The 72089-nt window shown below is 36.2% G+C and overlaps 3 protein-coding genes and 2 long non-coding RNA genes across 5 annotated transcripts; 2 read left to right on the forward strand and 3 right to left on the reverse strand.

Moving 5' to 3' along the window:
• Positions 1 to 7511: 7511 nt before the first annotated feature.
• On the forward strand, positions 7512 to 10177 carry LOC126764519 (uncharacterized). The gene is made up of 4 exons (XR_007668037.1): positions 7512 to 7854; positions 7911 to 8018; positions 8088 to 8249; positions 8306 to 10177. It is a non-coding gene; the product is annotated as an uncharacterized LOC126764519 (long non-coding RNA).
• Positions 10178 to 16585: 6408 nt separating this feature from the next.
• Positions 16586 to 17308, reverse strand: LOC126764532 (uncharacterized). Its single transcript, XR_007668051.1, has 3 exons — positions 17040 to 17308; positions 16744 to 16961; positions 16586 to 16682 (listed from the first exon to the last, which is right to left on the reverse strand). It is a non-coding gene; the product is annotated as an uncharacterized LOC126764532 (long non-coding RNA).
• A 40439-nt stretch (positions 17309 to 57747) lies between these two features.
• On the reverse strand, positions 57748 to 58624 carry LOC126764590 (uncharacterized). The gene is made up of 3 exons (XM_050482260.1): positions 58367 to 58624; positions 58156 to 58296; positions 57748 to 58075 (listed from the first exon to the last, which is right to left on the reverse strand). Exons 1-3 carry the CDS (start codon positions 58622 to 58624, stop codon positions 57752 to 57754), a joined length of 723 nt encoding a protein of 240 aa, XP_050338217.1. The 3' UTR covers positions 57748 to 57751.
• A 1017-nt stretch (positions 58625 to 59641) lies between these two features.
• Positions 59642 to 61374, forward strand: LOC126764591 (uncharacterized). The gene is made up of 3 exons (XM_050482261.1): positions 59642 to 60410; positions 60469 to 60722; positions 60792 to 61374. Exons 1-3 carry the CDS (start codon positions 60315 to 60317, stop codon positions 61372 to 61374), a joined length of 933 nt encoding a protein of 310 aa, XP_050338218.1. The 5' UTR covers positions 59642 to 60314.
• Positions 61375 to 61661: 287 nt separating this feature from the next.
• Positions 61662 to 63219, reverse strand: LOC126764592 (uncharacterized). The gene is given in 2 exon segments (XM_050482262.1): positions 61662 to 61801; positions 62793 to 63219. Coding segments are annotated over 2 exon segments (567 nt in total).
• Positions 63220 to 72089: the final 8870 nt, after the last annotated feature.

Below are 72089 nucleotides of genomic sequence, written 5' to 3' on the forward strand. Positions count from 1 at the left end.
ACGTAATTTGTTTGGAAAAGTGGGCGTGGCCCCGCCCCCTACTAGGTTTTTTGCACATATCTCGGAAACTGCTTTAGCTATGTCAACCAAACTCTATAGAGTCGTTTCCTTCAGGCATTTCCATATACAGGTCAAAAATGGAAGAAATCGGATAATAACCACGCCCACCTCCCATCCAAAGGTTATGTTAAAAATCACTAAAAGTGCGTTAACCGACTAACAAAAATCGTCAGAAACACTAAATTTTACGGAAGAAATGGCAGAAGAAAGCTGCACTCAGGCTTTTTTTAAAAATTGAAAATGGGCGTGGCGTCGCTCACTTATGGACCAAAAACCATATCTCAGGAACTACGGATACTAGACCGATTTCAATGAAATTCGGTACATAATATTTTCTTAACACCCTGATGACATGTTCGAAATATGGGTGAAATCGGTTCACAACCACGCCTTCTTCCAATATAACGCTATTTTGAATTCCATCTGATGCTTTCTCTGTATAATAGTATCTACATTGGGAATGAATGATGATAGCGGAATAAAACTTTACACAAATACGGTATTTGAGCTGAGGTATCACTTGTGGAAAAATTGTCGTGATCGGACTATAACTTTTCAAGGTCCCCGGTATCGAACACGAAGAACCCAGTGCCTAACCTTACCTAACCTAATTTTTCACCGAAAATATCGGTAAATCTCTCAGATATTTTCATGTAATTCAGAGGGCATCATTTTTATACTCTTGCAATTAAGTTGCTAATAACGGTATCTCGATTATCACTTTATCATGCGAGAGTATAAAATGTTCGGTGACACCCGAACTTAGCCCTTCCTTACTTGTTTTTATTTAATTATGCGTATGCTACGGACACAGCGTGTGAGTAGCTTCTTATTTCAGATATATAAAAATGTAGAACAAGATATTGCTCTACATTCCAAAACAATTCGTCTTACGGTGTTTGCAGGTTGACCTATCACTACCGTTGACATAAGTACATATACTCCGCAAGGGAACATGGAGTACCACGGACATTGCTAGATTGACTTATAAAATTATTTTATAACAATTCAGTTTTGAGAGATTTTTCCAATTTGGCCATCTATCGAACGTTATTATACTAGAAATCGTTATTACAGAAAAAATTACAGTATTGTTTATAAAAATGTGAGAATATATTAACAACAAATGCTAAACTCAAATTAAATTTTACAAACCGTGTAGTAAAATTTCGAGTTTGTATATTATTCTTTTCACTAGAATAGATATTAATCTTTATACACCAGAAAATAAAAATATTTAGACAAACAAGAAAGTATTTTTTACTATACATATATTAAAAATTAGTATAAGTATTCTTACAGATAGTATTTGTAATATTTGTAAAGAGAATAGCAAGTATTTATAAATTTTGTAGTTATTATTAGAATCGATTAAAAAGAAATATTATCATATTGGTTAGTAAAAATTTCAATGCTGACATAGCACTTATTGTATTACATTATTATTATTTCTTTTTATACTTTTTAAATTCTCGTAATCAAATGGTAATAAATTAAATCAAGTCAGTACTTTTTGATGTTATGAATATTATTATTTAATATGTTGTAAAATTTACTATCTCAGTTAGTAATTGATTATATCAGCTTTTAATTTTTGATAAAAAAATTTAGTTTTTAAGAAGAGATATTATTTTTTTGTATTTAGATTTTAAAATTTATTAATTTTTTCACCGCTGTTTTCTCCGTGTAGGTGTTTATTTACTGAAAAAATTTCTTTATGAAATCAACGTGTCACTTACTAAATAAAAATATTTTTAGGATACCCAGAACGAAATATGCCGCAGGGAATTCATACCTCGAAAAGACAAAGCGGGTTTCAGCAGAGAAAAGCCAAAAAGGATAAAATGGATGAAATTCAGAGCATGTCTGGATCTCTTTTCAAATATGTCACAAAAGCAGATAGCGGCCAAAGTTCAAGTAAAGTACCCTAGTCTACTGCTGACGAAAGTAATGATTCACATCTTGAAGAATCACATTCAGATAGTAACATCGACAATACAGAATCAATGAAGACGACCGATCAAGTGCAACACTTGAGAGATGTTTCACATTGGAGTTTACCGGTTCCCAATAATGTTCGCATTGACATAGTAAAAAAGGGTAGTGAACATTTCCAGAACAAAGAAGGACCGTTTTCTGCTGTATCTCGTCATGGTTCAAAGATTAAAGGTGATTCTCGTCATCTTTCCCAGGAATGGTTTTATAAAGAGATGCCTAGTGGTGAAAAAATTCTACGATCATAGATGGTATTTTCTCCTATATCATATAACCTGTACTGTTTTTGATGTCGTTTATTTGCTGTCGTTTATTTGCTGTCAGTAACATTCAAGGAACATTTACAACTGGATTTCAGAAGTGGTGGAAACTAAATCCTAAAGCATTGGACCATGAAACTTCATGTGAACATTTAGAAAATTTCGAAAAATGGAAAACATTGGAAATGAGATTAAAATCTCACACCACAATAGATGACGCAACCTTGCAATTAATGAATACGGAAAAACAGAAGTGGAAAAATCTTTTAGCAGCTGATTAAAGCGCTGAAATACTAAAGAAGCTTGAAAACGAAGGCTTAGATATTATGATGTGTCATTCTCAAGGCTATGATAATGCTGCAGTTATGAGTGGTGTAGACTGGGGAATACAAGCTATTATAAAAGAAAAAAACAATAAAGCAATTTTTATTGGTTGTATAGATCATTCAATTAATTTATGCGGCCAACATTCGTCTGCACAAAATGTGAGTTGTGTTACGTTTTTCGTAGCAGTGGAGACAATATTTAATCAACTTTCACAAGCCGCTGGGAAGTGATCCTCAATCACTGCAAAGCACCTGTTAAAAGACTTTCGACAACGCGCTGGAGTGCTCATTATGGTGCAGTAAAAGTATTGGCTGAAAATTTGGATGGGATAATATCTGCAATTGAGGAACTATGTGACCAAGACGTAAATTTAGAAACTAGAGGTGCTGCACAAAATCTTATTTCTGCTGTGTGCAATTTCTCATTTCTTTGTTTTTTTTTTCTTTTGGAATGATGTGCTAAGGGAAGTGAACAATGCTCAGATTGCATTGCAAAGTAAAGGTTTATATGTTGATGAAATAATCATAAAACTAGAAGCACTTCGTCTATTCATTGGAGAGAAACGGTTGCATCTAGCAGGAGAGGCAATAGATTTTTCTGTACAAAAATCGGAAGAATACAACATTTCGATGGAACGACGAATTCGTCGCAAGAAACGCATGCCCGGTGAGTTAGCCACCGATACTGGACTTACACTACGAGCGGAACTTCAAAAGGACATGTTAGAATGTCTTGACAGATTCAATATTGAACTCGAAACACGAGTAAAGTCCATTAAAGACGTAGCTTCATTGTTTGAGGTTGTGCAGTCAAAGACCTTGCTTTTGGCAAACACTGAACAGCTAAAATTTGCTATATCAAAATTTACTAACCTTTACGATGAAGTATCAGAAACAGAACTACTTTTAGAAATACCAAGATTGAGAAGACATTTAAAAGTGCCTAATATTACCGTCTCAAATTGGGTGACGCTGGACTATTTAAAATCCATTGTGGAATGCGATTTTACAGCATCTCTTCCGAATCTAACGGTCGCACTAAAGTTATTTATGACAATATGTGCATCAGTCGCTTCATGTGAGAGAAGTTTCAGTAAATTAAAATTAATTAAAAATTACTTGCGGTCTACAATGACTGAAACCAGATTAAACAATCTTGGTATTTTAACGATAGAACATGAAGCAACACAAAATATAAATTTTGAAGACGTGATTTCGGAGTTTGCAAGTGTAAAAGCTGGAAGGAAGAAATTTTAATTTTTTCACATAATATACTAATATTTGTAATACTCGTGTTTTAATAAAATGTAAATGATTATTACTTTTTTATTTTAAAAGTTTTGTTTGAGTTTTGGGGTGACACCTTCAAAATCCGCCCCGGGTGTCACCTATGCTAGTTACGCCACTGGTCCACTGTATTAAAGAAAACGTGTGGGGATGGTTGGTTAGAAAGGTTTAGGAGGGTGCTAAGCAGTAGAGGAACTAATCGATAGCAAAAAACTGGTTTGGGCAACGATTACATTAGATTTTATTAAAAAATTATATGATTCTCACCAAAATAGAGTTTGTGAAACTGAAAACCTTGTCGGCAATGGTGGAACCACCCATTATAAATTTATTTCTAAGATATTAAAGTTTAATATTAAAATATTTAGGTTAAATTTTTATATGAAATAAACTGAAAACAATAAAGTTAGCATAGGCCGCCCCTATATAAAAATATAATAATTAAAAATTATTTTCTTCCAACCTGGTGCTACAGAGTATAATAGTTTTGTTCAACTAACGTTGTATATATCACCTAAAACTAATCGAGATAGATATAGGGTTATCTATACATAAATGATCAGGATGACATCTGGGTGACTGTCTGTCTGTCCTTCCGTCCATGCAAGCTGTAACTTGAGTAAAAATAGAGATATCTTGATGAAACTTGGTATGCGAGTTCCTTAGTGCATATAAAATTATGTACAAATGTGTTTACATCCAACCAAAACTGTTCAAGCTCCTAGGTACCGAATATGTGGACCCTAGTATCTATAGTCACTTTTGACCGAAAATAACGGTCATTATATGAGATATTTATACAATTTAAATTCACTGAGAAAATTTCTGGGTAATAGTATCTCAGTGTATCAAAAATGGGTGGAATCGAGTCAATATTTCTCTGAGCCTCCATATAACTAATACACAGATTTTCGAACTTTATGCTTGATATATCGGCATTATCAACATAATTGGGTGGGCGTGTCTTACCCATAACTGTATATCTTTGTGCCTAAAACTGATAATAGATAAAATCGACTACCATATACTATACCTGTTAAGTTTTGATTACTAATCGTAATTATTAGTAATCTGATTACTTTGTATTTGAGAGTGAAATAATTGATTACATTACGATTATCTTGGTCCCAAGTAGATTACGTAATGATTAAGATTACAAGTAATCAAAAAATAATCAGGATTACTCTGGATTACTGAAAAGAATCAAAAATAATCAAAATAAATAATTGATTCTTTTCAGCGATTCTTTTTGATTATTTTTGATTCTTTTCAATCCAAAACCCCAAACAACTTTGGTCTTTTTGCTTTTTTTAATTTTTAATAAATTTTTTTATTAAATTTTGTACAACAAATAAAGATATTCAAGAGTCTTGAATCAAGACATAATAACTAAATGTAACACTAAAAAAATAACAAAATTCATTTATAACAAAATAACAAGAAAAATATACATTAACTCCATTTAGAATTTGCTTTCAATAACACCAATTTCTCAAATGATAAGTCCGACATTGACTGACGCCTTGGATTGTTCACTATCCCCGCAAAGAAAAATAGCCTCTCTACTGGTGTTGAGGATGTCAGGGGAGTATTAAAGGCAACAAAAGCTTCTTTTAGACTGCAATGTTTTACCCAAGTGTCGTCTGTTCTTGAATTGTCATTTAAGTAGCAGAAAAAGTGATGGGTCAAAAAAGCCGGACGATTACTATCACTTGTCTTTAGTACATTATAGTTCAACAAAATCGTTAACAATTTTCAGTTACCATCGAATGTTGGATATACAAAGCCCGCTCACTTCTCAAAATCTTCACGTAATCGGCAGAAGCAAGTAAATTCAGCGTGTGGCTGCAACATCGCAGATGCTTTGGCAGCAGCAGCTCGTTTTGGAAAGCTGGCAAATCGTTTTCGCTTTCATCTTCATGAGAAGTTTCAGTTTCCGTACACCCGTACTCCTTGAAAGCCTTAACAAAATTGGATCCATTGTCTGTCACCGTCATAATAACATTGGACGGGCTCAGACCAAAGCCGGCATTAATTTCGGCAATGATTTGCGCAATTTTTCCAGCTGAGTGCACGCCGAATATTCTCCTGCAAGCAAGAGCAGCCGACTTGCGTTCCAGGTTCTCTGTGAGCCAATGGCAAGTATACCCCAAAAAGCTCCGGTGGTTCCCAGACCAAATATCCCCGGTTGTACAGAAGTGTTTTACGGAGGCCATTTCCGACTTGATTTTGTGTACCACTTCACCATAATGCTCCTTCAATTTTTTTACAGCTGCTTGCCTGCTCATTATCTTCATGCCACTGGTCTGCAAGAGGTCTATGAAAGACCTTCTTTCTAAAATTGAGACAGGCAGTGCTCCATCAACAATAGCATGCAAAAGCTTTCTATCGAAGGCAGCTTGCGCAGAATTGCCATAAGGGCTGCCCGACTTCAAACTTTTGTATTCCGCATACAATTCGCTATGTTTGACCCGTAAATGCTTCACAAAATTGGAGGTCACGTCACCAGTAGCTCTTATCTTCCGATCACATCCGACACATTTTGCAATTGTCGACATCTTATTCTGATCAGAAATCTGTGAATTCATATGTATATGAATATAATTTTCAAAGTTCAATTCATTAAACACTTACAACAACACCAAACACAACAATTTAAATTTTAAAACAAACAATACTAAAACAGCCCTAACTAATTTGAACCATATGCACATAAAAACTAACTTTTACAATATCCGTATAAAATCTCGCGTTGAAAATAGTTTTTCCAGACACCTCAAAAGACTGGTTTTTTATAGAGCTTCCAGAATTTTTTTTGAAGACCCTTCTCCCCGTGCGGGGACTTGGCACGTAATTCTTGTCCAAAATTTCATCATCATTTGAGAAGTCGCTTTCTCCAAAAACCAATTGATCAGTTTGTGACATGTTATCTTCAAATGGAGCGTTTTTGCACACAAAACACAATTAATAACATGAAGTATAGGTTATATGATTGCACTTTATAAGCTCTTGTTTGACTTGTTAACGTAAGCGTACCAACCAGTTAACAACCGTTCTTGAATTCTAACACTACTCCCTTCAGCATTGTTGTTTTTCATACAGGTGTAAATATCAGCTACGCTCATTGAAGCTTATTCTGATGATCAGAACTTGGAAATTTCGCGATGGGGCTGATTAAATTGAATGGCTGAATTGCTATTAATAATAGCAAAAATATCATCAATTATAATATTTATAATAATATAATATATATACATATATACATATAAATGCATATATCTCAGAATCTGAGGCTCAGAGTATACAAAAAACAATTTAAAAAATGTTAACAAAAAAATTTCTTAAAATTTAAAGAGAAAAGTTGTTTGGTATTTTGGATTGAAAGTAATCAAAAATAATCAAAAAGAATCGCTGAAAAGAATCAGTTATTTATTTTGATTATTTCTGATTATTTTCATTAATTTATAATAATCCTTATTATTTTTTGATTCTTTATAATCGTAATCATTACGTAATCCCAATATTTCAAACGCACAATTAAATAATCATTACGATTCTTTTTAGAAAATAATCTAACCGATTACTAATCGTAATCATAATTTAACAGCTATGTGGCATATACTATGTGTGATGATATTCGTTTTTCTAACAAACCTTATATGGTAGTAAGGGTATCTGACCAACCTTTTTAATTCGTGAGATGTTATTCGGTAGTTTTTTACATGTATTTTGTTTCTGTAAAATTAACAGTTTATCATTCTACTGAGTAACGTACAAGCTAGACAATTTTTTCGTTACTCGGTAATGTCACATCAGGTGTTTGTGTGTTGTTGGAAAAATAAATTTGGTATTCGTTGCCTTATAAATTTTAAATGGGAAAATAAATTTGGTGCTCGCTTCGTGATTTCACAAAATTTTTTTGAAAAGTATGTGTTTCTTCAACAAATCTTTACTTTTTATTTCATAAGGTACTTATTTTCAGTGTAACCTTAAAAGAAAACTCACAGGAGGGAGGGCAAAGCCTAAAAAATGGAGTGAGGAGGAAAACCATTTACTGTTATAATATTTGCTTGAAAATGTGGAAATTGAGGTAGTTCTTAATACAATAAACTTTAACTATACACTTCAATACGTTTTTTTATATAAACCAAACGCCCAGATGTACTACCAAAAATTAATTGAAAGGACCAATATTGATGCGACTTCGGACATGTTGCGCTGCAAGGTCCAGTACTGAAAGCAGATGTATAACAAAGCTGAAGAGAGACGCAAATCGACAGCGCTGGAATAAACGTTGCCGATGAAGTTTCCACGATAAAAGGTAATGATAATGTTAAGTGAAACTTTTTGGTTTTTAATAATTTCACGTTCTTTCAGAAAAACTTTCACAAGTGTGTCCAAATTATCAACGATTTTCGGTTCTATTTGGCAGCAAATCCTAAGCCAATTGTGTTATAGAGACATTCAACTTTGATGTGTCACAATACTGCAGCGATTTTACAAACTTTGTGGAGGTAGTGGAAATTGTGGCCGAATCATCACAATGATATGCGGAACCATCGGGTTCACTTAAATAGAAAGCAAAACAGAAAACACAAGGAGCAGAGGTAGCAAAATTTCCTCCTATCCCACCGACTTTCCTCGAAAAGTGAAAAAAATGCTCCAAAGAATGTTCTTAGTAAACTTAAAGATATACAAGAGAAAAGAGAACAGTTTTTTGAGGAACAAATTGGAATTGAAAAAGAAAGGAATTGGACAGAGATAAAGTGTTTGAAATAAAAAAATTGGAGCTTGAGCAAAAACAAAGACTGGGAATGGTATAACCATAACTAAAGTATAAATATAATAGGGGAATTCTCTTGCTTTTGCAATATTGCACGATTTCACAAAATGCAAAAATCCTATATCGAAATATGCATTAATCGAATTTAGTGATATATTATAAAAGCGGCTGATTCGGTCAATTTATTGAGAATTTTTAACAAACAACTGTAACAAATCTTTATAATTTAAGCAGAAATCTGTATGTAAACTGACAGCTAAAACAGGGTTGCGATTATATTTTTACGTGTCAGTGCACGAAAATAAACTTGGGTTTTGGTCTGACATATTTTACAGCCATTGCAAATAATTTTCTGCGTGTGTTTGTTTTTGTGCCGTTTCACCAAGTGGAAAATTCTGCAATTCGTCCACCGTGCAAGGCTTTTGGAAGGGCAAGAGAATACCCCTAATGTATAACAAATTGGATAACTGCAAAATTTCTTTCACTCAATTTTGAGGTTGTTAAAAAATAAAAGAAATTGTCATTTTTTTGTTTGATCTTAATTTGAATTGCGCGCCAAAAAACAATGGAGCAACTTTGACCAATAAAAAGTTTACAGATATTCTTATTTTGGTCTATATTATGATATTCTAAAGTGTCGTCAATATCGGAGAACCACGGGTACAAAACCATGTCGCCAATTGATGGAATGGCCCATATGTTTATATAAAATTCTTTAGATTTCGATCGTTTGTTTGACGTTTCACATCTTCAGGCATTTCCTTGGCCTTGCTTCTTGCAAGTTGCAGGAGTATATATGTTGGGGCATAGATATAATCTTGGAAGCAAAAAATTTCTGACCTGCATATTTCTTTAAACAAAATACTGCAGATCTATAAGCTCAATCTGCATCTCCTGAGGTATCTTGCGAACATCGAAGGTAAAATGAGCTACGAAATGTCGAAACTTTCTTGGAGTGTGTTAAATACTGTAAATCTTATATTTAATAACATAGTTGAACAGGGCTCTCCTGATATAAATACTTTTCCCCATTTCATTTTAAATGAATTATTTGTTATTTTTAAATTGTGGACACTGTTTTCACTCGCTGAAATGCACTTTCAGTTTTTCTAAATATTTTCAATATTTCTTTAAACATAAATATTTCCACAAGTGAGCGCTTTGCATACACCCATTGGCTTTTGTATTATACGGATATTTATGTGCTTAGACTCCCCCAATTAAAAATGCAAGGCCATGGACTTAAGTCATGAGCCATAAAAATTTGTTGCAAATGAGTACTCATAATAATATAAAAAATTACTATGACGCATTCCCACAAAAACAAAAAAACCTCAAAGTATCTCTACACTTATGAGTGACAATTTATGACTCTCTCAATAGTAGACAAATAATTTGACTTTACTCACTTTTTTTTGAAGGAAAGAATAAAAATAATTTGAATAAGTTAAAAAATAAAAGTGTAAATTTCGTGTCGTGCGCTGAGAAACTGTTTTGTTATTGTATGTTTTTGTAAGTATTAATTGTTTTTTGTAAAGGTAAATATACTAATATTTATAATATATATTCTAATTTATTGCAAGTTACGGCAGGATTCCGATTACTTTGGCGGAGGTGTAAAAAAACCGAATTTCCGTATAAATGGGGTATGTGCGGATAGGGGAAATATCCAAAAATAATATAAAAATAACTTTTATTTTTTAAAATATTCACGATTAAAAGTTCAAAAATTTGCACTAATAACACATGGTATTTCTCTATGTTTCACTAAATTTTTTCACGATTTTCACTCTGTATATTTAAGTATACAGTACCCCGCCAACCCATTAGAAACACGGACAATTATTCATATAGTTTTGCGTTCATAGTCAAATAAACCAAAAATTATTACGATGTGTGAATGCAGTTTTTTGTATAACATTTATTTGAAATATCATCTTTTCATAAAATTGAGAAAAACTTAAATTTTTTTAGTATTTGGTTGGCAAACCTTTATTTTTATTAACAGCCTTCACTATTTGAGGCATACTATTCAAACAAATATCATCATTATTTTTAAATCTGGATCATTTATGCACACATCCTTTATGTTATCTTTGAGTGGGGCTATTGTGGGATTTCTTCGGGAATATAGCGTCGATTTAAGGAACGTTCAATAGTTTTCAGTGGAGTTTAGATAGGGCGAATTGCCTGCCTAACGTAAGATATTGATATCCAAGATGTGAAGGACATCAGTCGTTCGTCGGGAGGTGAGGGAAGGCTCCTCAGCTTGCGTATAAGTGTATTGGGCTGCTGGAGGGTTCAGTGTTGCCAAATATGCTACAAAAGCATCTTGAAGTACATTGGTGTACTGCTCACAATTCATCGTTGCCTAACAAAATATGTTGGTCCAGGACCTTCCACCGATATGCAGCTCTAAATCATTACAGTGGGAGAATATTTTATCGTTTTTGGAATGCAGTTCTCCACATAACGTTCACATGGTCTACGTCACACAAATTGAAGGGTCTCCGTCACAGTTTCTAGCCGGCATTCGTCGCTAAAATTAATCTTTGTTAAGGAGAAAATCATGTTAAATAGCAGGGTAACTTTGAGTGGGGGCTTTTCGGGTTACGCTGATAACTTTTTATGTTTATCTTGTTTCAATCCACCTTTGTGTATTTCTGATCGAGTTTGATTTCTTTGTTGTACGGCGGTTTTTAGGTTTTTTTCAGAAAAGATGCGTTCAACTGTTCTTTGTTCTACTTATGTATATGTGTAATATGTGATTTATGTGACTGAAGTTCTTTCGCGTAGTACTCCTTTCTGCGTTGGCGGCCTTCGGCCGCTCTTTAAAAAAATAACCCTGGTCGAGCGAATACCCGGGGTGGCCGAAGTACTTTCGTATAGTACTCCTTTCTTCGTTAAAATAAAAAAAATATATTGAGATTCGTTATGAAGTGGTTATACTTTGGTTATTATATCTGTCAGCGCTTTCCATTTATTTTTGCTAATACGTTGTTTAGTATATTAGGTGACAATATATATAATATTATTATATAATATTACTGGGAGGATGGAGCCATGTGTAGAAGTTCACGCAAGTGAGGAAAGTTCTCTGATCGAAATTCACTGGGGGGTGGCCATAAACGATTCTTTTACATATGACTCAAGCACCTCACGACCTCCGGTCTTTGACCAAGTATCCTCTGGGTAGCCTAATAACATCCGTTTGAAAGCGAGCTAAAGTGAGAAAGCGAAATATTCCCTACAAAGGGTTGTGTGAAAAAGAACAACAAGCCTCCCATGAGAGACCTCCCTTTTGATGATGACCATGGCAAACGAAATAAGGACTACGAATTAAAGGCATGCACCTGGAATGTCCGGTCCCTTAATTGGGAAGGTGCCACTGCCCAGCTGGTTGATGTCCTCACGAAAATAAAGGCTGACACCACCGCCGTCCAAGAAATGCGATGGACAGGACAAGGACTGAGACGAGTAGGTCCTTGTGGCATTTATTACAGTGGCCATCTAAAGGAGCGCAAATTTGCTATTGTATTCGTGGTGGGAGAGAGACTCCGTCGGTACTATCATTCACATAGGTGAATGAACGTCTAGCCACAATCCGCATTAAAGCGAGGTTCTTCAACATATCGCTGATTTGCGCCCATGCCCCGACGGAAGAGAAGGACGATGTGACCAAAGATGCCTTCTATGAGCGCTTGAAGCACACCTATGAGAGCTGCCCCCGCCACGATTTCAAAATCGTGCTTGGCGACTTTAACGCCAGGGTGGGCAAAGAAGGTACCTTTGGCACTACGGTCGGTAAATTCAGCCTCCACGAGGAAACATCCCCATATGGGTTGAGGCTGATCGACTTCGCCGGGGCCCGAAATATAGTTATCTGTAGTACTAGATTATAGCATAAGAAGATTCATCAAGCTACCTGGCTGTCTCCGGATAGAAAAGCCACTAACCAAATCGATCATGTTGTGATAGACGGAAGACACGTCTCCAGTGTTTTAGATGTGCGCGCGCTCCGAGGTCCTAACATCGACTCGGACCACTATCTTGTTGCAGCTAAGATTCGCACCCACCTCTGTGCAGCAAAAAACGCACGCCAACAAACAAAAGGAAGGTTCGATGTCGAAAAGCTGCAATCACAACAGACAGCCGAACGATTTTCTACTCGGCTTGCACTCCTGCTCTCTGAGAGCACTCGTCAAAAAGTCGGTATAAGGGAACTATGGGACGGCATTTCAAGCTCCTCACGTACAGCTGCAACCGAAACCATTGGCTTTCGGAAAGTGCAGAAGAACAGCTGGTACGATGTGGAGTGCCGTGTTGCCGCGGAGAGCATACTTAAATTATGGAGGTAACACTTCTCCAGCCCGACCATGAAGAAGTTCGAATAGCAATTGCCGGGCTGAAGAACAACAAAGCGGCAGGGGCCGACGGACTGCCGGCCGAGCTATTCAAACACGGCGGCGAAAAACTTATAGGGAGCATGCATCAGCTTCTTTGTAAAATATGGTCGGACGAAAGCATGCCCAACGATTGGGATTTAAGTGTGCTCTGCCCAATCCATAAAAAGGGAGACCCCAAAATCTACGCTAAATACCGTGGGATAAGCCTCCTCAACAACGCATATAAGGTTCTATCGTGCGTGTTGTGTGAAAGATTAAAGCCCACTGTCAACAAACTGATTGGACCTTATCAGTGTGGCTTTAGACCTGGAAAATCAACAACCGACTAGATATTCACCATGCGCCAAATCCTGGAAAAACCAGTGAGAGGAGAATCGACACACACCACCTCTTCGTCGATTTCAAAACTGCTTTCGACGGCACGAAAATGAGCTGTCTTTATGTCGCGATGTCTTTATTTGGTATCCCCGCAAAACAAATACTGACGTTGAGCAACACGAAAAGCTTCGTCAGGATCGGGAAGGACCCCTCCGAACCGTTCGATACCAAGCGAGGTTTCAGACAAGGCGACTCCCTATCATGCGACTTCTTCAACCTGCTTCTGGAGAAAATAGTTCGAGCTGCAGAACTAAATAGAGAAGGTACCATCTTCAGCTGCTGGCGTATGAATGATATTGATATGTACACCCGCGCCATTAGTTCTGCTTTCTCCAGGCTCACGTCGAAATACTGTCATGACAGTCATTGGCTCTCACGTCACTGTTGACAGTCATAACTTTGAAGTTGTAGATAATTTCGTCTATTTAGAAACCAGTATTAACACTACTAACAATGCCAGCCTGGAAATCCAACGCAGGACTGCCCTTACCAACAGGTGCTACTTCGGACTGAGTAGGCAATTGAAAAGTAAAGTCCTCTCTCGACGAACAAAAGCCAAACTCAATAAGACGATCATAGTTCCCGTCCTGCTTAATGGTGCAGAGGCTTGGACGATGACAGCAACCGATGAGTCGACGTTACGAGTTATCGAGAGAAAAGTTCTGCGAAAGATTTATGGTCCTTTGCGCATTGGCCACGGCGAATATCGCATTCGATAGAACGATGAGCTGTACGAGATATACGACGACATTGACATATGTACATAGTTCAGCGAGTTAAAAGACAGCGGCTACGCTGGCTAGGTCATGTTGTCCGGATGGACGAAAACACTCCAGCCCTGAAAGTATTGGACGCAGTACCCGCCGGTGGCAGCAGAGGAAGAGAAAGACCTCCACTCCGTTAGAAGGACCAAGTGGAGAAGGACCTGGCTTCGCTTGGAATATCCAATTGGTGCCACGTAGCGAAAAGAAGAAACGACTGGCGCGCTGTTGTTAACTCGGCTATAATCGCGTAAGCGGTGTCTACGCCAATTAAGAAGAAGAAGAATATTACTATAACATATAATAATACTTATTTGTTTATTAAATTAAATAAAGAACATATCCATATGAATGGATAGAGGAATTTTTTTGAAAGTGCAATTTCGGATATGTTTGCAGAAATAGTTAAAGATGACGGAAGTATATTTCTTGTCAGGTATGTTGTCGTAATTGCAAAAAAAGTGTATAAATGCCTGGCGTGCAGACTTCCAATCTCAATACCCACAAATTTACCTAACATACAAAAGAACTGCCCAGACAGAAAGTAAGTAAGGAGGATAAAAAATTAGCTTTAGAAGCTTGCGCTGATTGGGTGTGAAGACTGTCGTCCGTTAGACGCATTAGAATATAATCATAGGCTTAACTGTTCAAGTCATCTTTTCTCAAACGTATTAGAATCCAGTGTTGAATCTACAAATGAGCTTAAAGACACAATATCGTCATGTAAGAATTTTGTATTTTGTTTGTAAAATATTTTAAGAAATCAAATCTTGCTTCAAACATCGTTGAAAACCGACCGCCCAACCCGATGGAATTCACATTTTTATATGTTCATATCGACTGCAGATAATTCGTTGAAAATCAATGAAATTCTGTCAACTTCTGCCAAAATAAACAGACTTTCTAATTTAAATATATCAGTATTTCAAAATTTAATTAAAATTTAGAAGGATTTTAATAAAATTTCCAGTAATAATTTTCAAAAAACCACAGGATGTTCGAATCCTTCATTTTGCTATTTAATTTCCACAATAAACCGGATAAAAGAAATTTGTAAGTTCGATGAAAATGATATTCGAGCAATTTCTGCGTTAAAATTAAACATTTTGGAAGGTATAGATGCAAGCCAGTTAAATGAAATTTAAATGTTTTGCACTGCTGAAATACCAGATGTGAATGGGTTAACGGATTAATCTATACCAGAAGATCATTCCCTAGGTTGGTTTTAAAACATGGAAGATCTCATTTTGTTGTTTTCAAATAAAAACTATTAAAAAATACGAGCGGCTGATTCCTTAGTAGTAACATTTAAAGTGATATGAAAAATATTCATTGTTGTGTATAAATCTGTATGAAAATATTATAAATAAGTAGTGAAATAAATTACCAACATAGAAATAAAAAAAAAATGAAAAAGCAACAAACGCAATAAAGCTTAACTGAAAATACTCAAGTCACTTAAGTCATTCCAAAATACTATTGGTGCTTGTTGGAGCTTTGAATCATTTCGCTTTGACGTGATTAAATTATTGACTTATGAGAGAATGAGCACAATACAGGGTCGTATGAAAAGAAGCTTACTCATTATTCATACTTTCGTTACGTGTGCCTTGCGTAAATATGTTTATGTGGATATTTGCGTATGATGAATTTTGATTTATATTAAAAAAGAATCTTTTTTTTGTTACTCAACCAATAATTTAAAAAGGGGAATCATTTCAGATCTCTGGTGGACTTACATATTGTTTTCTTTGAAGAATATAAAATACTAATTTTGAAAACATATGCTTTCATTCTAAAATATGAGAGGAGACGTACGCGGGCGGACAACTCGAAGTGGACAGACATATTAAATAACTATTACTTATATTTCTAACTTAAGCTACCTAAGAACTAAAGAATGCAACCTTGCTAAAGTAGCCGCTATTTGAATTACAATAAATACACATCTAAATATACAATCAATGTCTACTTATTTTCTTACATGTATAATACGTACAATTTCTTTAAAGTTTATTGAAACAATTGTAGAAAATAACACTTAAAACGAGAATAACACTTCCATAGCCTCCACTGCGTTTTCAGTCATGATAAGATGCCGTAAGGTCCTTTCCGTTACAGGAGTGAGCTTTTTAGCCCTGCCTAACTTTTTGGGTGGTGTTTTAATATTGTCTTGTTTTTTTTTTTTTTATTTTACTGATGACACCAATTGAAATTATATAATTGAGCAATTCACATCCTGTCGTAAAGCATCGTAAAATCGTAAAATTATAAAAAAACAAGTGTAAAAATTTATAATTTTACGATCTTACGATGCTTTACAACAGGTTGTGAATTGAACAAATGTGTTTGTGCAATCGCTCTAACTGAAAGCAAGTCCGATCATACAGCTTTTCGCAAAATGAGGTTCAGTTTCTTAGTCAGGCCTGAAAATTGGGCAGGTTTGATAAGTGAAACATTTTTCGATCTTTAATTTTTGTTACAAACCTTAGTAAATGAAAAATCGTTCGCACAATAAAATTATTAAAAAACGCTGACTACTGTTTTGTAACAACGGAATTATTTACCTACGGCGTCACACCAGTTCAGAAAGTGTTCATGTGCGTTAAAGCATTTGAACGGTTTTATTTCAATAAACATGGAAATCAATCGAAGTATGCCTTGATAACTGGAATGTCGATGTCATATAAAAGCAAAAAATATTTCTGGAAGTGTTGCCATATTTGGATGTAATTCAATGAGAAAAGCAAAATATGCATTACGTGAACACATTTTGAACTCACCGTAGGATTAGAAAAGTTGAAATCCGGTTGACTGTTTGTCTGTCCGTCGGTCCGTGCAAGCTGTAACTTGACTAAAAATTAAGATATCTCAATGAAACATAGTATGAAGGTTTCTTAGTACAAAAAAGGTTCGAGTTTGTAGATGGGCGTAATCGGACCATTGCCACGCTCACAAAACACCATTAACCGAAAATCTATAAAGTGACATAACTAAGCACTTGAGAGCGAGCTTTCAATCTAAACGGACGTGTCTTCATGCGCTCCGTAGAAACTTTCTAAAAATAAAATAAAAATAAAACAAAATAAACAAATATTCCAAAAAGTGCATGAAGTACAAGCATTAGGCAATAACGCCGAAAGTGCAAATCAAAATATAAAAATCACAAAAGAATCAAACTGCTTACAAACAATAAACACAACAAAATAACTAATAATAAGTGATAAATAAAACAAAAAATACAAAAGCATGAGCGAGTTAAGGAATGTATTCCTTATAATAGTAACAAACATCAAATCAACCTTTTGTTTCAGTAATGTTCCAGAATGCAGAAACAACCTTGAGTTGGAACAATTGAAATACACTATCACTAAAACAAAAAATCGTAAACAAGCAACTGTCAAAACAACATTGAGTTGGAATACGACAACAACCTTATCTTAAAACAAAGCAGATGTATCTAGACAAACAATATATATGTAAACAAACCTAAACAAATAAAACAATCTGTATTTAGACAAACTATCAACTAGTAATAAGTAAAGATACTAGTTAGTATAAATAGAAGTAAGAAACATGTAATAAGTTAGTCTTAAAAGTATAAATAAAGAGTACACATTTCGATGCAGCTCAAAATATATTCTTTTGACTCATTTTTACTTAATGTAAAAATTAACTGGTGGCTCAACCGGAATGAAAAATTTATTTCCTATTCAAAAAGCCACATTTTATTCCGAAAAGAATAAATCAAAAAATTCCACAGGAAAATTTACTTCCAGCACTAAATGCCTGAAAAAGGTGCAGAAAAAATGGCAATGGATATAAGTAAAAGTCCTGTAACAGCGGACATTACTTCCAGAATGAATCAGTAACAGATCCTGAAAAAAACGAACATCGGCGAATTCAGCAAGATTCACAACAGACCCTGGAACAGCGGACAGCGACAATTCCTGAAAAAGTGGAACAAGGTACAAAAGTATAGGTCCTGAAATAGTGGATAATACTTTCACCAAGATTCGCAATAGACCCTGAATCAGCGGACAACGGTGAATCCTGGAAAAGATAATGCAAAACGTACCACATTCCCACCAAGAGGAGACACCTGCATCACTACATACCAAATTAAAGATGAAAAAATAGTAAACACATATCAACAAAGAAATCTTTGGGATCAATTTCAACAACAACAACCTCCATCAGTCCCTATGGACTTGGATCGACTTTGTAAAGGAAAAAAATCAGAAATTGTTAAATGAAAGAATAACACAGGCAATAGTTCCAAAAAAACGCACCGAAAACAAGCAAGCCAAAAAGGAAAATTGTTGGTGAATTCTAGAAAGTTAACGCTAATTTAAAACTAACTGAAAGAAAGCAACATATGAAACACGAAAAAAGAATTAAGTATATAATATATAAAGGTATTAATTATAAACATAAAATATTAATCAAACACATACGAAAAATGACAATTTCCACAAACACAGCCAATAATTCCAAAAAAAGGCACCGAAAACAAGGCAAGCCAAAAAGGAAAATGATTGTTGAATTTTAGAAAATTGACGCTAATTAAAAACTACAGTATAAGAGAAAAGAAAGCATCATAAGCATAAGCAAAATAATAATTTACTATATAATATAAAAAGGTATAAATTATAAACACAAAAAATTAATAAAACACATACAATTATTAATTATTATACATAAGCCGACTTCAAGCCTAGATGTTTTGAAATGAGGACATTTCATTTTAACAGAGGGGAGAGTTAAGGAATGTATTCCTTATAATAGTAACAAACATCAAATCAACCTTTTGTTTCAGTAAACAGAACTCAGAAACAACCTTGAGCTGGAACAATTGAAATACACTATCACTACAACTAACAATCTTAAACAAACAAGTATCAAAATAACCTTATCTTAAAACAAAGCAAATATATCTAGGCAAACAATATATATGTAAACAAACCTAAACAAATAATACAATCTGTATTTAGACAAACTATCAACTAGTAATAAGTAAACATACTAGTTAGTATAAATAGAAGTAAGAAACATGTAATAAGTTAGTCTTAAGAGTATAAATAAAGAGTACACATTTCGGTGCAGCTCAAAATAGATTCTTTTGACTCATTTTTACTTAATGTAAAATTTAACTAGCGCAGCGCTGCCCCACCAACAAGGCCGTAGGCATTCTCTGCTTTGTCGAGCCTGCGAATTCAGCTCCTACCAACAAACAAGGCAAAGGTGAGAAGGATGAGTCATCGCAACGACCAACTGAGCAGCACCATAAGCAGAGCTTACAAAAAACAAAAGCAGAAGAGAACGGCAGTCAACAACGGCCAGCAGCAATCGTGATCACACCAACAACTAAGCAGGTACCAGCAAGTACGCAGGCAGCGAAGAACAACATAAAGCAAGGTGAGAATGTACCAATAAAAATGTCCAGTCTGTACAAACTGGCATTGACCGCTACATTAACATAAAAAAGAAATTAAGTCCTTTAAAGTCAGCGGTCAATTCTAAAAAATTTCAAAGCGGTACACCAATTAAGATTAAACAGGAAGTTTTAAATGGCAATAGATTTGCCTTACTAAGCAATGGATCAGACGACGATGCGAAGGGTACCACCACAGTCGTTAATGCCAAACCACCTCCAATATATTTGCGCGAGCGTAGCAGTAATGCTCTCGTTGCTGAATTAAGTAAAATTTTAGGTACTAACAAATTAATAACATCATAACATAACATCAACTTAAAATAATGAAGCACATCCAATAATAACTTGAAATATTTGCTGCATCGTAGAGTAACTGTTGAAGAACCAAATACAAGAAACGGTCCGGTACAATATACTAACAGCCAAGAATATGGGCATACAAATCATGTTGCACTCCACACAGTGTTTGTGTGGTAAGAGGTGAATGCACCCTTAAGAAAGAAGAATTAAATAAAAAATGCAGCAATTGCGGTGGAAATCACACTGCTAACTACAGAGGTTGCCCTGTATATAAAGATTTGAAATCGAAGTTGGCACAGGACATTCAAGCACGTCGTAACCAAATGTTACAAACACCCCGTAACGAAATTATAGCAACCTCAGAAAAAAGTTCAAGTACTTTTAACAATAATAATATGCAAGGAGGCTATGCAAATATGGTGAAAGGCAACACTGTGTAAATGCAACTGCCGCAAAATCCTCCAAATGGAGGTATTGAAACTATGATTTTAAATCTTACACAGTGTATGGCACAATCTATGTCTACTATGCAAAACATGATCCAAGATTTAATAAAATGACAAAATGAAATGCTGCAAAATTTATTAAGTAAAAAATGAGCTTACTAAATATCTGTATATGAAATGCTAATGGTGTTAACCAACATAAATTAGAGATTATCAGATTTCTTTCTGAAAAGAATACAGATGTAATGCTTATTTCAGAAACTCATCTAACAAATAAAAATAATTTCAATATACCGGGATTTAGACTATATGTTACAAATCATCCAGATGGAAAAGCGCACTGTGGCACGGCTGATTAGAAAGCGTTTAAACCACTATGCTCTAGAATCTCATGCTACACCACAGTTACCAAGCTACAACAATATCACTAAAAATCGCTGCGGGGACTTAAAGCTTACGGCTATTTACTGTCCACCTCGTTTTAAAATTACAGAAATCGAATTTAAAGACTTTTTTGGCACACTGGGTCAAAGATTTCTAGTAGGTGGAGATTACAACGCAAAACACACGTACTGTGGCTCACGTCTTATTAATCCGAAAGGACGACAGCTGTATCAAACTGTTATAAATATTGGCCTAGTGATCGTAAGAAAATACCAGATTTAATTGATTTTGCTGTAATCAAAAATATAGATAAATCGCACATAACAGCTGATACATGTACTGACCTATCTTCTGATAACTCTCCTGTACCTACTAATAAAGTTATGTGAACAACCCATATTCGCTAATCCAAAAGTGGGTCTAACTTCTTATAAAACGAATTGGCTAAAATATAAAAAATACGTCAGTAGCCACATTAATATTGAGTACAAAATATGTAAACACAGATATTGACGAAAGCATAAGAGAAGTCAATGATATAATAACCAGCGCAGGTGTCCTAGCAACACCAAACAAAAGCTATAAGCTGCTTGGTTTCAGAAAAAACTCTAATAGAGAAATAGAAATGCTTGTAAATGAAAAAAGGCGTTCAAGACTTGGATGGCAGATAAATTGTTCCTCTTCCACTCAGCTTCAATTAAAATCTGCAGCACGCAAATTAAAAAAAGCGCTTAAACGAGAGGAAGAATTGAACACCGAAATGTATATAAAGAAGCTGTGTCCAAATTCAAACAAGAAAAATTCCCTTTGGAAAGCCTAAAAGTCCATGAAGCCACCAACTGACTCCCACATGCCTATACGGGACTTGGGTGGAAATTGGGCTCGAAGTGACGAGGAAAAGGCTAATTGCTTTGCAAACCACCTAGAAAAGGTATTTCAACCCAATTTGCCAAAAGAACAATTTTAAGCTGTCAATCTTACCCAACACAGCTAAAGAGTCTCTCGAGTCTCTTAAGACTTTACCTTCTGAAATTATTGGTATCATCAAAGAACTTAATCCAAAAAAGTCGCCGGGACATGATAAAATTTTCCCAAAAATGCTAATTGAGTTACCAATTATTGCTGTAGAGGTGGAAAAAGTCGCAGATTATCTTGATAGCTAAACCTGGGAAAGACTTAACACAGCCGCCTTCATACAGACCGATCAGTCTTCTACCCTGTCTTTCTAAAGTAATTGAAAAAGTATTGCTATCAAAGATATCTCCTTTCCTCCACGAAAATAATACAATACCAATGCATTAATTTGGGTTTCGTGCGAAACATGGCACAATAGAGCGAGTAAATAGAATTACTAACGAGATAAGGAAAGCATTTGAGCACAGAGAGTACTGTTCAGCAATATTTCTAGAGAAGGTCTTTTATATAAGATTAAAAAATTCTACCTTTAGAATTGTATAAAACATTGGAGTCTTATTTAAAAAATTGAAAATTTATGGTAAAAGTTGGAGATTTCATATCTGATGAACGACAGATAAGGGCTGGTGTACCCCAGGGCAGTGTTTTAGGCCCAACACTATACATCATATATATAGCAGATATAGCAGCTAATAATGTATTAATTTCCACTTTGGCGGACGACACAGCTATAGTGAGCCGTAACAAATGCCACATTTTAGCATCAAAAATATTAGCGGAGCATTTAAGTTCTGTCGAAAAATGGCTAGCCAACTGGCGTATAACTGTAAATGAACAGAAGTGTAAGTATATTACATTTTCGCTAAAGCCAAAGATGTGCCCGGCACTAAAAATAAACAACATTTAAGTACCCCAAGCGAACGAAGTAACATATCTTGGTATTCACCTAGATAGAAGGCTCAAGTGGAGAAAACACATCTCTAGCAAAAAAAAAACATGTATGAAGATTAGAGCTGCAAATTTAAATTGGCTTTTAAATAAAAACTCCAAACTTAGCCTAGACAACAAAGTGCTTTTATATATTGTGGTCATAAAGCCGATTTGGATGTATGGCATTCAACTGTGGGGTACGACCTGTGCAACTAATATTGATATAATACAAAGGTTCCAATCAAAAATGCTTAGAACAATCACGTGTTCATCATGGTACATGTGTAATGAAAATACCCATAAAAACCTTGCTATTCCTATGGTAGAGAAAGAAGTAGAAGATAGCAGAATTAAATATATTTCTAAACTCCGAGATCACCCAAACCCTTCGGCTAATGCTTTGGTACATTCCTGCGATCAAACACGACTTAAAAGAAGAGATATGCCTGCGTATTAAAGAGCAACGTATCAGCAAAACACCTGAATCACTTGCTTGAGCCGGTCTAGTTTTTAAATAGATTTAAGATTTTATAACTTATCGTTAGGCTTGAAGAAAAATCAGATCCAATAAATAAAAGAATTTTGAAAAAAAATAACTAAGCACTACATTAAGATATAAAACTCTAATTTGGCAGCCAGGAGCACGTTGTGGCAAAAAATTTTGAATAAGTGGGCGTGACCCAGCCCTTTAGGAAGTTTAATGTATATATCTCCTAAACCACCAAGCTACAACAACCAAATTTACCCAGCATGAATATTACAAGATCTTCTACTGATAGTGTGAAAATGGATGAAAATCCCTCCCTCTTCATATAACGGTACTGTTCAAAATAACTAAAAACGCGATAAATCAATAACTGATTTATAGGAGCTGGTGTTAAAATTGTACAATGGACGTGGCCCCCTTTTTGGTGAAAACAGTTATATCGGGGCTTGACTAACCGATTTTGATTAAATTTAGTACGTGGCATTCCTTTTACATTCTTATGTCACACGGTGAAAATGGACGAAATCGGGCAACAACCATGCCTATTTCCCATATAGCACAATTTTAAATTCCACTTGATTCTTTCACTTTCCAGTACATAAATCAAGAAGCAATTAACATAACTAGATAAAGCTTTGCGCGAATAATATCTTTAGTGTGTGCCATGACCAAAATTTATGACCAAAAATTTATTAAATCCAACAACATGACATAAATAACAACATAAAAACATGTTCAAGCCTCTAGGTATCGAATATTTAGACCGCGGTTCCATATATTTTACTTTTGGTCGAAAATGTCGGTCAATGTGTGATATATATAACTGAAATTAAGGGATAATATTTTCTTATAATGGTATATCAGTATGTTAAAAATGGATTGGATTGGACTAATACTTCCCTTAGCCCCCATATATTTAGTATAAAAATTTGCGAACTTTGTACCGCATATGTATATCGGTCAATATGGGAGTTATCTCAATGAAAATGAGAGAGCGTGTTTTGCTCATAACAGTATATCATTGTGCCTAAAACAGATAAACCTTATGTGTCTGTCAGTATAGGAGTTATACATATTTAGTATAGGTACTTTATATAAAATTACTGGGGTTTCGATCCTCAGGTTGAAGTTTTACAACATAAAGTATTTCCCTTAGCCTTCCTTATTTGTTAGGAATGTAATTGATTTTTTCGCAACTTTTTATGCCCATCTTTCCTTAAAATGATATTCCCTTTATCTAGCCTTCTTTCGCACTATTATAAGTTTGCGGGCTAAACATTTTTCCATCCCTGAGGTAGGTGAACAAAGCTGTAGTTCTCTGTCACAACATAGAACATTAAAATTAAGTATTTTATTCATAATAAAATATTTCAAAGTTCTTATAAAATTTTCAACGTAAATATATATTTCGATTATTGTACTTGTTTCCTAACCGCAAAATTGTCCGAAAAAAATTATACGAAATTACGTTAACACGCAACGGAAATTATGAGATGTTGGAACGTCATCTCAAAAATAATCGGGTATAGCAGCAAATAACATAAATATACGTTAGCACATACATAAGGTAGGCTTAACAAAAATAAAATTGTTTTCAGACGTTGATATAAGTATACCATGTATGTATATTTGTATTTATTAAATTCATATGTACGCAATGGTTACGAAATTATTTTAAGTATCGCGTGTTGTTAATTTCCCTTCGACTTCTTTTTCCATTCAGATTACGAAAATTATGATGATTATGTGGTCGACACTGCGTTCAACGCGATGCTTACTTTGCTTTACAAAGCATCAAATTCAGTCTCACAAGATATGTGTATGTAATTTTGACTGAGCATAAAATTGGCTTATTCAAGTATTCGTTCCATATTACTTTATGTCAAAAGAGTAAGCTATAGACAAGCGGACAGAGATCAATAGGGCAATTCACAATGTGGTGCAAATGGTCCTGCATATGTGTCGATCATATACGCACTGATAATTGTGTAAAACAAAATGAAACAAAAAAAGTAAAGAAAATTTTATTAAAAGCATCCTCAAATAAAACATATGTGCCGTAAGCTAACATTTTAATATATTTAGTTGACGTAAAAAACCAACTAAAGTATTTGAATTCATAATGCTAGGGATATGAGGTTCAGACCGAGAATATTTCATATATATTGAGACCATTAAAATTATTTTATAATTTTCTACTTTATTTCATTAAAATAACATAAAAATTGTAATATATATCATTATATAAAAAATTTTTAGCCCAGAGAAAACAAAGTGCTGACCGCATTATTTTTGGCAATGCTCAGGTAGGCTTGAGAACTTAAATTCAAGCACTTTTATAATGTATAAACGTAAACATACTATACATATACTATATCGTCACCTGAAATGAAAAATAACGTAACAACATTTTCGGAAATTTATCGTGGCAAGAATGAAACACGAAATAAAATGGAACATGAGTGAAACAAAATTTTAATATTGGTTAAAACTGGTTTATGTCTGACCGTAGAACCTGAAAATGTTGAAGATATGTAATATTATATATGTAATTTGAAGTAGTGAAGCGTTATCAATAAGACACTCAATTTCGATTTTTTTGATGATACGTTATTTTGCATTTCAGGTGACGATATGTACATATATGGAACAAGGTCAGGTATTCTGAAAATCGCTTAACAATTAAATCTATTTTAGGCAAAAAGATACACAGATATTATAATAAATACGTTCTATAAATTTTATTGAAATAACTACCGCATTCGCCAATTTATGTGTTATAAGGTTAACAGGAAGTTCGAAAATTTGTATATTAGGTATGTATATGAGGGCTAAGAGAAGTATTGACCAGATAAAACTTATTTTTGACGTAAGTGTATTTTATTATTAAAGATATTTTCGACAAAGTCAGCCATACGCACTGTGCACCACCGACTTCGCCAATATAAGAATGTCATAATAATTTATTGATTTATCGCGTTTTTAGTAGTTTTTAACGAAACCATTATATGAGGAGACACTGCCGATAGGGACATGGCAATAGTCCAATTTCCCCTATCTACCAACTCGTCCTCAATGTGTGTCAGAGAACACGAGCACCCAGTTTCATTAGGATATCGTAAATTTTACTAAAGTTACAGTTTGTGCAGACAGACCCACGGACGGACAGACAATCACTCGGATTTCAAGTTTTGATAATTTATATATAACCTTATATTAAAGTCGATTATTTTTAGGTGACGCAACAATTGTTAGGTAAACAAAGCTCTTATACTCTGTAACGAAAAGTTGCAAAGCAATAAAAATGTTCCGAAAGAATTCAGTATTTTTTATGAAACGAAATTGTTACTGAATTACTATACAATCAAATTTACTACTTCTTTAAGTTATGTTATATTTTACTTACCGTCACCGAAGGTTATATTAAAATCATCCTCAATGAAGATGTGTCTGACTTAAAAGCCGAGTTGATGTGCAAAACGTCAGTCAGCCAGAAGATTAAAACCAAGGTCTAGAACACTTGCATTCATGGTCAGCTCTAAACCTTAAATATGATATAAGAAGATTTGTTCGAGTGACGGAAATTATTATGTGTAGTACAATATAATTGTAGACATTTTAAAATAAAGCATATTATATATTATACATTCAGTTATTTTTCTTGACCTATATACGCGGTATAAAGCCAGCAGGAAGATTAAAAATCTTTTAGTAGGTGAATGGCGGGAAGGCGTAGTATTCACAAGATTTTGTATCTATTTTTGGCGGTATTATTAAGAAAATTAGTTATGTGGAGGATGGGGCAAGTTTAAGCTGTTTAAACTTGAATTTATCCAGAGATGTAGCACTGAGAAAAAAGCACACTCACTCAATTTAAATGAGACAACTCTCATATAAAGTAAATTCGAAAATATTTCGATAAGGTATATCGGGGCTACGGCAAATATTAAGCCAAATAATTCCATTTTTGGCAAACCGGCATAGTATTATCAGAAAGACACCCTTCCTTGTTCTTTACTGGAGTAGACAACGCATATGCGGTTGGAGTGTTTCGTCGATTCGGACGACATTATGTAGCCAGCGTAGCTCATCGTTCCATCGAATGCTATATTCGTGCTGTGCGAGTCCCGAGTACGACGACTGTTTGTTTGATGACAGGAGATATTTCGTCTTGCCCTCGTTTACTGCCAGACCAATTTGCTTTGCTTCTTTATAATTCTGGAGAAAGTAGAACAATCGACGCGGTTGTTGTGGGCAATCACATCAATATCATCGGCGTACGCCAGTAGCTATACACTATGGTGTGGTCGATCCTCTTTTCATGCGCCTTTACCAAGATGTGGCGAATCGTATTATCTGGTTGCTGATTGGAGCCACATTTATAAGATCCAATCAGTTCGTTGACAGTGGGCTTTAATCTTTCACAAAATACGCTCAATAGAATCTTATATGCGATATTTAGGAGACTTATCCCACAGTAGTTGGCGTAGATTGTAAGGATTGAGCAGCGCACACTTAAATTCCAATTGTTAGACATGCTTTCGTCCGACCTTATTCTAAAAAGAAGTTAATACATACTTCTTATCAGCTCTTTGCCGCTGTGTGTGAATATCTCGGCCGGCACCCACCGCTTTGTTGTTCTTCAGACGGGTAATTGCCTTTGGAACTTTTCCATGATCGGGTAATGGCACGTATGCTCCATCGTCATTGATTGGGGAATCCGGTTCTCCTGGTGTTATGCTTTCCCTGTCATTCAGCAGGCTGGAGAAGTGTTCCCTCCATAACTTTAGTATGCTTTGGGCATCAGTCAGTCACTAGATCTCGGTATCTCTCCCATTATGCACGTGTTGTGGTCGGTTGTAACGTTGAGAGGTAGGCAGCCTGTTTTTTCTCCACTGTAACACGGTACTCCTCATCGTACCAGCTCTTCTTTTACATTTTCCGAAAACCAATGGTAAGTCGAGTAGAAAATCATTCGGCTGTTTGTTGTGATTGTGGTTGTTGACTTGTGTTTTCTGCTGCACAGAGGCGGGTCCTTATCTTGGCTGCAACAAGATAGTGGTCATAGTCGATGATAGCACCTTGAAGCGTACGCACGTCTGAAACACTGGAGAAGTGTCTTCCGTCTATCACAACATTTTGGGAATGTTTCCTCGTGGAGGTTGCATTTATCGACTGAAGATATCTCCTTTGCCCTTTGTTGTCTGGCGTTAAAGTCGGCAAGAACGATTTTGACATCGTGACGAGACAGCTCTCACAGGTGCGCTCCAAGCACTCATAGAAGGCCACTGTGGTCCTTCTCTTCCGTCGGGGCGTGGGTGCAAATTAGCGGAATGTTGAAGAACTTCGCTTTAATGCGTATTGTGGCAGGACTCGACGACGGAGTCTCTCTCCCACCAACAATCCCACAACGAATTTGCACTCCTTATAATTGGCGACTGTAGTAGCCATCACAATGACCTGCTCGCCTCAGTCCTTATGCTGTCCATCGCAGTTCTTGGCCGGTGGGCGATTTTTACGTGGCTGGTCCCAAACTCAGCACAAAACCCTGTGGAGTTACGGTTCTTTCTTATTTTAGCTGGCCTTCAAACGTATGGTCTTTGGCTACCCAGAGGAAATCGTGAGCTGCTTGATCCATAAATAAATTAATCGTACCTGGCCGTTTCCAAGTGATTGGCATTCAGAGAACTTTACTCACTTGCGTCTCCAAGACTTTCCACCAAATTTATAACTGAAAGGGGCTCCATTTGCACAGTTTTGTCACGAGGTGTCTTTTGGTACTTAATTTTTATACTGAAAGGAGTAGTGATCATATGGAATATGAAATAGTATAATTTAGGTGCGGTTTTAGTTCGATTTTGCTCATTTTCACACATTAACATTTTTATGTTATTGTTTTAACAAAACCATTACATAGAGAGTAGGCGTGGTTATCATCCGATTTAACATTTTGTGACACTGTTGCAAGAGCTATTTAAAGGAATTTCCCTGTGCGAGTTTAGGTGATACAGCTTAAAAGGTTTTGGAGAAATGCACATTAAACCAATTTGGGAGCGGAGGTACGCCACCATTTCAAAAATTGTTAAACCACATGTGCCTCTTATTAATGACATTCGTTGTATCAAAAAAAGTTGTGTATCCTTATTTGCGGTTTATTGGTTTACTATTAATGACGTTTTATTGGCAAAGCGCTAAAACCGATTCCGCCCGTCTACAATACAGAAATGCTCACTGTGCCAAAGAATATTTGTAACAAGTTTTACCTTGACTTAAGTGACAGCTTGCACGCACTGACGGATGGAAAGTCATACTTTTACACATATTTCAACTCAAAAGTGGTTGGAATATGAATGATATTGATCTAAACCTTAAACCTCATTTCTTTTATAAAATTATTTCAGATTTTTTGGTGGCCTATATACCATATACCAATTCCATTCATCAATTTATATCACATATATATGATATACTGTTGTGATCAAATTGATTTTTGTCCATTTCTTCTCCTTCAAAGTAATCCCCTCCCGCTGTGTGACGAAACGATTATAATATAGCACTTCTTTCATTCAGACGTAGTAAAAACTGATGAATTCACTTTTAGAGCCTTACAAAACGACGCGTATTTCAAATACTAATGAACATGTTGACGTGAAATTTAGCATAGATGTCACTAACAGTAGCACCAACTCACGGAAAAAAGCTTTACCGATTCGAAAAACACGCGAAGTATAAATTAAAAATTCAATTTCAATTTGAGAGTAGTAATTCATATACATAATGTGATCGTCATCGATCAATATTTTGTTGAATAATGAATAACGAACTCATTCGCTTAATTTTTACGCTTAGAAGTTGTCTAAATGGAGTATTTGAACCAAAAGTCCAACTAATGGATGAAATAAGTTGATATTAAAATAAATCAACTTTTATTTTAACTGTAAAAATGATTTTGTTTTTCATTTTATTTATTTTTAATTTTATTATTCGTAACATTTACTATTTCACTAATTTTAGCTGTTGTGGGTTTATAAATTAGTTTTTTCATATTTTTATTTTTCAAGACATTATTTATTTTACTTGGATCTATTTCGTCGTCTTCATGGTCTGGATTTCCTGCGATTTATTGAAATATGATGGGGAAGTGAGAGTTTCTTATATCGGTTTCAATAGTCGCTTCTATATGGTCAAGTGTCTCCGTGTATCTTTGTATGTCAATTTCGTGAATTATTTTAATGTTCCTGTTTCTAGTCTAGTTGTTCCTTTTTCGACTGTTATGAGTAGAGAGTTTGATTAATCGAGTATCTATAATTCCACCAGGAATGGCGGTAGTAATATTCTGTAAAAGAATGTACATATTTAGTTACGTATCCTACTTTTGCGAATTATTTGTCCTTTTCCAGTTAACACGGTACTATTTCTGTCTTCCTTAACTATTTCCTTACTGTAGAGTTTACTTAGCTTAGTTCCTTATCTCCTAATTTTCTTAACAAAAATTACTTGTCTTTGCAGATATGCTTTTCTTTCTTGCTTGTTTCTATTATGGTATTCGATATCTTTGCTTTGTGTCCGAGCTAATTTTTCCAGGTTTCTTTGTCTAGTTCTTTCTATGTCTTCGGTGGTAAATGCAACATTTCTTTAAAATACCGGTCTTTTAAATGCTGTGGAATGAACTGAATGATCAGACACTGCTTTATCTAAAAGTCCGTAAAATTTCTGTGTCCACCGTTTTCTTTTAGGCAAGGCATTACTTGTCCGTCAGCTTGGCTTTTGTATGGAAGCTTTTTAAAGAAGCTGAAAGATGGCTCATCGTCAATTTTGATGTCTCTCATTTTATTTTACATAGCACACCGGGGAAATATTTTCCTTCGAGATTTTTTTTTTTCAGTCGCATTCCTATGTGTTTCTAGATGTTCCGTTGGTAAGACGTTAACCTGTTCTTGTTCATTACTAATATACACAACTTTAATATTACTAAAGTGATTAGAAGGAATCATGTGTAAAAGTTCACGCAATTGAGGAAAGTTCTTTGATTGCCATTCACTTGGGAGTGGCCAGAAGCGATTCTTTTACATATGGCTCAAGCAGCTCCCGACTTCCGGTCTTTGACCAAGTATATTCAGGGTAGCACTAAGGATTACGATTTAAGGGCATGCACCCGGAATGTCCAGTCCCATAATTGAGAAGGTGCTGCTACCCAGCTGGTTGGAGGGCACCTATGAGATTTGCAACCGCCACTAGACCAAAATCGTGCTTGGCGTCTTTACCGCCAGGGTGGGCAAGGAAGGTATCTTTGGCACTACAGTCAATAACTTCAGCCTCCAAGAGGAACATCCCCAAAGGGGTTGAGATTGATCGACTTCGCCGGCGCCCGAAATATGGTTATCAGTAGTACCAGATTCCAGCATAGGAAAATTAATCAAGCCACCGCTGATCGGATCCGGATCGAAAAACCATCAACCAGATAAATCATGTTGCGATAGAAGAAAGACACGTCTCCAGTGACGCAGTTTTAGCCGTGCGTAAGTTTCGAGGTCCTAACATCGACTCAGACTACTATCTTGTCACGTCAGCAAACCCAAGGAAAGTTTGACGTCTATAAGCTGCAATCACAACATACAGCCGAACAATTTTCTACACGGCTTGCACTCCTGCTCTCTGAGAGCACTCATGAAGAACTCGATATAAGGAACTGTGAGACGGCATTTCAAGCTCCTCACGTATAGCTGCAACCGAAACCATTGGTTTTCGGAAAATCCAAAATAACAGCAGTGCCATGAGGAGTGCCGTGTCGCTGTGGAGAGAAAACAGACTACCTACCCCTTAACGTTAATATTCTCAATATTCCATTGCCCGACCATGAACAAGTTCGAATTACCCTTTCGGAGAGCAACAAAGCGGCGGGGGCCGATATAAGGAGAATGAAAAGGAGGATGCATCAACTTCTTTGTAATATATGGTCGGACGAGGGTATGCCTAACGATTGGAATTTAAGTTTACTCTGTCCAATTCACAAAAAGGGAGATCCCACAATCTGGGTCAACTACCGTGGAATAAGTCTCCTAAATATCGCATAAAATGATCTATCAAGCGTATTGTGCGAAAGATTAAATCCAACCGTCAACAAACTGATTAGACCTTATCAGTGTGGCTTAAGACCTGGAAAATCAACAACCGATAAGATATTGACCATGCGCCATTTGGAAAAGACCCGTGAGAAGAGAATCGGCACACACCACTTCTTCGTTGATTTGAAAAATGCTTTTGACAACACGAAAAGGTGCTGTCTTTATGCCGTGATGTCTGAATTCGGTATCCCCGCAAAACTAATACGGCAGTGTAAACTGGCGTTGAGCAACAACTAAAGCTCCATCAGGATCGGGAAGGACCTCTCCGAGCCGTTCGATACCAAACGAGGTTTCAGACAAAACGACTCTGATTCTGATGATATTGATATCATCGGCCTCAACACCCGCGCCGTTAGTTCTTCTTTCTCCGGAATGGATAAGGCAGCGAAGCAAATGGGTCTGGTGGTGAACGAGGGCAAGACGCACTCGCACTTGGTATCCACGTTACTGTTGACAGACAAAGATTCGAAGTTGTAGATAATTTCGTCTATTTAGAAACCAGCATCAACACCAACAACAACGTCAGCCTAGAAAACCAACGCAGAATATTTCTTGCCAACAGGTGCTACTTTGGACTAAGTAGGAAATTGAGAAGTAAAGTCCTCTCTCGACGAACAAAAACCAAGCTCTATAAGTCACTCATTATTCCCGTCCTGCTATATTGTGCAGAAGCATTGAAAGATTTATGGTCCTTAGCACGTTGGCCCGGCGAGTATCGCACACGATGGAACCATGAGTTGAGTGAGATATACGATGGCATTGACATAGTTCAGCGAATGAAAAACAGCGGCTGCGCTGGAAAGATCATGTCGAACGTATGGACGAAAACACTCCAGCTCTGAAAGTATTTAACGCAATACTCGCCAGAGGAAGCAAAAGAAGTGGAAGTCCTCCACTCCGTTGGAAAGACCAGGTGGAGAAAGATTTGGTTTCGCTCGGAGCTTCCAATTGGCGTCACGTTACGAAAGAACAAACGTCTGGCGCGCTGTTGTAAACTCGACTATAATCACGTAAGCGATGTCTACGCCAGTAAAGAAGAAAGTGAATAGGACAAATAGCAGGCTGTTCAATAAGGGCGTTGCTACTAACCCAACTTTTTTTGTTTTGTAGGTACACTCTTCATATGAACTTGTGTGAAGTTTCATTTCAATCTGTCAATTCATTCTTTGTTTATAAGCCATGTAGTGTCGCCGGGTTACAGTATTTTTTTACAATGGAAAAAATTTAATATCGTGCGGTGATAAAATTCTTATTTTTGGAGGATGTAACACCAGAAGAAATCGGCTAAGAACGTAATTTCAGTTTTTTCAGATGCGAGAGAAATTTTGTTTGTGGATTGCTTTCACACTGGTAATACAATTGCAACCTTTTGGACCAGTTGAAGGAAAAAAATCGTAAAATACCCGGTTTACAGAAGAAAAAAACTATTTTTCATCAGTTAATGCATCGTGTCGCAAGAGCATTTTGCAATGGCTTAAATCCATGAATTAAATTTCGAATTGTTGGAGCATCCACCGTAACTGAAAAAATGCATGCGCGGCAAGCATTTCCATCAAATGTAGAGGTCATAACGGCTGTTGAAGTGTATTTTACAGACCTTCCCGTTTCTCATTTCAGGGAAAGGATCCACAGATTTCAAGTGCATTAATGTTCAGGAAGATTATACTGAATAATAAAGTGTATTTTAAATCATAGAATTGTGTTTTTCTTATCTAACGGCAATAATTATTAAACAACCAGGTATTATCTTATAACTCGAACTTTCATCGCTATGAATTGTAGATGTGAGAGAATTTATTTGCATCAGTATTCTTGAAAGGCGTCTGCTACTACATTTTACCAGGTTTGTAAGTTAGTTCATAATTAAGAATTGCCATCGCTTCATATTACTGTTGGTGTTCTTATGGCTTAGGGCGCAAGTGAGAGGTTGATGTCAGCAGCGTTTGAAAAGCTACGCTACTCTCGAAGCATTTCATTTTATTCTTGCTACCGCTCTCACTTTGTCGGGAGCCACAGCATAGCCTTAGCATAACAATGTAAAGTATGTGCTCTACTCTGCTCCGAGTTTTGTTAGGTAAAAAACTATAGCTGGAGGGGGAGCAAAAAATTAAATTCTGCGCTACGCTCTGGCGTAGCGGTAGCAAAAAATTGGGAGTGGTAGCACAGCAGAGCTAATGAAAATTTTCATGTGCTACAGCTCCCGCATGTGTTTTTTTTTTCGTTTTTGCTATTTTCTGTCATAATATTTGAACTAATTGAATAATTCAAAAAAGAAAAAATGTTATGCAAATCATTTTGGCACTTGGTGCGTCAAGTGACTTTATAAATCTAAAATCAAATATTTTAAGAAATATGTTAATAAAGTGAATTAGATAATAATTGAATAAATTATAAATTTTTTTTTTATTATGTAAAATATTTACCATTTTTATATTACCAAAAACAGCATCTATTCCAAATGTATTACAATACTCAATTACTATTAATTTTCGAAATTAATTTTAACTACATATACTTTCCCCCTTTTTATATACATTATGGTGTTTTTTTTTGAACTATTAATTTTTTTCACTCCCGTCACACTCCCGTCATTTAGGGCTAAAATTTTCAGATAATTTTTTTTTGGAGTATTTCCAAGGAAATTTCGTGACGGGACTGAAAAAAATTAATAGTTAAAAAAAAAACACCCTAATGTACATATCGTCACCTGAAATGCAAAATAACGTAACAACGTTAACGTTATTTTGCATTCTTAATTTTTTAAATTTGTTTCATCAAAATCGGACAAGTGGTTCGCGAGTTATGTTAAACTACGTTTTTGCCAAAATGTTACAACTAAGCGAAAAACATCAAGATAAGGAAAAAATTTAAAAGGTCATAAAAAAACTGACACATACGAACGCCAAACCCTTTGAGGGTTTTACTATACTGACCTAGTACCATCACCCTGACTTGGAATTTCTCACCCCCCAGATCAGCTGTTGTACTGTGTATTTTGACGAAGGATGTCATCTAGAGCTCTTCGGTATGTAGTTGGAGCATTTTTATACAGTAAATAATTTATTTTTTTTCCCAGATTTGATCTCGTTAACTTCTGGAATATTTTCCGGGAATCGTAACTGAATTCAGCTTACGATAATTTACGACCATTCCATACATTTTTTCAAAATATGTATCTGGTTTTTTTGTAAACGATGCAGATTGAGGAGTTATACGGAGCAAGAAGTTCTTTGACTTGGCGTTCGATTTTTTTAATGCCTTAGGATACTGGTATAACTTCGAGTAAACTGAGGTTTTAGGGTGCAACCGAACATTTTATACTCTTGCAACTTGCGAGAATCAAATCCAGGGAAATACTTTAAAGTGTAGAATCAGTCATATTGATATTAGTTAAGTAGGAGCTAGGCTAAGTTTTCGCTCAAATTCATCAATTTTAGGCACAAACATACACTGTTTTCAATAAAACAGGCTCTCTTATCTTCAATGGGATAACTCACCGCATATACAAAGTCACCTCGTAGTTCGAAAATCTTTATATTAAGTATAAAATATGGGGGCTAAGGGAAGTATTTCTCCGATTCAACACATTTAGTTATATAAGTTAATGTACCACTTGTGGCTGGCCAATTTTGTATGCTGCGTTACGCCAAGAATAGCGGCGTCGCTACTTGTATGCTGGGTTGAGGGTGTCACCGGAAAAGTCTAAATTTTTCAAAACGAAAGTAGAGTTTCTAGGGTTCCTTGTAACTGAAAAAGGCATAAGAACCTCCCCAGATAAGGTGCACGACATCCGGAACTATGAAACCCCAAGAACACTGCGTGCCTTACGTTCATTCCTCGGTTTCTCCGGATATTATTGACGTTTTGTGAAAGATTATGCCTCCATTGTTAAGCCCTTAACTCTTCACCTTCGCGGTGCAAACGGACAGATAGGTAGGAAAAACTCGACTCAAACAGAAATCAATCTTGACTCCGAATCACTACGTGCATTTGAAAAGATCAAGCGCATATTAGCATCTGAGGATGTTTACCCCAATATCCTGATTATAAGGAACCGTTTGAGCTTACGACCGATGCCTCTTCTAAAGCACTGGGCGCAGTTTTCTCACAATCCGGTCGCCCGATAACTATGATTTCGCGAACACTTTCGGCAAGTGTAGAAAATTATGCCGTCAACGAGGGTGAATTACTTGCTATTGTGTGGGCGTTGAAAAAACTTCGCCATTATTTGTACGGAGTACAGCATATCAAAATTTTTACTGACCACCAGCCGCTTATATTTGCGATGTCAGAGAAAAATCCGAACAGCAAACTGAAGAGATGGCGGGCATTTATTGAGGAATTCTCACCTAAATTTCATTATAAGCCTGGAAGTGAAAATAGTGTGACTGATGCGCTTTCAAGACAGTTTTCTCATAACCTAACTGACACCGCGTCTGTCGAAACACTGCATAGTGAGGTATCATCAACTAATATAATAAAGACAGTCAAGTGTGCGGTAAATCAGTTTAAGAACCAGCTATTACTATCTAAATCAAGTTCGTACAGTAAAAGTATGAAAATTCTCTTCCCAAAAATGATTAGACATACCATTACATATGATTCAGTCGGAGGTCTCATTCAGTGTTTAAAGTGCGCTATTAGTCCTAATGTTACCAATGGAATACACTGCGATCTCCCCACTTTAGGCGAAATACAGAACTCGATATGTGTAGCTTTTCCCGGTGTCAAGTTTGTTCATACTGAACTGCTTGTCACAGGTTTAATCAATAAGGACGATCAGCTCGAAACGATAACAACACAACACAATCGGGCTCATCGTGGGTTACACGAAAACTTCCAACAAATTTCTAGTGAGTACTATTTTTCAAACATAAAAAAATTACTGAAAACAGTTATTATGAACTGCAAGATATGTTTGGAAAATAAGTATCAACGTAAACCACCTGACCCAGTGATAGGCCAAACTCCTATTCCTAGAATGCCGGGAGAAATCCTCCACATTGATATATTTATGACTCCTAAACAGTTATTCCTCACCTGTATTGACAAACTGTCTAAATTTGCTATTGTAAAGCCTATAGCGTCCAGATCTATGATGGATATAAAAAACGCCCTTTTGGAAATTTTATCAATATTCAAAAACGCTAAAACTATAGTTTCCGACAACGAAAAATCATTCAAATCGAATGCTATTATGACATTGCTTAGAGATAATTTCTCCATAAATCAGTTCTTTATACCAACTCTCCACAGTGAAAGTAGTGGCCATGTTGAAAGGCTCCATTCCACGTTGCTCGAAATTATTCGATGTATTAAGAACCAGCAGCAAATTGATGATATTATAGAATTGGTATTACTAGCAACGCACAAATACAATTGTAGTATACATTCCGTAATTAATTCTAAGCCAATTGATGCACTTTACAGTAACTCAGAAGAAAGTTTTAAAAGTCTAAGGGAAATATTAGTTGCAGCTCAGGAAAAAACTTTAAAAAGGTGTAATGTAAATAAATCTTTGAGAACATATTATCCGGGGGAAAAAGTTTTCTTAAGACGAAACAAAAGACTTGGTAACAAACTGGATAAAGTTTTTATGGAAAAGATTATCGAGGAAGATCTTGGCACCACAGTTTTGATTGACGGCAAACCGATACACAAGAGCAATCTTCGATAAAGTAGTACTGTAAAAAAAAAAACGAAAAAAAAACACAAAAAAAAAGAGAATCCACCTTTTTATGCTTTGAGTAACCATATCTTTTTTTAATATTACTGGAAAAAAAAACACAAAAAAAGGAATCCACTTTTTCGTGCTTTGAATAATCACATTTTCTTTTTTTTTCCCTAATATTACTATTTATCTTTTGAAAAGTTATCATTATAAGAAAAAGAATAACTTCGAATTAATGTTTTGTATCACATAAGTAATATGTCGCATTTAAGCCTTATTAAATTAAATGTTAACGTCTGCGCCGAAATTCGTCCAATCGACAATCAATAGCAGCATGCTAAAATGAAGAATATCCTGGTACGGAAAAGTTTTACTTCGACCCGAGGACGTTCGATCTTAACAACGGGGGTAGTTAATGTACCACTTGTGGCTGGCCAATTTTGTATGCTGGGTTACGCCAAGAATAGCGGCGTCGCTACTTGTATGCTGGGTTGCGCAACTCAATGCGCTTCGCAACAGCTCTCGCAGAGCGTAAAACTGCATACCACTTAGCAGCAGCAAGACGCCAACTCAAAGTGTAAACACAATGGCTACGACAGACTGCAAACTACATCTGTCAAATATTAAAATACACACGTTCTTATGGGCAGTGTTATTTTGACAGCTGCACGACTACACGACTGCAGGCCGACAGTTGTCGTTCTCGCTAACTTCAATATCCTCCTATTTTTGCCAACGACAGTACGACGACAGTAGAGTTGACAGTAGAATGGAAGATAGAAAGAGGAGGTAGAGTGGTGATGCCACTAATATGTAAAATGTAAAATTATTCACAGCTCTAACAAACTTGATGTTATTTTACAAATAAAAGCATAAAATAGCTCTATTATAGCTCTATTATATCATTTGTAATAGCAATTGATAATTTAAAGCAAAAAATATTTACCTATTTACTTATTTTTTGCATAAAAAATTTCACTTTGAACAAAATATTAAAATTTCATTGAAGTGAAAGGTATTAGTATGGCCACAACGAAATTGTGTACATGCAAAATGGACAACTGCGTTGTTTTGTGTACATGCCGGCCATTGTGTTGTTGTTGCTTCTCAAAATGTACATGTAGTAAGATGAACAACGACGTTTTCAGTTCACTGTCGTGCCGCTGCAGTCTGTCGTACATTGTGTTTACACTTTCAAAGCTGTGTAACGGGACATGATCAAAGAAGAAGAATTGGGCAGCGGCAAAAAGCCAAAAAGGCAAAGAAAAATCATTATAGAACTGAACGGCGAAGGTGACGAGTTAAATCGTCATAGTACATACTTTTAATTTAACATACATTTAACGACACATACATTTAATAATTTTTTAATTCTTATTTTCCACAAAATAAGTTAGTACAATTATATTACAGCAATTATTCAGTTTAACACAGCTTACGCAACGCACATGCAAAAAATTGTTTCCCATTAGGTTTGAGCGTAATGAGCTGAAAAAGTGTTCGCTCATGGGGACTTTTTTTAATTTATTTTACTGTGAAACTGTAAGAGGACGCTGTTTTATTCAAAATTTGTATAAAGAACTAGAAATTCTTAAGATGTAAGTTTAAATTTGCGGTCTTGAAACAAATTTATTTAAGTAACAATGAACAAAAATCGAAAATAAATCGGAGTGGATAAACGAAAAACTTTTCGAAAAATTGGAGAAATGGTTGGTAAGGCTGAGTCTTGAATTAGACATGTTGTCAAAGCCTTTAAAACAACTGGTACCATTACTTCAAAACCTTGTTCCGGAGACCCGGAAACAAAAAAGTTATATCTTTCGTTCAAAGAAATCCCCGTAGTACAGCTGCACAAATAAAGACATTATTCGTGCAAAGTTTTATCCCGTTATATTAATTTCTTCTTGATTTATGTATCGGAAACTGAACGAATCAAGTGAAATTTAAAATTGTGCTATATAGGAAGTAGGCCTACATATTTTCCGATTTCATCCATTTTCACAACGGGATATAAGAATGTTAAAGGAGTTCTACGTACTAAATTTTGTCGCAATTGTCCCATATTCCGAGACATGGGAATTTACCAAAAAGTGGGCATCAGTCAGTCACGCAACCAATTTTCCCACCAGCTCTCATAAAGTGAATTGATTATGTGTTTTGAAATGAAAAAAGTTGAATTATATTCTGTCGAAAATGATTTATTTACGATTTTTCTACATTTTTTTTATGTGGCGCAACTTAATAAACATAATTTTTTGATTTCTGTTCTGGTGCGTAAATATATAGAGAAGATGGGTTTCCAACTCGTCAACACACCACATATATCTGGCCGTGTGAAAAACATAGCATTTCCCGATTTCCTTGTGTCCTGTTAATTGTCAACGCAAGGGCAATTTTCCCTGGAAATTGAATACGTTTGAACTGAAATGGCTGTCCCTTGTATTCGATAACTACGTCATAATCATTCGGGTTCCATTACACAGTTTCGGCGCATGAAGATTGTGAAACATAATAATGACAGATCCAACTTTAAGACGCAAATGATGCTGGGGCAGGCTTGGTATGGTATTTGGAAATTCCACTGGATCATTTACGGTTTCGTCTTCCTTGTCAAGACGATCGATCGATTTATATGAGCGCAAACCTCCCGGAACTTGACTTTGAATCTTCCAGTTGAAATCACTAACATCGGTAATTTTGGCAGCTAAAATTGCTCGTGCACTCAAGCTATCGCAGTTACGATAATTTGGCCAATGTTCGGATAAACATTCGTGATGAGTTCATCTTCCGTTGAAGTGAATTGAAAAAGGAAGGTGAAATTGATATCAAACCACTGGAAGTATCAACCGAAATTTGCCCATTTCCAATTCTTAGCGAATACAATGTAAAATGTCATCGGCAATGTCATTTTTTCGTATCCCATAATTAACTCGAATTTAAAGGCTGATATGTCGAAATGATCTTCGCGAAAAGTATGCGAACTTCAGTAGAATGCGAAGTAACTATTGCATTGTCCTTCGTCTGTTTCCAGTGATTAGCATGTTCCAGCAAACGCAACTGTTGGAATGCTCCTCAAAATGTTGCACACACTGTACCATTCACAATACGCGATGACTTAAATGAAGTTGAACCGCGAGACGCACAACAGTCGGAAAACTTTCATGAATTGCAAAAGTAAATATTCTACAAAGCGCTTTATTGCAGTTCACATTTCGACCCACTTGATACTGCTTATCTAATGTCGTTCAAGGCCAATAACCGCTATGTTGCTTTCTTTGTTGACGTACTTGCAAACGTATTTGATCGATTTCACCAATCTGCAATATTCAACATTGACATGAGTTTTGAATGTGAATTAGACAAAAGGGGCGAATATGGTACGACCCATGTGTTGTCAACTTCGATGTGTTGTTAACGTCGATATTCACGCCTCTAAATGCTAAATGTTCTGCCATTGTCGTCTGGTGAGTGACGCCGATACAGTTAATATCCATCATTTCCCATTCCCGTTTCCGAAAGAAAAGCACATGAGTAGTGTTTCGTGCATTTATTGTCAAACATACAAACCAAAGTGGGATTGTAAGGTTCGCAAGGTCCATGAATCATATTGGTTTTCACCACTTCGTATAATTCTGGATCTATCTCTGAATCAGGAATTTCCGCTGAAATGATTTCATCAATTTGATCTGGTGTAATCACCATCCGCATCCAAAGAAGAATGTGTGCGTGCGGCAAACCTCTTTTTGCTACTCAACAGAACACATTCAGCATCTAACAGCATCATATATACCATAGGTTGCTTCAAGATAAAGACCATCAAACATCGCAGCTATTGTTTAAAAAGTCGTGCTGTGATATCGTTACGATCGCTAGCTGATTGACCGCGATCCATAATTCCGCACGTATGTCATCGCATTTTGGGAGTACTTCTTGCCTTTCTTTGGGCTGCCATACGTTGATGGCAAAAAGAACGCCGACCAATATTAGCGCCACCTCTTCGTGGCTTCGTAACAAATTTCAATCTGTAATTGATCACATCGTCTCAAACATACATAAAGTTTTCACTGAATAATTTTCAATAATTTTTCCTTTGGATAGCCGGAATAAAAAAGTAAGCGACCGCAATTGAACGATTCAAATAATTTACAAATCAAAATATTGAAAAACAAAACAAACAAAAATTGAAAAAAATGTGTATGGAAAATGTTACTTTTTGGAATTGTCCAATTTTCCGACTTCTCCTCATGAAAAGTATAAGGTATTTTGTTTCTAAACCTTTCCCGATCCACAACAAACAACCTTTAAAAATTTCATTAAGATTGGTTCAACCGTTCTCTTAGTGTTACTAACAAACAAACATTCATATTTATTGTAACGTTTGTATGGGGAAAAGAAAAGGGCTGTTTTTAGGGGTTTTCCGGAAACTATTCGAATTTTTCTCGCCGTAAAAACCATCCTTGAACTTCAACAAACATTTAAGAAAAAGAATTGGCCAAATTGGTCCAGGCGTTATTGAGTTATGCGCGTACATACATTTTTGGTATTCATTTTCTGACTGGTCCACTTCCAACGAGGTCGGTGGTTTAGGTGGCAAATTCGGTCTGTAGTCAAAGGAGGTACTTCCTACGGTACTATGGGGATTATTTGTAGTTTTTAAATTTCTTTATGAATCCCTGATTATTTTGAATATAATTACGTGGAACATTGATTGGTAGGTGAAAGGAGCGTGGGAGTGTTGGGAAACCGATCTGATTGACCAACGAATGCACGTTGGTCGAAATATTGTCAGGGCGAGTAGGAATATGTTAGCTCAGGGTAAAAGTCTCTGTTGTTTCGAGTTTTTAAAAGCATTGTTTCGAAGAGGTCGTGGTGTGGTTTATGCGTCTTTTTCGCATAAATAATTATATAGATCATGCTGTCTAGTTCTTGACACAGATGTAGGGCTTGAGGCAAACGCATCAAAAAAAGGTAAAACAACGTTTAGCCTTTTAATGAATATATCGAGAGCTTTGTTCCTATATGAATTGGTAATAGTCCTTATAAACTTGTGACTTAAGTCGAGGCATGAAATTTGGTCTAATATAAGAAAAAGATTTTGGTAAACTCTTTCATAGAAGGTCAGAATATTTTCTGTCGCTGGACCAGAGTGGTCATCTTATATTCAAGAGTACCTATTTCCTTTTGATCCGAATAATGCATCATGAGGTGATTTGAATTTGACTTTATTCAAGTGGATTTTTGTATGACTCAAATTCGGTCTCAGCATCGTCAACTATTCTTTGCCTAGTTGTATATAGCATGGTAAAGTACTTAGGGTAGTTCTTGACTCCATTGCATGCCTTATACATATATCCTATCAACGCCCTTCCTCCAGGGATTAAGTTCTCCTGATCGCTCTGGAAATTCTCTAAGGCATTTCAACATGTCAGGGATTTTGTCAAGTTTGTTTATGTTATGTGCGATCACTGTGACAATGTTTCAGTAAAATCAATTACGGTCTGTTTCTTTATTCTCTAACTATTGTGGTTACTAAGGTGAGGCTAGGGGTAGGAGTATTTCAAGGATGCGTGATTTGTCCGTAATCTATCCTCGTCTGATTTAACTGTACAATTCGTTCTTCTGGTCTATCTGCCATTGTATTAAGTCATTTTTTTGTATGTTATGGTGACAAGTATTCCTCTTTTTTATATCTCACAACAGTAAATATCTTACAATAGTATCTTAGAGTACTCAATGGGATTTTCTTCTACGTTCCGGGGTTGATCTTTTTCCTGCTCCTGCTGATACTGTGGTCTCTCGAAGTTATTAGATCCCTTGTGGCGTTTATAGACGCTGATTTTTCTTCACCCACTTTTTGACGTTTTTCCACTTGCGTAGCCTAAAAATTGTGATTTCAGTCTTTTTGGCGTTTGTGTGTTTTTTTTCGATTCCTTATTTATCTTTCCACTCCACTTTTTTGGTTTTCACACATTTTTCACTGGGTTATAGCGCTCGTCCCTGCTCGGGTTATAGTGCAATATCGTAATATTATAAATTCTAAATCGTCTTAGCATAGATTTATAAAAAAGAAGCAAAATCTTGTGACGAATATACATACGTATTTGTCAAATATTAATCTGTAATATTTAAAGTGAAACTTTTAATTAATTTAATGGATTTTTTATTTTTTAGTAAAAAAAAAATACAAAATAACATAAAGGCTTATACAGCCAATAATAAATTAAAACTTCAAAGTAGCGATTCACCTCGCAAGCCTTTAGAGATTGGTAATTAAAGATAATAAGAAAAAATTATATATAGTACTAAATAATTTTTTAGTTTCAAACTTTTTATTAAATCAAGTTCAACCAGCAAGAGAAATAATAACAGTCAACCCAATTACCCCAAATCATGGAGGAAACATATCAGAGCTTGACTGAGTACCAGACGTTTTTAGGAGTTTAGGAGATTTTTCTGACGATCCAAAGGAATTCGCTTCTTGTAGAAAAGTCTGGATAGAATTTTAAGATTGTTTGTTAAGCGTTTGAAGATGTTTTCTCTTTTTCAAGGAAATAATTCGATACCCGAATTTTATCACTGAGGATTTTCACATCCTTTATTTATATTGAACAAAATTGCCTGCCTTTACATAGGTCAAGAACCCTTCAACATATAAACTAAAACGTATCGCAATAAAGCATAAGGTTTTCTAAGAGGTTTGAATGGCGAACTTCCAGAATTACTTAGAATAAAAAAGCCAACTGGCCTAGCTCAAGCACTTCAGTTGTTCATGAAATTACTAAATGAAAATTACAATACAGAGCACGCTTTCACCAACTAGCCTATATCACGAAAAACGTTACAGCACTACTTCCACCGCAAATGCAATAATATTCAAAGCAACCTTTTTATTACTCAAACAATGCATTGAATTTAAAATTTAAAATAACCAACAGAATCACTAAATATGCAGTATCAAAATAAATGACCCAGAGACCTACTACTTAAGTATTTTATTCTCCCAACAATAAAATTCTTTCAAGGAATTCGCGGACCAAACTTGTCAAACTCTTAACACACATGTTCAAAAATCATTCATCCATAAATCAAAATCTTAAAGTCCAGATACACTTTATGAAGTGACCGAGTAACTTACAGTCAGCTTTAAAAGGCATTCTGACTTGAAGCCGTCCTGAAGGCAATACTTGAGTTGTATTTACGAAAAATTTTTCACGCTCTTGTTGCTCTTGTGTGAATTTAATGCCATTTGAATCTGAAGGTAATTTTTCTAGAGCCCAAAATTTTTTGGACTATTGAATCTATTGACATAAAGTCTTCTTCAGCTTGGCCTAATGTGATATGTAATCTGGGATGAGATTTAAAATTGCTGGTCAAAAATACCAATATATTCCTTGGAAAGGAAAACCGCAGGAGAAAATAAAAGAGTTTAAATTTACAACAATCACATATGGCACAGCAGCAGCACCATTCTTAATAGCAGGAACAGTGAAAAACGTAGAATCGTGGCCCGTATCAGCTGATACGACCTATCTTATGGGCACGCAATGTAAGTGAACAGTGAAAAACGCTACTCGCTTCTCTCTTTGCCGTAGGATACCGTAGGAATCCACGGCATCTGGATTTTTGCCGTGGAAACGTGTCAGCTGATTGCTCTCTCACAACGCAGGATTGCCAGTCTCGATATACTGTAGTAATTATAAATGTTGTCTTCAATATGTTTGAAATTTTCTTAAAATAACATAAACTATTTTTTATAGTTTGTTTTCAGTTTTGATATTTTATATTATAAAAAATTATAATTGAAAACATAGATGTGTACAAAACTATATACATATGCGTATTGAGCAATGGCAACATTATGTACGCATTCAAAGCGGATATATCTAATATATTTGCGAATACAATGTTTGGCGGCCATCGATTTGTTTTGCGTTTCGTCGTGTAGGAGCCAATCATTTCATCAGAAGTATCAACGCCACCTAAAGATATGAAACATAAAAAATTATTGGCAGGCAAAAAACTATTTGTAGTAAACCTTTTGTTGAATTGTAATAAGAAACAATCTCTGGTTTTTTCTTCGGCCCACTCTCATCAACTTTATCTTTCTTGTGCACTGTACTAATCAATATAGTTGCTTTGTTTTTGTGACTGATGTATGATACTAATGTCGCAATGTCATTGAATGCAAATGTAGATTTGTACAATGGAAGATTCTTCACAGTTAGCAATTTCGGAGGAATGAAAGTTTTATTTTTGCGAACCGTTCCCACATATGTAAGTTTTCTCTCATGAAGTTTTTTTACCAACTCAAATGTGGAAAAAAAATTATCAGCTGTTATATTTTGCCCTTTCAAACCTTCTGTCGAGTCCAATGCAACGTGTTCTCCTTGGTTATTTTCGGGCTTAGCACTAGGTTTACCAAGGTATGGTTGTATTTTCCATACGTAGCCGGACTTTGAGTCCACGGATAACCAAAACTTCAAACCATATTTTGATGGTTTTGATGGCATAAACTGTCGAAAAGAACATCGCCCTCTGAATGCAACAAGTTGCTCATCAACCGTGACATTTTCATGGCAGTTGTAGAACATTGGAAGAAGTTGTTGCCAACGGTCCCACAAGTCACGAATAGGAGCAAATTTATCGCTACTACGCGTTTGTTGTCGACTCAAAACATCATCGAAACGTAGCACACTAGTAATCTTGTGGAATTGATTTTCACACATAATTGATCGGAAAATTGGGCGACCAAATTTTGAATCAAATAAACCATGAACATCTTCATTTTTGCCGCTGTCATTGAGTAAGTTTATATTAGTAAAATATTTTACTGAAATAAGAAAAACAAGAATGTACTCACCGACACACGCCTGCAAGAATAATCACAGCTATATATGCGCGCAATATGTCATCATCAATATCGCCCCATTTGTCATCGAACTTGACTCTGCCGTACTTATTAGTATTTTCTATCACAATTTTTTCTATTGGAGGCGGAAAAAACAACAAAAAAGCTGAGACAATGTCATGGCATCTTGTTTTTAGCAATAAATAAGGAATCAACAGAGCCACTTGGAGTTAAGAGGGGTTCCGGTTCACTATCTGTTTCAGACTCATTTGTTTCATAATTCTCCGAATTATAATCAATATCGCAATCTGAGATATCCGATTCACTTTCTGCATAGAGCACTTCTCGTATCTCGTCTTCATTCACGTGCGCCATTTCATAAGTAAACACGTCCGAACTCTCGAAATCAACACACAAACTGAACAAATTCGTGACATCACAAACATTCGTGATTCTCTACTACAAAAAGCCAAAAGGGGGAATCCCGCAATTATTTTTTGCACTAGCTATGTTGAGTAAAGAAAAATGCAAAACGGGGGAACCCCTCGCCTAGTTTTTATTTTACCAGAGTTGAGTAAATAATAAAATAATAATATTTAGCAAGTATTGAATCAAACTAAATATAAAGATTAAGATTAAATTGTTATTTTGTATGAAAACTGCTGTATGGACCAAATGGTCCTTTAACTTAAGATTCGTAAGTTTTGTTTAACCTAACAGCAGGATTAACACATTTTGCTCGCTAAGGACGGAAAAGGAAGGAAGGGAGTAGCGTTTTTGACTGTTTCTGCTATTAGCAGTAAGAACGTTGCAAGAGAGAGCGATTGGTAACGGTTATTGCAAAGAAAAGGAAGACGTAAAAGTAAAAGAAGACGTAAATGAAACTATTGAAATAGCCGAAATAGATCCAGTTGGAAAAGCGGATGTAGGAACAACCATTTGGGCGTTACTAATACCATAGCAGCTTGCGTTAAAACAAACGAACGAACTAAAAACCAAACGTCGATTGTTCAAAAATGAACATGTAAGTTAGCAACACTAAAGTTAACTGCCATAAGCAGAATAAAGCTGGATAAGCAATTAACCAATTAACATCCGGCACGCGCAGTATAAACTACAGCCAGGTTGACCAACAATAATGCAACCATTGCAACAATTGCAAATCAACATTCGGCATACGCGGAATAACGCGACACAAGTAAATAAGTCAATAGTGCTAGCATACGTAATTTTTAAGTTATAAATAATGGATAAATTGAAATTTGTAATTAGTCTTAGGAGAACATTTGACAATAAAGGTCATTTTTTGACCAAAAATATAAATTTTTTTAGCCGTTTTAATCTAACCGGCAATAATTGGCACCCGAGCTTAAAAAAAAAGCTTGTTCGGTTCGTGAAAGTCTAAGTGCCGTTAAAAAATATAAAAAAACGCCGCGAAAAAGACAGTGTTAACCTTTAACTTGTGACAAGAGGTCTCACAGGCCGAGCGGATTAAAGGATGAGAAAAACCAACACATTGAAAAGAGCGTGAAAAGGATAGGAAAAGAGACTTCCTGGACGCTCCAACGATACCAACAAGGAATAGCAGCGAAAAGCCTACAAAAACAAAAACAGTGTGAGAAGGTGTACCTTAGTACAAACAGGAGTTGACCGGACCCTCCAGGGTAAACAAGCCCCCTTCCTAGAAGGGATAACAAAAAATAAATATTCAAACTAAAATAGTGGTATAAAATTAAAAAAAAAATAAAAATAAAAAATTTAAAAATGGCAAATCCAAACAATCTAATTAGACGCCCCGTACTCGGAATTAATCCTCCTGTTACATCAACAGCACCGTCAGGCCCTAATTACACAATTCCGCCAGAATTAGCGAACATGATAAAAACATGGTAACTTTAGCAATAGAGGCAAGTGTACCTAATGTTGTACATAATATTCTTAATAATAAAATAAACCCGGTCATTACGGACCAAACAATAGACGAACAATTCCAAAACAACATGAATGAAATGGATAAGATTCCAGACGTTGTGAGATCCCTAAGGGAGTTTTCAGTAAATGCCTCAGAATTTAGTTCCTGGAAAAAACGTGTTGAACGCAGCCTTAGAATCCTACAACAGCCCCCTAGACTGGACAGCAATCTCCCGATGCTTGACTACTCACTACGCAGACAAACGAGATATAGGCACTCTAGAGTTCCAAATGACATGTCTCATACAAGGACGAATGACAATTAACGAATTTTACCAAAAGGTATATGGACACTTATCTTTACTTCTGAACAAGATAGGATATATGGAGATAGGAGAAGAAGCAGTCCACTTGTTAACGGAGAATTACCGCGCTAAAGCCCTCAATACTTTTATAAGAGGACTTTCTGGTGATCTTCCCCGGCTACTTGGCATTAAAGAACCAAAAAGCGTACCCGAAGCCGTCCATCTTTTGTCTCAAATTAGAAAACCAAAGCTTCAGAGCTCCTCATGCTAATAACCAAACCTTTATTACACCATCAACTTCTCGTCAACAACTCATAAATCAGCAACAGCCATGGCAGCAACACACCCAACCCAGATATCATCAAAAATTAAACCCTCAAACAACATCCAAATTTTATCCTGAACTAGCTTATCTACCAAATCCCTTGACATATTACAACCCACAAAACTACGATAGCAACCAACTAAACCTTAATCACCCTAACATCCAACAACACTCAAATCGGAATCCAAATCAATTTAGTCAACAATATCGACAACAAAACCAGAATCTATATAGTCCACAACAAAACATTGCTCCTCCCAGACCCTCTAAACCACCTCAGCCGATGGACGTGGATGAGAGTATAAGGACAAGAGCCGTTAGTTACGCAAATCGGCCAAAACCCCAAGAATTCGGTAAAAGACCATCAAACGCTCCAATGATACATAACCCCCCACAAAAAATGCAAAGAAACTTTTACATAAATTCTAACGAACCACCAGAGGACCAATACAACGAAAGCGTATACAACTACAATAACCAATTCAACCACAATAACCAATACGACTACAATGAGCAAACATACAATGAGCCAAATCACAAGGACACAATTGAAGAAACACTCAATCTCATTGACGTACATTTTTTGGACTAAATAGCTCTTCGCTACCTTATTTCAGATGCAGGACGAAGAGCGGCGAAATAATGCAAATGTTAGTAAACACCGGATCCAATAAAAATTATATACAATCAAGCTTAGTAGAAAAAGCAATAGCAAACAATACTCCTTTTCTAGCCAGCTCAGTAGGCGGCAAAATAAAAATTACTCACCATACATATCTAAATCTTTTCAATTTGGAAAATTGCAAATTAAAATTTTTTCTATTGCTAACACTCACCACTTTCTATGCCATATTAGGAAACGATAGCTTAAAAGCACTTTCAGCAATCATACACACTAAAGAAAAATACATGGTAATAGCAAATACGAAAAGAATTTATCTGAGACAATATAGTGTACAGGACGTTAACTTAATACATATCGGCGACGAACATATGAGTACAATAGAAAAACTTGCAATTAGGAAACTAGTACAAAAGCACCGAAATCTATTTTCGGAACCGGATGAAAAACTAACCTACACAACAAAAGTAGTTGCAGGAATTCGAACAAATTCAGACACGCCTATATACTCCAAGTCCTATCCTTATCCTATTAGCCTTAAACAGAAAGTTGAAAAGCAGGTAAATAAATTATTAGACGACGGTATCATACGACAATCAAGATCACCCTATAACTCACCTGTATGGGTAGTGCCTAAAAAAGAGGATGCGTCTGGCAGAGACAAATTAAGAATGGTTATAGATTACAGGAAGCTAAACGCAGTTACAGTTGCAGATAGGTATCCAATACCTGAAATAAATGAAGTTCTCTCCCAACTAGGAGAAAGCCGAATTTTCTCTGTGATTGATTTATAAAGCGGTTTCCATCAAATTCCTCTTATGGAATCTGACGTCGAAAAAACAGCATTTTCAGTGAACAATGGGGAATACGAGTTCACCCGACTTCCGTTTGGTTTGAAAAATGCCCCAGCCATATTTCAACGGACGCTTGACGACATACTAAGACAACACATAGGCAAAATATGCTGTGTGTACATAGACGATATAATTAAATTTAATAGAGACGAAAAATCACACTCCGAACACATAGACACAATTTTTGATACCCTCAGTAAAGCAAACATGAAGGTTCAAATCGATGAATGCGAATTCTTCAAAAAGCAGGTCGAATTCCTATGATTCGTTGTATCTTCCAAGGGAATTCCTACAAACCCTTCCAAAGTACAATCAATATTAAATTTTCCATACCCCCAGACGATCAAGGACTTACGATCATTCTTAGGCTTATCCGGATATTATAGAAGATTTAGCAAGGATTACGCCCAATTGGCCAAGCCACTTAAGTCCACACTGACATCTAAAGACGTAATTTTCAATATCCTGATTACAAGAAAGAATTTGACCTAACTACTGACGCCTCAAAGTATGCCACAGGCGCCGTTTTAGAGCAAAATGGCAAACCAATAAACTTTATATCAAGAACATTGAACAAGGCCGAAGAAAATTACGCAGTCAACGAAAAAGAAATGCTTGCCATTATATGGGCACTGAACTCATTTAGAAACTATCTATATGGTACAGCAAAAGTCGTAATACATACAGACCACCAACCACTTACATACGCTCTCAGTAATAAAACTAATAACTCCAAACTAAAGCGATGGAAAGCCATACTCGAAGAATACAACTATGATTTAAAATACAAACCTGGGAAAGCAAATGTACCCTTCCAACCATGAGCGGGTAAAAAACCAGATAATCAGTGGGTAGGAAAGTGGGTAATCCATAGGGTAATCATGTGTACTTTAACATAGGCCGAGCGACAATTTTACCCAGTCACGTACGTATACATATGATCATACATTCAGCTCTGCTCTAATATCCCCAATCGACGGCAGATGTAGGGTTGCATTTTCTCTTTTTAAATAGCTGATGCAGGGTTGCCTTTTTTAATTCCTACTTTTAAAATTTCAAAGAAAACTTTTTAATTTTTAAAATTTTGATTTTATTTTATTTTTTACATTTTTACATAAAATTTATTATAATTTATATATAAATAAAAATATACTTAATTTAAAAAAATAATTAATATCTGAAAAGATTAATTAAAGAAAAGAATTTATTACAACCTGAAAATAAAAGAGTGGAAAAATATTATAAAAGACAAATACCGGTAAATAAAATAAAGATTATTAATACGTGAAAATAAATAATAATTACATTGAAGAAAGATTAAGTGTATAAAATCATAATAATATCTGAAATAAAAGAATAATATTATCTGATTATTTAAAATATAAGGCAAACATTTGTTTTCACACATTATATTGGATTGTGCAGGCTGCCTTAAACGCATAGAATACATATGTACATATGTATATATGTATTTATTTTTGCGTATTATATTGGACTGCACAGTCCAATTTCAAAGTACACACACTTTTTTCACATACTTACTTAACAATTGATATTTACCGCTTCTGATGATATAGATGCTGCTGCTACTTCCAATTTCCAATGCTATAAAAATAAATGAAGTAATTATTTTCAAAATAATGTTAAAAAATCACTTAAAATTCATTTGCTTACCTTCTTGTTGTACGAGCCTCCTTTACGATGGTACGATCAGGAACGACTTGCGTCTTTCAATCGTTTTTTTTATTACCCTTTTTGGGATTTTCTATTGTCACTATGACAATTATGTTTTCTCTTTCGTACTCATTCAAATAAATCAAGCAATGAAACAAACTTTTTATCATCGCATTTAGGTAAACAAAAAATAACCCGAAAATGTGCGTTGGTGTTAGTGTATAGAGAAAAAATGTGTAGTTGTATTGGAATATTTGTCACAAGCGGGTAGCCGTGGTTGGCAGGGTAGTTGCAGATACATTATCCAGGCCTTTTGAAGTAAACTCCCTATCAGTTGCTACACATTCCGACGAAAGCTCATCACACAATCAAATTCCAGCAGTAGAAGGACCCATAAATGCATTCAAACACCAAATTTGGATCTCGTTAGCAGATGAAGACAGCTACCAGTTTAAAATCCCATTCCCGACCTACCATAGACATATAATCACCAAACCCAACTTTTCAACAGAGAATTTAACTTCACTATTGAAACGATACCTTAACCCCTCAGTGATAAATGGTATATTTACCTCTGAAGAAATAATAGGGAAAATCCAAGAAATTTACCCACTTCACTTTGGTAATTATAAAATTCGTTACACCCAAACAGAAGTAAAGGACATAACAAGCGAGGGTGCACAAAACGAAGAAATACTAAACGAACACAAGCGAGCACATAGGAATAGAGACGAAAATAAAAAAACAACTAATACAAAGATGTTACTTTCCAAAGATGAATGCAAAAATATAAAATATAATTAAACAGTGTAGAGTCTGCAAGGAAAACAAGTATGATCGCAACCCTAATAAACCGCAACTATTAGAAACCCCAATACCTCAATACCCTGGAGAAATTGTGCATATAGATATTTACAGTACGGAAAAAAATTAGTTCTAACAGCAGTAGATAAATTCTCCAAATATTCTCAAGTAAAAATAATACTCGTAGAGTCAAAATCAATAGAAGATATCAGAAAACCTTTACGACAAATACTTTTCGCTTTTGGTATACCCAAAACAATAGTTATCGACAACGAGAAATCTTTAAATTCAGCTTCCATACAATTTATGGTCGAAGACCAATTCGGTATCAAAATTTTTAAAACTCCCCCATGCAGAAGCACAGTTAACGGACAAGTAGAAAGATTTCACTCTACCCTGTCTGAAATTATGCGCTGCCTTCAAACGGAACGCACACACCGCTCATTCCAAGAACTCTTAGACCGATGTACATACGAATATAACTACACCATACATTCCGCAACAGGGAAACGACCTATAGAGACATTTTTTGACAGACGTGTTACAGTAGACCCAGAGCAGTATGAAAATGCACGACAGGAAAATATAGAAACCCTTCGGAGAAGACAGGCAAAAAATATAGAAAACCATAATAAAACACGGAAACCTATGAAAATATATACTCCTGGAGATGTAATTTATGTCAGAATAAACAAACGAACAAAACTTACAGCAAAATATAGAAAGGAAACAGTTTAGGAAGACAAATCCAGTGTAATAATCACTGAAAAAGGACGAACGGTACATAAAAGCAACATCAGACAATAGTAATTTTTTTTTCTTTTACTTTGCAGGTTTTTTGTGCACCTAGTGTACGCAGACTTTAAAATAATAGACTATACAAATTCACAATTAGCAACATTTGATACAGGATTGACAAGAATACAAACAGGAACCTACCGAATAATACATTAAGTAGACCTAGACGTATTTCAAATGACACTCGACGAAATGGACAACACTATTAAAACCAAGATAACATCAGAAAATCCCTTTCTACCCATCTTGATAAATGAATTAACCCTTACCCAAACTTACTTAATTAGACTCCGGCACAAAAGATTTAAAAAATCTGTAGAAACAATAGGAAAAGTCTGGAAATGGATCGTGGCAAATCCCGATCATGACGACTTAGTAATTTTAGATAATCAAATAAATAATATAATAAACAATAATCAAGTAGTAATAAATAAAATAATTTTTGACAGGATAAACAATATTACGAGAGTATCGAATAAGATTTTAAAAACGGTACAACCTAATGAAGATGTACAACGCATTTTTGCTATAGAATTAAAATATAAATTAAAGATTGTAAAAGAAGAAATTGTTAATATTGATTATGCGATTCATTGGGCCAAAGCCGGAATCGTCAATTCGTATATTTTATCAAATGAAGAACTAGCATTAGCAAAATCCATTTTTATAAAAAATAACTTCACATTAAATAATGTAGAAGAATCGCTAGAATTTGCAAATATAAAAGTAGCCTCAAATGAAACAATGTTATTTTATATGATAGGAATACCATTAATAAACGAAGAAATGTGTGATTCAATTGTTATCAAACCCATAAAGAAAAATAAATATGTGACCTGGTCTACGAAAAGGGAGCTAACGTGCGAAAACTAGTTTTCTGGGAAACAGCTGTTAAAAATAAACAACTCGTTTCGTCAGTTTCTCGTTATCTCATTAATTGTTCTCCTTTCCAGAGGCTTCAAGGACGTCGAGTAAGTGTTGTTTTTGGTCAGAATATTATTATAGTTCATCGTGTAAGTTGCTAGTGTGGAACATTTAAAAAAGTAACACTGAAGAAGTGACGTTTACCCTAATACCGCGCAGCTGCTGTTGTTTTGTTTTCATTGGTCTCTTTTTCCGGATGTTCTGTTATCACATTTGTGTAAGTGTTTCTGTTGATTATCGTCTTCGCATTTCGCATGAAATGAAACATGAGTGTTGATGAGGAGTTCAGTGCCGTATACGGACAATATTTCCATGAAAAGGATGATGAAAACAATGAAGAGAGCGATTATGATGAAGACGAAGTATGTGTATCTCAGGCAGAAGATGATACCGAACAAACTTTTGTTAAGATTGACCTGTCTGTTGTTGAAGTAAAGGAGGAAGAGCTGGTAACAAAATTTCAAAATGTCAAAAGGTTGTTGTAATAATAAATGTCATACACTGATACCACGGGAAATAATCGAGAGTACGCGGAACAATTGTTTAGAGATGTCGAAAAATGAACTTGATTTAGTGATACTAAGTCACATCGAACCTGGAATTGTGAGTAACGAAAAGCTAGAAAGTGTATACGCAAAGCTTGCTGGGCGGAAATAATATGGACAGAGACAGGATACAGAAGTTATGAGGCATAAAATTACAGTTACCTTCTACAGAGGACCTGTTTGTCGTTCGTTTTTCCTTTTTGTACATGCGTGTGGGAAGAAGCGTTACGAACATTTAGTACATCATTTTGCCGCACAGGGTGTAGCAGTGAGCCAACACGGACTGGCAAATAAATTCAATGTATTTTGTTCATTACAAAAAAATAATATTTTTTCGTATTTTTACTCTTCTTTCTCTACATTTTTAGGGAACTTTCAAACAAGTTAAGACTTTTTGGATTCTATCACGTGAAAAAGCATCTCATCTTCCATCCGAATCAACTAAAAAGTGAAAATTGATTTTTTGACACCTAAGTCCCCTTTCCGAAGACCAGGTCACATATATTAATAAAATTCCCTATGAGGATATCGTAACCTGTAGTAAACATAAGGTATTTGGAATAAAAACAAAATGTAATGAGAATAAGCATATAAAAATTTGTAACTATAAGAATATGATAGATATTAGTAACACTACTTGTGTCCCGCAACTACTCAGAAGCGAACCAGCAGAATGCACTCAAATAAATAACCAGCACATCCCATCGATAGAAAACATCTTCCCTGGCATCATATTATTAAACCAGTATAATGGCACAATTGAGATCGATAATCAAAAAATAAATCTTGTAGGATCATACGCCGTTCAATATCGTAATTCCACAGTTTTAATCGACAACCAAAAACACTCCTTTAATGAAATACTAACTAGAAAACCATTACCCTCAATCCTACAGTCAAATATCCCTTCGAACAAAGAGGAATAAATTCTCAGCCTTGAGATGATGAAAGAACTCCACATAAATAACACCAATCATTTACAAACACTGCAGACAACCCACACAGCAGCTCTAATAACAAATTTTTCATTAGTAGTTTTTTGCCTGATCAGTCTAGCAACAATAGGCACTGCATCAATCATAAGGAAGAATTGTAAGACAAAACTAATAGAACCATCGAGCTACAATGTAAACGTGAATGAGGCCAATAACAAAGAAGACACATCGGAAACTCCCACGTCAACAGTGCCAATAACCCTAATAGTTTGAACAAACGAGGACGTTCGTTTTTGACAGCGGAGGAGTTATGCCTGGTTTTCACTAGGTCAAAATAATTGACATCAAAAACTGCCTAAACGAACAGTTGTGCTTTTGGTGGCAAATGCGTTTTCATTACAACATCCAAACTGACCGAATGTCGATACTGCAGTGCCTTTCAAAAACTGTCGTCAATTTTTGGTGTCAGATGATTGACCACCTGTTTTCATTTATGTAATTGTGAACAGGCAATTTTGACACCTGTTAAATTGAAGATATAATTATTTTTAAATAAGTGCGTGAAAGTGTAAAAATGAATAAAAATAGAAAAATTACAATAGTAACGATTTGTGTATTACATAATTACCTATTAATACGCAAGTCTATATATATACGAATGTCTGACGTAGACAAAGACACAAATGGCATTACCGATCCAGGTAATTGGCGAATGGAGTTGGGGGAAAATGGAATGCTTCCATCAGTTCGGCCAAGCAGTGTTTTAGGTAGACCAGCAGACAGCGCGATAAATGTCCGTGAAAGATTTATGGAGTATTTCATGACTCCTCATGGAGAGGTTGAATGGCAATATAATAGGACAATATTGCATAACTCTTCTTTGTAGTTTACTCCTATCTTTCTTATTTATAAAGGTGTAATTCTATAATTTAACTTATTTTGTAAATACAAAATATTTTCATTATACCTATTTTAAAAACTTTCTGAATTTTAAATAAAACAAAAGTTATATCATTTTGAATTCAATATATACTTATATAATTCATTTCTTATTATATATTTATTATTTTATTACTTATTATAAAAATACTAAGTTCATTTAAAAATATATGTATATAAAAATATATAAAAAAGGAACATTAGGTACATCATTTCATTTGACTAGTTAAAGATTTTATATTTAAACGGCATTATTTTGAGCTATAAAATAACAACAAAATTATGTTTTATTACATATACAATTCTGCAACTGTTTTTACCGTGTGAATTTCTGCTGATACTTAAATATCAACTCACATATGTCCTGCTTGAATTCTCTGGCCAGTTGTGGAGATTCTTGGTCCCACTCACGGCCGTTTGATGCCACAAAGTTGCCTAAATCATCCCAAGCATCAGTTTTTGTAGCAGATGTGAGGGTCTCCAGCGCACGTTGAACTACTTCAATGTATCCATCGTCGTTTTTTTCAACACGACGTTTCCTTAAATTGGGTCGTGATGTAGATGGCGTTGGTGGTATATCGCCAGATACCGTTTCCGACTCAAACAATATTGTTGGAGTGGTCAGGGTCGACGAGCTGTCCTATAATAACAAATAAACACATGAAAAACAAATATTAATATTTTTTTTATAAATTATTATATATACATATATATACTTACATTTATTAAATTTGAAGTGGTGCTCGCTTCAACATTTAATGTAGGCTCGAGGAACTTTAGCGAATTGTAGAGTGGGTTCATGGTAGGCGTTCTTCCAGCACCTTGTCCACTTTTTGTATGAGCCCTTCGGTTGAAGGCCGCCTACATAACATATATACATATATAATGCAATTTGTTGTATACTATTGTGTACTATATGTGAAAAACTTACGCGAAAAGAACAACGAAGGCTGTTCCACTTGGCTGATACTTCGGCTCGTGGCATATTTAGTGTATCTGCCACTTCATGCCACTGAGCCTCACGCAAATTCCTATCGCGATAATCCGCGGAAAGGAAATTCCAGGTTCCTTCCCTTGACTCCACTTCTTGAATTAGTTGCTCAGTCTCCTCCGCTGTCCACTTTGCGTTCATTTCTCGCTTGATGCTTTGAATTAACATTTCTGTATTTGCACTCATTTCTTCTGCCATTTTGAAACTGAAAAAGGTTGGAATAATACATTAATTGAAATTAGAAAATATAATAAAACGCTTACCTTGAAAAGTGAAAAATCTTTTTTTATTTATTTTTGCACATCATTCGCGTGGCAAATGGAAATAATTTGCCAACATGTTGGCAAATCTAATTTTGATGTCAAATATTGCCACATAACGTATTTTGATTGTTTTCATTTCGCTGTCAATTTAAATTGCCGTTCGTTGGCAAATATGCCGGCAAACGCAACTGACACCATATGACAACCCGTTTTCATTATTTTGACAGCATTTGACGTCAAATATGTCCTAGTGAAAACCAGGCATTAGCAACACTAAAGTTAACTGCCATAAGCAGAATAATGCTGGATTAGCAATTAACCAATTAACATCCGGCACGCGAGTTACATCTCAGGTTACGTCTGACGGCATTCAGTTGTGCACCACATCGCATGATCAATCAGTACGTGACCAAAACAGCAGACTCAGCATATTTTGAGTCTGTTGGAATGTGCGGTACACCCACACATTGGGGCAGACTCGAGTTGCTGATCTGATGGCAGAGTCAGACTGATTCTTGCTACAGAATAGAAAACAACGTTTTAATCCATAACTGGCGAACGGAACGGTTCCATACTCTCTCTCAGCTCCGCTCAGCTAGCAAAGAAAAGCTAAATAAAAGCTAAATGAATTATTATTAAACAAAAGTACTGTTATTAAAAGAAAAGTGGCAAAGATAGAGATAATCATATTAATCCCAAAGCAGAACAAAATAATACATTTGAGTTGGAAAATTATAGCAAAAGCAAAAACAAAATTCAAAAAGTGAAAGAATTTGTGAAAAGTGAAAAACAAAAATTATTTTGAGAAAAAATAAAGAAAACTGTTGAAAACCCTAAAAGTGAGCTCTACAATATTCCATTGGATTACTGCATTTGGATTATCTTTAATACTAAAAACAACTACAACAACAGCAGCAACAGCGGAGACAGCCGCAGCAGCTTTAGCAAAAAAAAAACAACATCATAACCATAAACAGCAACAACAGCAGCAGCAGCTATAGTGCAGAAAAGTATTGTAATGCCTGGTTTTCACTAGGTCAAAATAATTGACATCAAAAACTGCCTAAACGAACAGCTGCGGTTTTGATGTCAAATGCGTTTTCATTACAACATCCAAACTGTGCCTTTCAAAAACTGTCATCAATTTTTGGTGTCAGATGATTGACCACCTGTTTTCATTCATGTCAATTGTGAATAGGCAATATTGACAGCTGTTAAATTGAAAATATAATTACTTATAAATAAGTGCGTGAAAGTGTAAAAATGAATAAAAATAGAAAAATTGCAATAGTAACAGCGGCGTTATGTCTTATAACGTCATTAAAAGCTTGGAAAAAGAAAAGGACTCAGCAAAGGAAACCAAAGCAGTGGTGGATTAGACCAGGATTAAGGAATCGTTGCACCAGTGGATTTTACGCCACTCTTCGATCCAAGCTGGTTTCTCAGGACCCAAAGTGGTTGAAGAACTTCTTGAGGATGACTCTGGAAGATTTCGATTTTTTAGTGGTGCGTCTACTCCATATATTTAAAAAAGAAATACACGATTCCGTGGAGCGATTTCGATAGGCGAAAGACTGGCGGTAACACTACGCTATTTAGCCACAGGTGATAACTTCTCGAGTTTGATGAGTGTTATTCTATTGGGAAAAACTACAATCTGCCATATAGTGCATAACACGTCTGGTGCAATTTTTGAAGCTTTAAAGAACGAGTTTTTAAAAGTGAGTATTCATATTTGTTCGTTTGTTAGTGAAAAAACACATTGTGGATTCTAATAAGGTTCCCAACACTCATGAGGAATGGGCAAAAGTTTCGGAACGTTTTTACCAGCGATGGCATTTTCCTAACTGTTGTGGGGCATTGGATGGAAAGCACATAGCGATTCAGGCGCCTGCGAACTGCGGTTCAGAATATTTCAATTATAAGAAATATAATAGCATTGTTCTGATGGCTATGGTTGATGCGGACTACAAATTTTTGTTTGTAGATGTTGGAGCTTATGGTCGTGAATCTGATGGAGGCGTTTTCGCAAGGTAAACTATTACAAAATAATAACATTAAATGTTAATAATTAAAATGTCTTACTATTTTAACATATTCAGATGTGCTCTTTCAATGGCTCTTGCAGAAAACAAGTTAAATTTTCCGCCGCCGAAACCACTTCCACATGAACGTGATGAAATGCCATTTGTCATTGTAGCTGACGACGCTTTTCCCTTAAAAACGTACTTGATGAAACCATTTAGTTTCCGCAATCAAGTTATGTCGTGCAAAATATTTAATTATAGGCTATCCAGAGCCAGAAATGTTGTGGACAATGTGTTCGGCATATGTGCATCACGTTTTCGAATACTCAGAAGACCCATGAATGTTACTCCTGAACATGCTATAGTTATTGTACTCGCGATTTGCATATTGCATAATTATTTGTTAAGACGCAAGTCTATATATATACGATTATCTGATGTAGACAAAGATACAAATGGCATTACTGATCCAGGTAATTGGCGAATGGAGTTGGGAGAAAATGGAATGCTTCCATCAGTTCGGCCAAGCAGTATTTTAGGTAGGCCAGCAGACAGCGCGATAAATGTCCGTGAAAGTTTTATGGAGTATTTCATGACTCCTCATGGAGGGGTTGAATGGCAATATAATAGGACGATATTGCATAATTCGTCTTTGTAGTACTTTCCTCTTTTATAAATATGTAATTCTATAATTTCAGTTATTTTGCAAATACAAAATATTTTCATTTCTATATATGTCATCTTTTATTTTATAATTAAAATTATTATTTTTAGTTCAGTTTTATTTAAAGTATTGTATATAAAAGGGTACAAACGACTAGCAGATGTAGATGAAATAGATGTGATTATGTTGACCTAAAGAATAAAACAGCAAAATTAGGTTTTATTAACACATAAAATTATGCAACAGCTCTGACCTAGCTACATTCTGTTGATATTTGAATATCAACTCACATATATTCCGCTTAAATTCTTTGGAGATTCTTGGGCCAACTCTCGGCCATTGGATGACACAAAATTTCCCAAATCATCCCATGCGTCACTTTTGGTAGCTGATGTGAGGGTCTCCAGTGCACGTTCCACCACTTGAATATTTTTTTTTTTTTTTTAATTGGCGTAGAAACCGCTTAAGCGATTATAGCCGAGTTAACAACAGCGCGCCAGTCGTTTCTTCTTTTCGCTACGTGGCGCCAATTGGATATTCCAAGCGAAGCCAGGTCCTTCTCCACTTGGTCCTTCCAACGGAGTGGAGGTCTTCCTCTTCCTCTGCTTCCCCCGGCGGGTACTGCGTCGAATACTTTCAGAGCTGGAGTGTTTTCGTCCATCCGGACAAGATGACCTAGCCAGCGGAGCCGCTGTCTTCTAATTCGCTGAACTATGTCGATGTCGTCGTATATCTCGTACAGCTCATCGTTCCATCGAATGCGGTATTCGCCGTGGCTAACGCGCAAAGGACCATAAATCTTTCGCAGAACTTTTCTCTCGAAAACTCGCAACGTCGACTCATCCGTTGTTGACATCGTCCATGACTCTGCACCGTACAGCAGGACGGGAATTATGAGTGACTTATAGAGTTTGGTTTTTGTTTGTCGAGAGAGGACTTTGCTTCTCAATTGCCTACTCAGTCCGAAGTAGCACCTGTTGGCAAGAGTTATCCTGCGTTGGATTTCTAGGCTGACATTGTTGGTGGTGTTTACGCTGGTTCCAAGATAGACGAAATTATCTACGACTTCAAAGTTATGACTGTCAACAGTGACGTGAGAGCCAAGTCGCGAATGCGACGACTGTTTGTTTGATGACAGGAGATATTTCGTCTTGCCCTCGTTCACTGCCAGACCCATTTTCTGTGCTTCCTTGTCCAGCCTGGAGAAAGCAGACTTGAATATACTCATCATCTTTTTGAGCTCGACGTCTCCCTAAATTTATTGAAGTGGATGGCGTTTGTTGCATGTCGTCAGATAAATTTATATCTTGCGACTCAAACAATATTGTTCGAAGGGTCAGGGTCGACGCGTTGTCCTGTAAAAACAAATATGCTTATTGAAAACAAATAGTATTATTTTTACAGACGTATACTTGCAATAATTAAGTTTGATGTCGTGTTAGCTTCAACACGCAAGGTGGGCTCCAGGAACTTTAGAGAATTATAAAGTGGGTTCATTGTAGGCGTTCTTCCAGCACCTTGACCACTTTTTGTATGTGCCTTTCGGTTGAAGGCCGCCTAAATTAATATTTATAATGCAATGCAATAAGAGCAGCGAAGGCTGTTCCATTTGGCTGCTACTTCTGATCGTGGCATATTTAATATGTCCGCTACTTCATGCCACTGAGCCTCTCGCAAATTGCGGTCTCTATAATCATGGGAAAGAAAATTCCATGTACCTTCCCTGGACTCTACTTCTTGGATCAGCCGCTCGGTCTCTTCCGCTGTCCATTTCACTTTCATTTTCCGCACCCGCTTGCTTTTTGGAGTTTCAATTTCTAAATTCTGTTCGTCCTCCATATTTGAAACTGAAAAGGTTTGGGAAAATAAATTTATTGTATTTTTCATCAAATATAATAAAAACCTTACCTTTAAATGTGAAAAGTCGTTTTTGCTTTTTATTGCTTTAACATCTGTTTGGGCGGCAAACGTAAATAATTGCCAACATGTTGGCAAATTAAAATTAGTTGTCAAATATTGCCACATATCGAATATTTATTGTTTTCATTTGACTGTCATTTGAAATGACCGTGCATTGGCAAATATGCCGGCAAACCCAAATGACAGCATATGACAACCCGTTTTCATTATTTTGACAACATTTGACGTCAAATATGACCTAGTGGAAACCAGTGTCACTTGTAAGAGTGCTGCCACCAATGTCATAGTTACTAAAAAAAACACAATTATCCCCATCATCTGTAAAAATAAAATAATTTTATAATGGTTTTTTGCATGCCCTTAAGCTAAATGTATCTTCATCCAATTTCATTGGTCTTTTTATATTAGTCGGATGAACATTCTGTAGTGGATTAATTCGGTAATACGGTTGATCTTTGTGCCGTACTCTTTTGTAATTTTTTATCGGTCAGGTCGATCTCAGTTCTATATAGTCTTCTCTGTACCTATTTATATTGTGTATGGATAGTTGTTTCTTCTGGTCTATTGTATTTTTTAAAATGGTTGGATCAATACTATTTCTTGCGTTATTGGGTGTACATTTTATGGTTGAGTGATAGCGATCATTATAGTTACCTATAACGATCTGTATCCTCATTTCTGTTGAGAGACTTGGATCCTCAATTCCTGTTAGTTTTTCTAACAAGGTTGAGTGTAGCCTCTCAATGTCGGCATAACCTGTATGGGAGTTTGGTTTTGTTCAGTATACTTCGATTCCTTCTATATTTAAGAACTGAATTAACTGTTCGGCCCTGAATTCGTTGTGCATGATGATCTTCTTTGGTTTCCCAAATTTCGTAAAATGTTCAATTATGATGGCTGTACAAATGAGCATCCTCCCCCGACCTCAACACACACACCACATCGATTCAAACTTGCATCACTAACAAGCAACCTTCACCACACCACATCGATTCAAACTTACATCACTAACACGCAATCTTCACCACACCACACCACACTTATAACCCACATTCTACACGAGAACGACACACACCGACACCCACACTTACACACATATGCAACATCCTATTAAGCACCAACGGGGATAAAGAAGGACCGATTATCAGATTCCGATCAGTTCGTTCTACGACATTAGCAGCGATCGGCCACCTCTATCCGCCGCCATTCCTTTTGCGAAATCAACCGCGTTATTACATAGTTAATTATAATCAAGAACGAGTTTTTCCTTTAAATGTACAGTGCTTATATAAGGCCATAAAGCCTTGTGTGAATAAAAGCGAGACCAACCGCTTTTGCGACATTGAGTGCGTTTTTAATATTTGGTAAAGTGAGAAAATATTATATAAAAGGTGAGTGCACTTATCTAACATGGTCCTTCGAGCCATACAGAAAGGCACATTGGTATATAAAAGAAATTGAAGGGTGAAGTGCAGTGACAAAAAACAAAAAATAAAAAAAAAAATAAATAAAAAAAAAAATTAAATAAAAAAAATATAATAAAATATAAAAAATATATAAATATGCACATATGTACAAACCATAAATATAAAAAGCATTGTGATACAACAACACAAAAAAAAAAGTGAGATTGAAAGTGCAGTCACCCACCAAATAACCAAATAAAAGTGCAGTGAAGCATATACGAGTACAAGTGCAAAAACAAAAGAAAAAAGGAAAAAGGAAAAAACGAAACAGTGAAAACTAATATAAAACCCTCAACGTCAAAAACAACACAATAATACAAAATTTTCTAACTCTACTAACAAAATAAAAACGGGCGCGAAACTTAAAAAATCATTTTAAATTAATATATAATAAAACTAAAACTAAAAGAGACGCCAACACAGCGGAACAGGAGCGACTAGCGACTCAGCAGCAGTAGGACAACAGAAAGCACACACTCACCCGATTCTGCCGATTCTGGCATACTTATGTATAAATACATCTCCCCATAACCCTTGAGGAAAATCAAAGTGAGTGTATCCATTCCACATTTGATTTATATGATTATAATTGTAAATATAATATATGTATGTATCGTTGCGCCAACGGCCAACAGCATAAAACCGATAGCTTCTAAATCCGTTTAATAACAAGTAAGGAAGGGCTAAGTTCGGGTGTCACCGAACATTTTATACTCTCGCATGATAAAGTGATAATCGAGATTTCATTATTCATCATTTACATATTTTTCAAATACCGTATTTGTGTAAAGTTTTATTCCGCTATAATCATTGGTTCCTAATGTATGTATTAAACAGAGAAGGCATCAGATGGAATTCGAAATAGCGTTATATTGGAAGAAGGCGTGATGTGAACCGATTTCACCCATATTTCGTACATGTCATCAGGGTGTTAAGAAAATATTATATACCGAATTTCATTGAAATCGGTGAAGTAGTTCCTGAAATATGATTTTTGGTCCATAAGGGGGCCTCGCCCATTTTCAATTTTTAAAAAAAGCCTGGGTGGAGCTTCCTTTTGCCATTTCTTCCGTAAAATTTAGTGTTTCTGACGTTTTTTGTTAGTTGGTTAACGCACTTTTAGTGATTTGCAACATAACTTTTGTATGGGAAGTGGGCGTGGTTATTATCCGATTTCTTCCATTTTTGAACTGTATATGGAAATACCTGAATGAAACGACTCCATGAAGTTTGGTTGACATAACTATAGTAGTTTCCTAGATATGTGCAAAAAACTTAGTAGGGGCGGGGCCACGCCCACTTTTCCAAAAAAATTACGTCCAAATATGCCCCTTCCTAATCCAATCCTTTGTGCCAAATTTCACTTTAATATCTTTATTTATGGCTTAGTTATGACACTTTATAGGTTTTCGGTTTTCGCCATTTTATGGGCGTGGTAGTGGGCCGATTTTGCCCATCTTCAAACTTGACCTTCTTATGGAGCCATTAAATACGTGTACCAAGTTTCATCACGATACCTCAATTTTTACTTAAGGTACAGCTTGCACGGACGGACAGACAGACATCCGGATTTCAATTCTACTCGTCACCCTGATCACTTTGGTATATATAACCCTATATCTGACTCTTTTAGTTTTAGGACTTACAAACAACCGTTATGTGAACAAAACTATAATACTCTCCTTAGCAACTTTGTTGCGAGAGTATAAAAACGGTTAGTGAAAGCTCGGCGGTAAATTCAGTTACCGATATAATCGCAGAGCAAAAGGGGAAATAATATATATATGTATATATATCCTCAATATACATACATATGTATATATATATAACCAAATAAATTATTATATGCCCTTAAGATTTACCTTCGTGTATACAATACACACAATCCACAAAATAATAAAAAATATCATTATTCAAGTATTTACTTGCTAATTATTCTGGCAAGACTGCTTCGGCTTAGTAACTGTGAGAGGGATACTTGCAAATGTAATACCGCTTCAGATTATTCAGCTGTGAGAGGATTGCTTCCAAAGTAAGCAAAGGCAGAAATAAGAATAAAACATAAAAAGAACAAATACAAACATACATATATACATATTCGCAAACGAAATATACATACATATATAACCAAATTTTGATAAATACATACATATATATAAGTATATACAGTAGCGCTTTTAGCGCATATTTCTTACCGCGAATACATAAACGCGAAATATTATCCAAGTATATTGCCGAAAACTTTCGAATGTTGTATACCTATAAACATAGGTATACAAGAAATTAAATAAAGTGTGCGAAAAATCAACATTGGTTGAAAAAATTGAAAATTGCAAACTAATTACCGTTGTACATACATTCAAATATTAAAAGTCCAATTTGGCGATTTCCGAGCATTTTCTTGTTCCTTGTCAAACAAGAACAAGCATAAGCGCACATATTTCATTTAACGCATATTATATGCATATAACATCCACACGTATGTACAAAGGGTATTGACCTAGTGTTCAGTGCGCGCTGATACAAGGGCATACGGATAAAAACATAAGAAATATTTTTCCGATACAAAAAAAAAACAAAAAAAAGCAAGTAAATACGCGAGCAATAAAAGCGATAACGCATGCTTAAGTTCTTTTTCGGAAATAATAAGAGCATTTATTGAATATTTTAATAATCCAATTTTTCAGAAATAAAAAACTCTTATTTATTAAAAAGAGTTTTCGGGAACAAATTTTTCTATTATAATAAAATATACTTATATTTTATTAACTCAAATTTTTCTGAATGAGCACAGACTCAAAAGACTCTAAAGCAGAATTCTTAAGAATTCCGAAAATGATTAATGACGATAAAAGCCCATGTACACCTGCTGAAGCTACACGCTCAAAGCAAGGTGCTACAAAGCAAAAAAGGGGTGGGGACATTTCTTATATTAAATTCATTTCTGAGAGTGACAGCTTGATTAAATACTGCACTCGATTTGCATCTTCACTGATTCAGGACAACTCCGAATCGGTACTAGAAATAAAAAATAAATCTATTGACAATTTTTGGACACGCCTCCAAGCTGCATACGGCGCAATAGTAGAAACTAATGATTCAGATCTACCTGAAAATTTCAAATTTTCGACTTACGCCAAATACGAAAATTGCTTAGACCGCTATGAAGACACAAAAGCAAAGATATCAGATCAATTAAAACTTATTAAGTCAATTTCACCTACTCCCCACAGTAGAGTAGAGTTACCACATTTGCAAGCCCAAGAGGTAAGTTCAGGCATTCATCTCAAAGTGCCAGCGTGTGATACGGAAATATTTCATGGAGGTTATGGACAATGGCCGTCCTTCCGGGACATGTTTACAGCCGTGAACATAAACCATCCAATATTATCACAAGCGCAAAAATTGTATCACCTCCGATACAAACCTAAGGGTCAATCAGGCATAACAGTCAAGCAGTTCGCTCTCAATGACGAAAATTTCAATTTAGCTAGGGAAGCTCTAAGAACAAGATATGAAAATGAGAGAATATTAGTTGACAAGCAAGTAACGATACTTATGAACTTGCCTAAAATTCAAAGAGAAACCAGTGAAGAATTCATCAACCTAGAATCCACTGTTTAAAAATGTTTGTCAGTTCTATCGACACAAAATATTAACACACACAAAAATGGGGATCCTATTCTGGTAAACATATGTACCGCCGCATTACCAGAAAAATCATTACTTTTGTGGGAGCAATCGCCCTCATCAAGAAGAAAATGCCCAACGTGGCAGCAGATGAAAGATTTCTTAACTACCCAATACGAAATTGCGGAAAGGGTAGGCAAAACAGTAGTCAGAACTAAAAGCGTTCAACAAGACCTAAATCGAAGCTTCAATAGACCCCAAGCCGGAAGCAACAATCATTTAAACAGAAGCTTTTTCAAAACACAAGCGTTCACTTCTGAACAAAATAAATTCACGTCATGCGAACTATGTACAGGAGGGCATAAACTAAAAGCTTGCGAAAAATTTAAAAAATTGAATGCGAATGAACGGAATAACTTTGTCAGGTCAAAAAGACTCTGTACAAACTGCTTGTCCCACTCACACATTCTTAATACTTGCAAAATCAAATTTAAAATCAATCAAAAATCAAAAAAAGCCACGGGCTTAGTTGCAACAGCAACTCCCGAAACAAAAACTCCAGAAAAGAGACACCATGCTGTTTAAAAGCATTAAAAACTACTACCCACAGCAGTTGTCTCCATCGAACATCAAGGAGAACTGTTCAAACTAAGAGCCCTAATAGATCAAGGATCACAACGATCATTCATAGCGTCTAGGGCACAAAATAGGCTAAAACTGCCAACAAAACATGCCAATTATGAAATTAAGGGAATGGAATCTATATTAGAAGGTGTTGAAAAAATTTCAAAAACACTGCTGGCGCAAAATACCTTTTTCGGATGGGTCCTAAGTGGACTAGTTGCGGAACCAGTCACAGCAATGACAACTCAAGTTGAGGAAATCTCAAACGAGTGCCTCAATTCACAATTGAGAAAATTTTGGGAGGTAGAAGCAGAAACATCCCCTACATAGGGTTGTGCGCTGGGTTTGGGACCCGCCACGTAAAAAAACTATACCAATGAAAAGTAAGCGACAGCCTCGGATGAGAGACCCCCCTTCCGGACCCTTAATTGGTGCTGCTGCCCAGCTGGTTGATGTCCTCGCAAAACTAAAGGCTGACATCACCGCCGTCCAAGAAATGCGATGGACGGGACAAGGACAGAGACGAGTAGGTCCTTGTGACATTTACTACAGTGGCCATATAAAGGAGCGCAAGTTTGGTGTTGGATTCGTGGTGGGAGAGAGACTCCGTCGCCGAGTACTATCATTCACTCCGGTGAATTAACGTCTAGCCACAATCCGCATCAAAGCGAGGTTCTTCAACATATCGCTGATTTGCGTCCACGCCCCGACGGAAGAGAAGGACGATGTGACCAAAGATGCCTTCTATGAGCGCTTGGAGCGCGCTTATGAGAGCTGCCCCTGCCACGATGTCAAAATCGTGCTTGGCGACTTTAACGCCAGGGTGGCCAAAGAAGGTATCTTTGGCACTACGGTCGGTAAATTCAGCCTCCACGACGAAACATCCCCAAATGGGTTGAGGCTGACTGACTTCGCCGGGACCCGAAATATGGTTATCTGTAGTACTAGATTTCAGCATAAGAAGATTCATCAAGCTACCTGGCTGTCTCCGGATCGAAAAACTACCAACCAGATCGATCATGTTGTGAAAGACAGAAGACACGTCTCCAGTGTTTTAGATGTGCGTGCGCTCCGAGGTCCTAACATCGACTCGGACCACTATCTTGTTGCAGCTAAGATTCGCACCCACCTCTGTGCAGCAAAAAACGCACGCCAACAAACAACGTCGAGAAGCTACTATCACAACAGACAGCTGAATGATTTTCTACTCGGCTTGCACTCCTGCTCTCTGAGAGCACTCGTCAACAACTCGGTATAAGGGAACTTGGGACGGCATTTCAAACTCCTTACGTACAGCTGCAACCGAAACCATTGGTTTTCGGAAAGTGCAAAAGAACAGCTGGTACGACGAGGAGTGCCGTGTCGCAGCGGAGAGAAAACAGGCGGCCTACCTCGCAACGTTACGATCGACCACAACACGTGCGGGATGGGATAGATACCGAAAGTTGAAAAGGGAAGCGAGACGCATTTGCAGACAGAAGAAGAAAGAGGCTTTAACGCGTGAGTACGAAGAGCTTCACAAGCTGGCCGACAGGGGTAATGCTCGAAAATTCTACGAAAAAATGCGGCGGCTTACAGAAGGTTTCAAAACCAGAGCACACTCTTGTAGAACCCCCAAAGGTGATCTAGTCACGATGCCCAGAGCATACTTAAATTATGGAGGGAACACTTCTCCAGCCTGCTGAATGGCAGTGAACGCACAACGCCAGGAGAAGGACAACCCACTTCCCCAATCGATGACGATGGAGCAGGCGTTCCATTGCCCGACCATGAAAAAGTTCGAATAGCAATAACCCGTCTGAAGAACAACAAAGCGGCGGGGGCCGATGGATTGCCGGCCGAGCTATTCAAACACGGCGGCGAAGAACTGATAAGGAGCATGCATCAACTTCTTTGTAAAATATGGTCGGACGAAAGCATGCCCAACGATTGGAATTTAAGTGTGCTATGCCCAATCCACGAAAAGGGAGACCTTACAATCTGCGCGAACTACCGTCGGATAAGCCTCGCCAACGTAGCGTATAAGGTTCTATCGAGCGTATTGTGTGAAAGATTAAAGCCCACCGTCAACAAACTGATTGGACCTTATCAGTGTGGCTTTAGACCTGGAAAATCAACAACTGCCCAGATATTCACCACGCGCCAAATCTTGGAAAAGACCCGTGAAAGGAGAATCGACACACACCTCCTCTTCGTCGATTTCAAAGCTGCTTTCGACAGCACGAAAAGGAGCTTTTATGCCGCAATGTCTGAATTTGGTATCCCCGCAAAACTTATACGGCTGTGTAAACTGACGTTGAGCAACACCAAAAGCTCGGTCAGAATCGGGAAAGACCTCTCCGAGCTTTCGATACAAAACGAGGTTTCAGACAAGGCGACTCTCTATCGTGCGACTTCTTCTACCTGCTTCTGGAGAAAATAATTCGAGCTGCAGAACTAAATAGAGAAGGTACCATCTTCTATAAGAGCGTACAGCTGCTGGCGCATGCCGATGATATTGATATTATCGGGCTCAACACCCGCGCCGTTAGTTCTGCTTTCTCCAGGCTGGACAAGGAAGCAAAAGAAATGGGTCTGGCAGTGAACGAGGGCAAGACGAAATATCTCCTGTCATCAAACAAACAGTCGTCGCACTCGTGACTTGGCTCTCACGTCACTGATGACAGCCATAACTTTGAAGTCTATATTTAGTGGAACCAGCGTAAATACCACCAACAATGTCAGCCTGGAAATCCAACGCAGGATAACTCTTGCCAACAGGTGCTACTTCGGACTGGGTAGGCACTTGAGAAGTAAAGTCCTCTCTCGACGAACAAAAACCAAACTCTATAAGTCACTCATAATTCCCGTCCTGCTATACGGTGCAGAGGCTTGGACGATGACAACAACTGATGAGTCGACGTTGCGAGTTTTCGAGAGAAAAGTTCTGCGAAAGATTTATGGTGCTTTGCGCATTGGCCACGGCGAATACCGCATTCGATGGAACGAAGAGCTGTACGAGATATATGACGACTATGACATAGTTCAGCGAATTAAAAGACAGCGGATACGCTGGCTAGGTCATGTTGT

Source organism: Bactrocera neohumeralis, unplaced genomic scaffold, assembly GCF_024586455.1.
Source record: "Bactrocera neohumeralis isolate Rockhampton unplaced genomic scaffold, APGP_CSIRO_Bneo_wtdbg2-racon-allhic-juicebox.fasta_v2 cluster09, whole genome shotgun sequence".
In the NCBI taxonomy this organism is placed as follows: domain Eukaryota; kingdom Metazoa; phylum Arthropoda; class Insecta; order Diptera; family Tephritidae; genus Bactrocera; species Bactrocera neohumeralis.

Coding starts and splice junctions, on each gene's coding strand:
- LOC126764590 (XM_050482260.1), bottom strand. CDS start 58,624: ATGGCAGAAGAAATGAGTGCAAATACAGAAATGTTAATTCAAAGCATC. Junction 58,297..58,366: donor GCCTTCGTTGTTCTTTTCGC/GTAAGTTTTTCA, acceptor TATGTTATGTAG/GCGGCCTTCAACCGAAGGGC. Junction 58,076..58,155: donor CCACTTCAAATTTAATAAAT/GTAAGTATATAT, acceptor TTGTTATTATAG/GACAGCTCGTCGACCCTGAC.
- LOC126764591 (XM_050482261.1), top strand. CDS start 60,315: ATGAGTGTTATTCTATTGGGAAAAACTACAATCTGCCATATAGTGCAT. Junction 60,411..60,468: donor TAAAGAACGAGTTTTTAAAA/GTGAGTATTCAT, acceptor GATTCTAATAAG/GTTCCCAACACTCATGAGGA. Junction 60,723..60,791: donor GATGGAGGCGTTTTCGCAAG/GTAAACTATTAC, acceptor TAACATATTCAG/ATGTGCTCTTTCAATGGCTC.